We start from the raw sequence: 72,089 nt of genomic DNA, 5'->3' as shown, positions 1-72,089 counted from the left end.
GATAAAGGAATATCGATTCATATGGACTTGAGTGACAGCGTCACAACCTGGGCTGGAACACTCCCAGCTTGTGGAGTAGTGAAATCAATCAGGGAACAGAGGAAGTTATCAAAACCTGTCGGAGGAAGGATGAATGTGACTTTCCGCTCTTGAACTTGTGACTGATGAACTGGATGCAATGAGAACTGTTGTGTCACAAAATGTAATAGCGCACGACTGCACCGTGGAGCTGAGAATTGGTACGTGCGCGCTTACCGAAGAAGATCGCTGTGTCCAACTACCACATGAAGAGACCAAAATCAACGCCCACCTAGAGGTAATACAGCAGGTGTCATCCATGGCGAACCAGGCCCAAACCCACTGACGAACCATTTCCACAAACCATTGGGTGGATGGGGTCAGTCATACTGAATATCATGATTGCCATTTGTGTTGTTCCGCTCATATTGGGAGCATGTGTCTATTATGGATACTTTGCATGTAAGTATTAGTCAGGGACTCTGGCGACATATCTGTACCCAAGACTATGTATCAAGACCTGTAGTGGTATTTGTCAATAGAAAATGCAATCCTTCTTGAAATGTACAACAAATTACTTGCCTAGTTAAACGTTCCACAGAGGAAGAGGCTAGGGAATGAAATAATGTTGTATATGTTTCTGGATAGAGTAGAAGCAATCAAAGGAGGGAGAATGTTAGCAAAATACACATTTAAACATATATATGACGTGCAACTTTAGAAGCAAATTGTGTATAATGCATATTATTCTACCTGACAATATGGCAGTACAGCTTATCATGCATGTAATTGCCTGTAGTGTAGCTGCAGTGTGATTGAACCCTGACCCTAGCAGTAACCAGTGCAGCAGGTGTATGTCATTCAGCATTAGTCATCTGCTCGGTTAGAGAATAATACATGTATGTACAGGTATATCTGTCATCCTTCCACTGAGGAGGATAGGCTTGTGAGCTGTAACACAGAGTACAGCTGCTCAGCAGAGAGACACAGGAACCTAGCAGGAAATGGAGTGAGGACTGGATATGAACAGTGTTGGAACCATGACAGAGCAGAATTTACCGAAGTACAGTCTAAGTGAATATGTGGCTCGCAAGGTTGGGCTATCCTCATGGGAAAACATTTAATAAGCATTACCTGAGCACTGTTGTAGGAATACAATGTTCTTGACTCTAGCGATGTAAATGCCTTGTGACTGACCACATCATTAATGTGTGCAAAAGATGATAGTATACAGAATGCTCATACAGATGTAACATGTATAGAGTTAAACAAATGTCTAAACTTTTACTGCATACTCCTTTGCCTCCTGCTGCACAGTAGTAAAATGTTATTAATCTCAGCTTCCTGTGTTATTGACTGTCATTTTGAAAATACGAATGAGTGTTACAGTTTGGTTTAAAAAACTTAATTGACAGATGTGTATGTTCTAGCATGGGAATAGGTCAAGCCAACCATCACAATGTCCATGTGTACCACATACAAACAGCCAGTAACACGCAGTAGTAGTGCATGAAGGCATACACGACTGTGGGAATAGTACAGGACATATGGCACGTGCCAAGTGCAGATGCATGACACAAACCCCAGGATGGGTGTCCCTGCAAAGAGGAACATGTGCCAACTACACCTCCCACAGATGTACCGGCAATAAAAACACATGGCAAACACACAGACACACTACTGTCCAACACATGACTGCAACGGAGCCTGGTCAAACACCAACATGAAGCATGCACAAACAGGGACTTGAGTAATATTTGCCTTAACACCCCCCCCATAGGCCAAAGAAGAATAGAATGGACATATGCATGTAATGTTGTGAAGGATGTGTGGTAGTCCTCAGTATCACAGTGTTAGGGACACAGATACACTGTCATCAACAGTGACGATGTGCACTGTACACAGCATACCTGCATGTAATACAGAGGACAATCATGTGCCACAGAAATATACAGTGGCGAAAGAGTATAGTGGATAGACAATTGTAAAAGTGACAAACTATGAATATAGGTTCATACGTCCATAGGTACAGGGTAGGCCATCGTCCCAGGTTCAGCCATAATACTACACCATAGTTAGGATGACTTTGCCAACCTTCTGTGCTTCGGATAAAATACTCATGATATTGCTGTACCTCCGTCAAGCACTGATAATGATGTAATCCCTGGCCTATACCTGCAATTCTCCATCCAATGGACAACATACCTGCGAACAAGGCTAGGAAGGATCTCTGTCTCACATGTACTGTGATGTAGATCCACAGCATAATGCGTGTCTGGGTGATATATGTGTCACTCAAACACATCCCATTAATGACCGTGACAAGGTAAATGTAACCTGCCCTAGTGGTTCTGAGGGATGCAGATACAGTAGGTGAAGCATACACATGACATATGGGTTGACATGGCCTTGTATGTCAGGCACAGGTCAACACTAAACAGCAGGTATGTGACGTAATGTGGCACGGGTCCTACAAGTGGGGCAGCATTACACAAAATGGTGTCATCCTGCATCTGTACAACAATTAACCTATGTGGGCTTCCCAGCTGCTGTAGGTGTATGGTCAGATACAGTCTGAATGGGGCAATGTAGTAGATCATAGGTGTAACACGTAATGGGTACAAAGAGACAATGACCTAGCTTGATGTAGATGTGAATCCCTGCACAAACAGGTGGGCAATGTAGAAGTCCCACACAACCACGATAGCAACGTGTGTGGAATGAATGGTGACCGACAAACTCTGTCCCCTGATCCCTGGTAATCACCCCTGTGCTGAGTGGACAGCCACCTATATGCTGGACAGGGGTGACCTAGTAGTTCTCCACAGGTATGATGTTGCATTACTTCGCATTTAGCTGTGGGACATGTCCCTGACAGCAGATATGCATACCTGGGAGGCCCCTTCGAAGGATATCTGTGTCAGATGTCCGTCCCACTTTGGCACCTGTTTTGCAGTCATCTACAAACACTGTTGCCCATAGCACCCCTGTGTGTGCCTGTACCGTGGAAATGTAGATGTATGACAGGAGTGGACCCACAGAAGGGCCCCATGGGACACCACTTGCGACAGGCAGTAGGTCTGACACGCTGCCAGCAACTATGACTGTGTGGGTTGTGTCGCATAGACAGTTTCCAACACATTCTGTGATGTACGTGTCCACATCCCAGCCAATGGGTTTATCAACGATACTTGAGGGGGGTAATGTGATGAAGGCCTTTGCCAGGTCGAGGTAGGCTGTATGGACTGCAACACCCCCATCAATGGCCTCGGTGACTGTTCCGAAAATTTCGCCCATGCTTTAAAGGCATGAACCGCCCCTGAACAAGACAAACCGTGTTGGATGCAAAGTATGTATGTCCCCTATGCAGTCATATATGAGCCGCAGTATGATCCCTCCACATGTCTTTGCAGATAGGTCTCCTCATGGTAATGGGACAGTAATAACCAGGCTCAGTGGAGGCATTGGCCCTGTGGCGTGGGACTATGGTTGCCATGCGACACAACCTGGGTACCTTACCTGAGGTGAGGCTACAAAGAAATAGCTGTCATAACTGTGGGTCTAATACCTCAATGAGATAGTGGAGTACACAGTGGGGTCACCAGCTGGTCTCATGGATGCTATGTCCACTACCCTGGAGAGAGCATGTCCCACCTGTGTGTCACAGAACATTTGGTGACCACAAACCGCTGGTACACACATCTCCTCATGTGTGGGGAGGGTGTGGAGATGTCCTCACTGGACTTGTCAGCCTGTATGTTGGCAATGTGTGTATGTTGAGTAAACCCCACCTCTATGTGAACCCAGTCAGAGCATATGTGGGAGTGAGCTTCCAGGTGTTGAGCATAGCAACTGAAGGTGGTATGATTGTTAGCCAGGTCCATGTAGGTATATCTGTGGAATGTGCCCTGGACAATTTCATGACAGTGTGTAACTCTACACATATGATGACCAAGGGTGTCATACCTCACAAGGTGTCTGCTCCACCTTGTAGTAGCCACCTCCTCGTGTTGTACATCCTGTGTATGGCTGGGGTACACCACACTGGATGCTTGGCATTGGTACAATGAACCACAGTTGGGTAAGTGAATGCCTGGCTCATGCAGTCCTGTAGGTACTGGTAGATGGCAAATGTGATTGATGCAGTGGCTGCCGTACTGTCGACCACTGGCTCAGGGTCCTTAAAGGAGACCACAGTAGTGTGCAGAATTGTGTAGTCTGCCTCTGAGCAAGCAATGTGTATGGTAACTGGCAACACTCACAGCAACGGATGCCAAAAGCAGAAGCCAATGTCCAAATAACATAGATTAACTTCTGCATGACAATATGTGTTATCATACATGTATTGACACGTGTCTGCTACCACAATTGCAAATGGCGGTAAGACTGGCCTAAAGATCCCGTGATGTACACAGTCTGGGGTGTTGTTCGATAATAAAGTGGCAATACCTCCCAATCGTGACCTCTGGGTATGGTATGAAAGTGGTTGTTAACCTGCAACATTGGATGTATAGCATTGGGTTCTGGTGTCGGAAGACATGGTTCCTGTAGCACTACACAGTATGGGTAGTCAAGCACACATCCGCGATTGCTGAACACACAGCATCAGTGAAACCCACTGCTCACAAGGACACAGTCCGACAAGCTCTACACTTTACATATGCACATTGGTGTCCATTGTAGGACCCAAAAATTGTGGAAAGAACAGAATAATGTCTTATTTCAATGCGTACCTGAACTCATTGTCGTCACAGGTACACATATGCACCGCAAGCGTGTTTAATGTTGCTGATAGCTGTCCATGTAATGCAGCACAGATGCACAGAAATACCCAGGGTACCGGGTCCATAGAACTGCGTCCACATCACAGTCCCACACACATGACGGATGTGTAATGGGTACTGTCAATTGTTGCAGACAAGGGATTCTGGGTATGTAGACTCTGGGCTCAGTGTTGTTTCGCAGGCAATCCTTTGTCCCGCCCCGTGGGAGGGATGTGTGCGTAGCACCTGCCTTACTCTCCGCTAATAATGCAAACCATCCACCGGAGAATGCTAAATGCAGGTGTGGAATGTTTACAGCCCTATACTAGTGTCCAGTAGGCAATTCTCATGGATGGACACCCGTATGGCCAAGATGGCACCCACAACTGCAAACCCGGTAGAATTACATAGCCGCGGTAAGGCATAACACAGGAAATACACATAGGGACTACAGTTGACATTCCACATACAAAGCCGGACCGTCGTGCCAACACCGGCGTACACAGCACTCAATCTGCCAGCAACAGAATGAGGAGCACCCGCTACCGTGCAGCGGAAAAGATGTGCGACCTGTGGAACACATACTAATGGCACACACAACGTCAAGTAGGATATGTAAACTATGGCATTCCCACCTATGAAGACAACATGGTTAAATGAATACATAGGTAATCAACATGTTCCGGTGGTGTTATATCGGAAATACAGTGACGGATATGTCCCATTGGGATGTCTGAGGTTTATATGAAGCAGTTGCTAACCAGCATCTTTGGATGTATGTCATTTGTTCACAGTACTAAATCACCTGGTTATGTAGCACCATGTGGAATGGGTAGTCAAACAGACATCCGCGATTGGGGAACATACACCAGCAGTGAAAAGCACTGGGCAGGTGGACACAGTCCAGCAACATCTAACTTGACATATGCACATCAGTGTCCATTGTAGGACCCAAAAATTCTATTCAGAGAATGCCTGCTAGCTTCCTGCATTACTCACGTGATCTCATTGTCGTCACCACGTCACAGGTACACATATGCACGCAAGCGTGTTCAATGTTGATGATAGCTGTCCATGAAATGCAGCACACATGCACAGAAATACCCAGGGTACCGGGTCCATAGAACTGCGTCCACATCACAGTCCCGCACACATGACGGATGTGTAATGGGTACTGTCAATTGTTGCAGTCAAGGGATTCTGGGTATGTAGACTCTGGGCTCGGTGTTGTTTCGCAGGCAATCCTTTGTCCTGCCCCGTGGGAGGGATGTGTGCGTAGCACCTGCCTTACTCTCCGCTAATAATGCAAACCATCCACCGGAGAATGCTAAATGCAGGTGTGGAATGTGTACAGCCCTATACTAGTGTCCAGTAGGCAATTCTCATGGATGGACACCCGTATGGCCAAGATGGCACCCACAACTGCAAACCCGGGTAAATTACATAGCCGCGGTAAGGCATAACACAGGAAATACACATAGGGACTACAGTTGACATTCCACATACAACAAACACAGACAACCAGCCGCATGAAGTCCAAAGCAAAGACGAGGGTACTGTAGAGACCGCCAGTGACCACCCAGAGCACACCAAGAATTAAAGGCAGTCACCATAGTCTATTGGAGTCTACTTGCCTGCTTCATAAGCAGACCTTATTCAGAATACATACAATGCAGTCCAACCTACTACATTTAAAACCCTTAATTGGTCAGTAAATTAGATGTGCTAGGTACTAATTACATGCCTTCCAAAGGCAAACAAGCAAACAAACCTTACTAAGCTACAGATTCCACACAGTGAGGACATCAGACATTGCTCGAAAGGTACAGTCTTCATCGAAAAATAGAAATATATGTACATATATGAAAGATGAACCAACATAATGTTTTCCAAATGTCTGACTGTGTAAGCTACATATATATGTCCTACGGATTGTGCCAATATATTAACAGAACTGCAGACACCTAGTAATATAAATGAACCATAATATATACACATAAACCGTATGATTATGACTAATGTAAAATAGACCAACGAAAATGTAAAGATTCACAATGTGCTAATGTAAATATTCATTTAGAAGGTTACTTAAATAAATCAATTCAGACATCCATGTCTAAATACTAACACAAGGCCAGCGAGGTGCTTGCCCTCACATGTACTGGGATGTTGTTCCACAGCATAGTGAGTGTCTGTGATGAATCGGTCCCAACAACACGCTCTATTAATGACAGTGTCAATTTGTACGTCAGCTGCCCTTGTGGTTCTGGTGGATCTAACTTCTTACGTGAAGCATAGTCATCAGATCTGGGTTCGACATAGCCTTGTATGCCAGGCACGGGGTCACCTCTGGGCAAGTGGTATGCAACTGTATACAGCTGGAATTCTTTCAGTTGGTCAGTATAACACATATACCTGAGACCCTGCATCTGTTTGTCGATGAACTGTTGGTGCCTTTCCAGCTGCTGCAGGTGTTGGGTCAGATACATTCTGAACGGGGCATTGTACCCAATCATAGGTCTAATGAGTGATGAGTACAAGGGGACAATGACCTCCCCTGATCTAGATGTGAATCCCTTCATGATGATGTGGGCAATGTGGAAGGTCTACCTAACTATGTTAGCAACGTGTGTGTCTAATCTAACGGTTAACAACAACCCGGTCCCCAGATCACTGGTAACCCCTCTGTGCTCAGTGGATTGCCACCTATATGGTAGCTAGGGGTAACCTTGTTCTTCTGAAGGGTATGACTATGCATTTCCTGGCATTTAGCTGTAGGACATGTCTCTGGCACCACTTATCCACATCTGTGAGGCACTCCTGAAGGATATCTGTGTCAGATGTGTGTCTGACTTTGGCACCCGGTTTGCAGTCATCTGCAAACATTGTCACCCATAACCCCCCTGTGTATGCGTGTACTTTGGAAATGATGATGCTGAGAAATAGTGGACCCAGGACTGAGCCCCATGGGACACCACCTGTGACTGGCTGTGAGTATGACATGGCGCCAGCAACTATGGCCATGTGTGTTCTGTGACTTAGCCAGTTTGCAACCCATATGGCGATGTATGGATTTACATTCAAGATGACGGGTTTATCAATTATACCCGAGGGGGTATTGTGTCGAAGGCCTTTGCCAGGTTGAGGTAGGCTGTATGGACTGCTGTACCCTCATCAATGGCCTTGGTGATTGATTCTACAAAGTCAAACACATGTAAAAGGCATGATCTGACTTTGACCAAGCTAAACTGGGTTGTATCCACAGTATGCGAATCCCCTATGTCTTTATCTATGTGTTCCATTATGATCCATCTCCATGGCTTTGCAGATAAGGCTTGTCAAAGTAATGGTATGGTAATAACCAGGGTCAGTGGAGGCACCATCTATGTGGACTGTGACTACAGTCGCCTTGTGCTACCACTGGCACGTATCCTGAGGTGAGGCTAAGATTAAACAGCTGTCCTAAGTGTGGGTTTAATTCCCATAGAGTTCCTGAGTACACAGCTGGGACACCATCTGGACCCATGGATGCTGTGTTGACTGCCTTGGGCTGGATGTGGGTAATGCTGGACATACCCACGGCAGACGGGCGCTCCCGAGTCCGATGCCCGAGGGACCACACACATAGCCGGCCTTAGGTATAGGCCAAGTAGGTAGCCGCCTAGGGCGCTGCTCTACCGGCACCTTTCCAGACTCTATTTGGTGTAGGTAGACCAGGAGGGGGGTAGCGGGTGATGTATCGGTGGCAACTTCTGCCTAGGGCACCACTTAACCTAAGGCCACTCTTCCCGTGGGTAATACAGCAGTACCCACACCCAGACGCGGGCCATTGCTAGTATGGCATATCATCTATGTCAAGAAACCATATATCCCCAGACATAATGGCACAGCATAATGCCTGTCCGCCGCCCAAACGCAGACATACGTCACCCGCGTGCGGACGCATCGCGCGATGTCCGCTATCAATGTCGACATTGTCTCGCTTTGTGAAACAAACTCCACATAGCGATTCAATACTAAACAGCGATGGAGAACCCGATGTCCTCGCGGGTTGAGTTGTTCAACCTGTTCCGCCATGTTAAATGTGTGTAGCACAGCGAACCGCCCAAACCAAGCAACGGACATGTCTGTGGCTCAGTGAAAGTCGCCACGCAATGGTAAACCCTTGTAATATTGCGACACAGGCCATACATACCGAGGGTTAGTAATGGAAATAGGTCCGCTCAACCAGACCGTGCAATTAGTATAACAAGATCTACAACGGGTACACCGCCAATCGATGCACACGGTTACGAATAATTGGGGCGTGACATGGTACCATAGACACGACAAAACGTGCCCATGTGACTCATCTAACATTCATACAGGGTCAGGCAGTTCCGCATAGTGGGCGGACAAGACCAAACCCAAAGCACCACAGCAACACCCTGACAATCAAGGCCTGTATGCTGTAGGGGATATAAGCACCTGTCATCTGAACAGCCCCGCGGTGACGATATATGCATCCTGGGCCATGAGCTTGGGGGAATTAGGAACGTTCAACATGCAGTACCGCACCTTTCCCTGCAGGAGAATGGATGCCTGTGACGTGCGGAGTGCGGGGATATGTAAATGTACATAGGTACCATGGGTATGCATATTAATGACAACTAACAGCTAACGGTACTGGTCATAGTAACCGCAAACGTGAATGCAGTCACGCTTGAATTACTTAATTATAGAACATATAGATGTGAACGTGTACGTAATGCACGCGCCCATGCTGCAAAAGACTGTTACATATATAAAGCTGTAAGTGCTTTCTGCACACGCCCGCCAACCGGATCAGACATATGTTACCGAATAGTCACAACTAACGAAAACACGTGAACTACACAGACACAGTAAACATATATAAACGGACTACGGATATGCATGTGCGCGCGCGTAACCCACAACCGGACATGCGAAAGTGTGCGGTGCGTGTGATCCAGTGGAACCAGGGAAGGTTAAGGATGTCTCTCCACACATTTACATTCATAATTGTAAAATATATGCTTAAATAGTACTTATTGATTCCATGCTTTGTTATCGTAATGCTACAATTATACACATTGATATACAATATCCTGATCAACACACTACATTCTAAGGTGCACTCACAACAATTATCAACTATGTTTCAAGATACTGATTGTATTTACCAATATTGTATTTATATTAACACATTGTTGCCGATATTGTTTCCATGAAGTAAGGTATGCAACACTGATATGTATATGTCAATGCTATAATCAAGACTTGCAGCACTGTCCACGTAACTATGAGCAGGTTTAATGATTATTTTGCTCTAAACCGACTGTGAAGGAAGAGTATAAGGGACGGCTATGTCATGCATTCCGCATCTCGACGATGCCCCATGTTGTAGGTGAAAGAGCTCAGTATCCTTTCACTGTGGAGTTCATCGATTTGACATTGTCTGTTTTTGCCGATATATGCTCCATAATGTCGCTTATGAAGATGGCAGGACGACGGTTTGCTGTATTTCCGCTTACTGGCACGCGGGATATAGATAGGCCATGTAATACAAACGATGGGTAGTCACAGACATCCACGATTGGGGAACATACAGCTGCAGTCAATACCACTGGCCAGATGGTGACAATCCAACACGCTCTACACTTTACAATGCACATCGGTGTCCATTGTAGGACTCCAAAATTAAGGCGCTTACACCTTTATACACCGAGATCGCCAATCAGAGTACCAACCGTGACTACGCACAGCTAGACATATGCACCACCAGCGTGTTTAAGGTTGATGATACCTGTCCATGACATGCAGGACATATGAACAGAGGTCCCTAGATTGTCGTGGTCCATACATGCGCGCCCATATCCCAGTTCCGCATCACGAAGGATGTGTAACGCGCATCAGGTTGCAGCCATGGGATCCTGGGTATGCAAAATGGGGCTCGGTGTTGTTTGGCAGATAATCCGCTGTCCCGCCCGGGAGGGCTGTGGTACAGCACGTGCCTTAGTCCTCACTAAGGATGCAAAGCATCCACTGGTAATGCTAAAGGCAGGTGTGAAATGTGTTCAGCTCCTACATCAGTGTCCAGTAGGCATTTCAAGCGATGGACAAACGTATCGGACAAGATGGCACCCATAATAGCAAACCTGGTGGAATCACACAAATGTAGTAAGGCATAACACAGGACATACAGATGGAAACAACAGTAGATACACCCCAGACATCCATCCTGCCATGCATAATCCCGGCGTGTACACAACTGCAGCCAAGGTGCTAGAAGTATGTGGGATCACCCGCCCACTCTGCGAACATACGTAAGCGTGCCTGTGGAACACATATTAATGGCACACCAACAACGCCAACCAGGAAGCTGTCATACTATGGTTAAAATAGCGTATGCTTCCCACACATAAATAACATACTGTCATGAATAAATAGGTTCTACGGCTATGTACCAAGCTGTGTTATAATGACAATACAGTGGTGATAGTTCACAATGGTACCTTCTGAGGATTACTTAAAAGCAGTTGCCAACCTGCAGTACAGTAACACCATATGGGAAAAATTGTGGAAGCGACACGGGTTCCGTAGGCACTACATAATATGGGTAAAGGCATTGACACATCCGGGACTGGGGAATCGATACGCATGCAGTCAAACCCACTGGCCTAATGGACACAGTCCAACATGTTCTACACTTTTACATATGCACATCGGTGTCCATTGCAGGACCCAAAATTACTTCCTTAAGTAAAGTGTGTGGCAGCATAGTGTGAACTGTGAAGAGGTGACAGCCATGACTACGGGCACAGGTAGATATGTGAGTGCACCACAAGCGTCTTTGGTTTTCCGGGAAGGAAAAAAAATTCAAAAAACTTCCTTTCCCCCGGGGGGGGAAGCTTTTTTCCCCCTTTTCTTTTTCCCCAAAAGTTTTTTCTGGGTTCGCCCCCCCAATTAAAGGGCCTTTGGGTTAATGCCAGGCGCAGCGAGGTCACCTCTGGGCAAGTGGTATGCAACTGTATACAGCTGGAATTCTTTCAGTTGGTCAGTATAACACATATACCTGAGACCGCATCTGTTTGTCGATGAACTGTTGGTGCCTTTCCAGCTGCTGCAGGTGTTGGGTCAGATACATTCTGAACGGGCATTGTACCCAATCATAGGTCTAATGAGTGATGAGTACAAGGGGACAATGACCTCCCCTGATCTAGATGTGAATCCCTTCATGATGATGTGGCAATGTGGAAGGTCTACCTAACTAAGTTAGCAACGTGTGTCTAACGAACGGTTAACAACAACCGGGTCCCCAGATCACTGGTAACCCCTCTGTGCTTAGTGGATTGCCACCTATATGGTAGCTAGGGGTAACCTTGTTCTTCCCGGCGGGTATGACTATGCATTTCCTGGCATTTAGCTGTAGGACATGTCTCTGGCACCACTTATCCACATCTGTGAGGCACTCCTGAAGGATATCTGTGTCAGATGTGTGTCTGACTTTGGCACCTGGTTTGCAGTCATCTGCAAACATTGTCACCCATAACCCCCCTGTGTATGCGTGTACTTTGGAAACGTAGATGCTGAGAAATAGTGGACCCAGGACTGAGCCCCATGGGACACCACCTGTGACTGGCTGTGAGTATGACATGGCGCCAGCAACTATGGCCATGTGTGTTCTGTGACTTAGCCAGTTTGCAACCCATATGGCGATGTAACGCTGGATTTACATTCAAGATGACGGGTTTATCAATTATACCAGGGGGGTATTGTGTGAAGGCCTTTGCCAGGTTGGAGGTAGGCTGTATGGACTGCTTTACCCTCATCAATGGCCTTTGTGACTGATTCTACAAAGTCAAACACGTGTAAAAGGCATGATCTGACTTTGACCAAGATAAACTGGGTTGTATCCAAAGTATGCGAGTCCCCTATGTCTTTATCTATGTGTTCCATTATGATCCATCTCCATGGCTTTGCAGATAAGGCTTGTCAAACTAATGGTATGGTAATAACCAGGGTCAGTGGAGGCACCATCTATGTGGAGTGTGACTACAGTCGCCTTGATCTACTACTTCCGGGCACGATCCTGAGGTGAGGCTAAGATTAAACAGCTGTCCTAAGTGTGGGTTTATTTCCCCATAGAGTTCCTGGAGTACACAGCTGGGACACCATCTGGACCCATGGATGCTGTGTTGACTGCCTTTGGGCTGGATGTGGGTAATGCTGGACATACCCACGGCAGACGTGGTGCGTTCCCGAGTCCGATGCCCGAGGGACCACACACATAGCCGGCCTTAGGCATAGGCCAAGTAGGTAGCCATCTAGGGCGTTGCTCTACTCGGGGCACCATTTCAGACTCTATTTGGTGTAGGTAGACCAGGAGGGGGGTAGCGGGTGATGTATCGGTGGCAACTTCTGCCTAGGGCACCACTTAACCTAAGGCCACTCTTCCCGTGGGTAATACAGCAGTACCCACACCCAGACGCGGGCCATTGCTAGTATGGCATATCATCTATGTCAAGAAACCATATATCCCCAGACATAATGGCACAGCATAATGCCTGTCCGCGCCCAAACGAGACATACGCCACCGGGCAATCGGACGTTCGCGCGAGATGTCCGTTAACAATGTCGACATTGTCTCGCCAAAACAAACTCCACATAGCGATTCAACACTAAACAGTGATGGAGAACCCGCTGTCCTCATGCTTGACCTGTTCAACCTGTTCCGTTATGTTAAATGTGTGGCACAGCGAACCGCCCAAACCAAGCAACGGACATGTCTGTGGCTCAGTGAAAGTCGCCACGCAATGGTAAACCCTTGTAATATTGCGACACAGGCCATACATACCGAGGGTTAGTAATGGAAATAGGTCCGTTCGACCAGACCGTGTGCAATTAGTATAACAAGATCTACAACGGGTACACCGCCAATCGGCTACGGTTCTAATAATTGGGGGGGGTGACATGGTACCATAGACGCGGACAAAGCGTGCCCATGTGACTCATCTAACATTCATACAGGGTCAGGGCAGTTCGTTGCAGTGGGCGGACAAGACCAAACCCAAAGCACCACAGCAACACCCTGACAATCGAAGGCCTGTATGCATAGGGGATATAAGCACCTGTCATCTGAACAGCCCTGCGGTGACGACATATGCATCCTGGGCCATGAGCGAGGGGGAATTAGGAATGTTCAACATGCAGTACCGCACCTTTCCCAGCAGGAGTATGGAGGCCTGTGACGTGCGTGAGTGCGGGGGGGGTATATGTAAATGTACATAGGTACCATGGGTATGCATATTAATGACAATGAACAGCTAACGTGTACTGGTCACAGTAACCGGCAAACGTGAATGCAGTCACGTTTGAATTACAATTATAGAACATATAGATGTGAACGGTACGTATGCGTCCATGCTGCAAAAGACTGTTACATATATAAAGCTGTAAGTGCTTTCTGCACACGCCCGTCAACCGATCAGACATATGTTACCGAATAGTCACAACTAACGCTAACACGTAACCACACAGACAGAGTAAACATATATAAACGGACAACGGATATGCATGTGCGCGCGCCAGAACTCCACAATCCGGACATGCGAGTGCATGTGCGTGTGTGATCCAGTGGAACCAGGGAAGGTTAAGGATGTCTCCTCCACACATTTACATTCATAATTGTAAAATATATGCTTAAATAGTACTTATTGATTCCATGCTTTGTTATCGTGAATGCTACAATTATACACATTGATATACAATATCCCGATCAACACACTACATTCTAAGGTGCACTCACAACAATTATCAACTATGTTTCAAGATACTGATTGTATTTACCAATATTGTATTTATATTAACACATTGTTGCCGTATTATTGTTTCCATGAAGTAAGGTATGCAACACTGATATGTATATGTCAATGCTATAATCAAGACTTGGAGCACTGTCCACCTAACTATGAGCAGGTTTATTGGTTATTATGCTGTAAACCGACTCTGAAGAGTGTATAAGGGACGGCTATGTCATGCATTCCGCATCTCCGACGTATGCCCCATGTTAGTAGGTGAAAGAGCTCAGTATCCTTTCACTGTGGAGTCTATCAGATTTGACATTGTCTGTTTTTGCCTATATATGCTCCATAATGTCGTTTATGAAGATGGGCAGGACGCGACGGTTTGCTGTATTTCTACTGGCACGTGGATATAGATAGGCCATGTAATACAAACGATGGGTAGTCAAGCAGACATCCACGATTGGGGAACATACAGCGCAGTCAATACCACTGGCCAGATGGTGACAATCCAACATGTTCTACACTTTACAAAGGCACATCGTGTCCATTGTAGACTCCAAAATTAAGCGCTTACACCTTTATACACGAGATCGGCCAATCAGAGTACCAACCATGACTCACGCACAGCTAGACATATGCACCACCAGCGTGTTTAAGGTTGATGATACCTGTCCATGACATGCAGGACATATGAACAGAGGTCCCCAGATTGTGTCGTGTTCATACATGTCGCCCATATCCCAGTTCCGCACACATGAAGGATGTGTAATGCGCATCGTGGGGTTGCAGCCATGGGATCCTGGGTATGCAAAATGGGGCTCGGTGTTGTTTGGCAGATAATCCGCTGTCCCGCCCGTGGGAGGGCTGTGGGTACAGCACGCCTTAGTCCCCACTAAGGATGCAAAGCATCCACTGTAATGCTAAAGGCAGGTGTGAAATGTGTTCAGCCCTACATCAGTGTCCAGTAGGCATTTCCCAAGGATGGACAAACGCATCGACAAGATGGCACCCATAATAGCAAACCTGGTGGAATCACACAGCCGTAGTAAGGCATAACACAGGACATACAGATGGAAACAACAGTAGATACACCCAGACATCCATCCTGCCATGCGAATCCCGTGTACACATCAGCCAAGGTGCTAGCAAGTATGTGGGGATCACCCGCTTCCACTCTCGGAACATACGTATGCCCTGTGAACACATATTAATGGCACACCAACAACGCCAACTAGGAAGGTCATACTATGGTTAAAATATATGCTCCCACACATAAATAACATACTGTCATGAATAAATAGGTTCTACATGTACCGGCAAAGTTATAATGACAATACAGTGGTGGATAGTTCACAATGGTACCTCTGAGGATTACTTAAAGCAGTTGCCAACCTGCAGTACTACAGTAACACCATATGGGTAAATTGTGGAAGGACACGGGTTCCGTAGCACTACATAATATGGGTAGGCAGACAGACATCCGGACTGGGGAACATATCCTCCGGCAGTCAAACCCACTGGCGAATGGACACAGTCCAACATGTTCTACACTTTACATATGCACATCGTGTCCATTGCAGGACCCAAAATTACTCCTTAAGTAAGTGTGGGCAGCATAGTGAACCAGAAGAGGTGACAGCCATGACTACGGCACAGGTAGATATATGCACCACAAGCGCCTTCAAGGGAGATGACAACCGTCCAAGAAATGCAGGACATATGAATAGGACACCCCAGGCTGCTCGTCCATACACGCATGCGTTCACATCCCATTTCCGCACACATGAAGGGTGTGCAAGGGGTACTGTCGAGGGTTGCAGACATGGGATCGTGGTATGCAAAATGGGTGTCGGTGTGGATTGGCAGATGATTCGTTGTCCCGCCCCGTGTGCGGGATGTGGCCATGGCATATGCGTTACTCCGCAATAATAATGCCGATCATCCACCGGAAATGGAGAATGCAGCTGTGAAATGTTTACAGCCCGATACTAGTGTCCAGTAGGCAGTTCCCATGGATGGACAAACGACGCCAAGATGACACCCATAGCTTCAAAACTGGGGGAATCCCACAGCTGTTGCAAGGCATAACCCAGCAAATACAGATAGGGACTACAGTACACACTCCCATTCAAAGCCAGACCGCTAAGCAGATACCGGCGTACACAGCACTCAATCTGCCAGCACATCAATGGGGATCACACGCTTCCAAACAGTGGAACAGATGGGTCACCTGTGTAAACATACCAATGGCACAATCTCAACGCCTGCTGGGAATGACATACGATGGTCAAACTATGCGCTGCCACCAATGAAAGACATCCTTCGTGAATTAATAGGATTGATGTCAATAGACCATGGCAAACACCCAATGAACAGGAAAGACTTGCTGGCACCCTATGGCCACAAACCATGTCACACATAGGTAGACGGAACAGTCAACTTAAACATTTCGCAATTTCCACGTCGCGATATGGTATCCAAAGGTACTTCATAGACATGTATGCGCTTATCACCCGCTGGCCCTGCGAGATTTACATACATAACATGGAAGTATCCAGGCTTTAAATGTCCACCCTTACACTTCCATTTGTCACTTTCTATGCGAACAATGAACATGTAGCCACAGCATAGAAAGCAGAGACGCACCGCTAACCAAACGCACACATGTCAACATCACAGAAAGCATACTATGAACACCGCATTACATGATATTGTACTATGAAACACAAACAAACCAGCAACCTGCAGCAAGAATAGTCCCCGTAGTTTGACACAACACAAGTCTTCGTAACATTTAAACAGTTAATTAAACATGCATTTTTCGCTTTGTTTCCACAACGCCTGCAGAAAAAGCAAAAGTTCAGAATGTTCACAATCAACAATGTGAGTCTTAACATGATATTAAATATCACACTGTTGATTGTGAACGGTTTAAAGAATTTGCTTATCCAGAAGAATTTCGCGAAAGCAACGGAAACACACACACACACGGAAGGGACGGAGATGAACCTACGCCTATTTACATGAACTCACTACAGTATGAAGCATTTACAGAACGCTACCGGTTTACTGGAAGAGAGCACTGTCAGAGCCATACTTGTAGGCTGGGTGACGTCACCCGCAAGACAATAGTTGGCAATAGCCGGTATGTGTTATGGAGAGTCTAAAAGCATGTTCATTCGCAGAGCAGCTGGAAACACACACACACACACACGGAAGGGACGGAGACGAACCTACGCCTATCTACATGAACTTACTACAGTATGAAGCATTTACAGAACGCTGCACCGAGTTTACTGAAGAGAGCGCTGTCAGAGGCATACTTGTAGGCTGGTGACGTCACCCACAAGACAATAGTTGGCAATAGCCAAGGTATGTGTTGCGGAGAGTCTAAAAGCATGTTCATTCGCAGAGGCAGCTGGGAACACACACACACACACACACACACACACACACACACGGATGGGACGGGAGACGAACCTACGCCTATCTACATGACCTTACTACAGTATGAAGCATTTACAGAACGCCATCGAAGTTTACTGAAGTGAGCGCTGTCAGAGGCATACTTGTAGGCTGGTGACGCCACCCAGAAAACAATAGTTGGCAATAGCCAAGGTATGTGTTGCGGAGAGTCTAAAAGCATGTTTATTCGCAGAGGCAGCTGGAAACACACACACACAGAGACACACACACACACACACACACACACACACACACACACACACACACACACACACACGGAAGGGATGGGAGACGAACCTACGCCTATCTACATGAACTCACTACAGTATGAAGCATTTACAGAACGCGCTACAGAGTTTACTGAACAGAGCGCTGTCGGAGGCATACTTGTAGGCTGGTGACATCACCTGCAAGACAATAGTTGGCAATAGCCAAGGTATGTGTTGCGGAGCGCCTAAAAGCATGTTCATTCGCAGAGGCAGCTGGAAACACACACACACGGAAGGGACGGGAGACGAACCTACGCCTATCTACATGAACTTACTACAGTATGAAGCATTTACAGAATGCGCTACCGAAGCTACTGAAGGGCTGTCAGAGGCATCCTTGTAGGCTGGTGACGTCACCCGCAAGACAATAGTTGGCAATAGCCAAGTTTTGTGTTGCGGAGCGCCTAAAAGCATGTTCATTCGCAGAGGCAGCTGGAAACACACACACACAGAGACACACACACACACACACACACAGAAGGGACGGGAGACAAACCTACGCCTATCTACATGAACACACTACAGTACGAAGCATTTACAGAACGCGCTACCGAGTTTACTGAGCAGAGCGCTGTCAGGAGGCATACTCACGGGGTGGTATCATTGCAGAGGCAATGCGCCGATCAGGAGTTAGTCAGAGTGAGCAGTCACGCAGCTCTGTTACCATCCCAAGGTCGCGATGCAGTAACACGCGTGCTGCAGTCGGGAATACCAAGTAACTACTGATCAGTACATCACTGCCCTACTGGGCATGCTCAGACACTTAGACTCGGCACAGAGCAGACATGCATACATGGTGCGACGGCATGGGTGGCGGAATGTGGACCGTCGTGTGTGTCCAGCCACACAACAGCAACCCGCCATGCCACAGACATGGCCGTTGCATCGGGAATATCTGGGTGCAATTAACCATGTGTAGGACTGGCCTACAGTTTGTAGATGCATGCTACAGACAACCCTCCCAAACACAGGCTACCTGCACAGATGTCCTGAGGACACTGGTGAGTGGGCATGCTCTCATAACAGCACCGTATTGGGTGACATGAACCACCCATACATAGACTGGGTACATCAGCCATGGCACAACACACTACGCCACAAGTCACAGGTGTTCTCACACCTGGCCACTGTTAAACAGCCATGCACCATACATACTGGGGGGGATGTCTGACAGTTCTGCCCATCACACATGGTGAGGATATGCCCCACACAGGATGTACAGCCCTCAATGGTGATGCCAGACTGTATAGTGGATCCACTGGTCATCCACATCCTGTAACCAACACCGGCATGGGGGACCTAAGTGATGACCTCTCCACAACAAACCACACACATCATAAGACCGGTGTGGTACCCTACAAGTCCTCCATGCCAGTGTTGAACCCAGGCCAGACTGGCAACCGCCTAACGAATGCATTCTCTGAGCACCCACATGCATGTCTGCAACAGGCAAACATGATAACATCAGGACCTTGTCCACCACAGGTAGGCACATGGTGTGGTGGACCGCAGCCACTGACTAGCTGTACATCAACAGTTGGAGCTAATACATGACAGAGCAATGTCAATACCAGGGAAACCATCTCCCATTCATACAAGCATCACCATACGGCCACACACACAATCATCCACGGCCGCTTGTGGGAGTGGTACTGCAGAGGGCACATGAGACAACCATAGGGCCTTCCTTAACTGTGGTAAGGACATGGTTGGGGGCACACAGACTTGGCTGGAAATGGTCCAGAATGGTACAATGGTCACTGCACCCACAGACATTGTCTGCAAACCAGCGGACATCTTCCATGCATACACCCCCCCCCAAGAGGGGACATATCCATCCCACCAGAGTGTAGCCTCCCAAACATCTCATATGGCCTGGAGTGATCCCATATCTGTATGGTGGTTGACACAGCACCACTGGGCACCGATGGTGTTCCTGGCTGTGTGCTACCCATCCTCATTGAGGGCCACGGCCCACACATGCAGCCACTGTGTCATGTTAGCCTTACTATGGGCTATGTCCCCAATGGACGTCATATGGCATCTGTGGTCCCACTATGCCAGGGTAGTGCTCTTATGGACTGTAGACAGCCACATCCTATCCGCTTGACAAGCCTTGTCTGCAAAGCTGTGGGGAGGTCCATACAGGTGCCCATGGATACAGACAGCGGTGTACAGCCAATACAGGAACATACCCACAACAACATAGTCAAGGGCGGATCCTGCCTCCCGAACCTGCTCGTCCTGTCTGGAGTGGTCACCAAGGCCATTGATGGGGATACGTGGGTTTGCACACAGTACCATGACCTGGTGGGAGCCGTTCAGAGCACACTACACATGGGACTCATGGAAAGGCTCGCCAGCATACATGTGTGGACATATGTCACCCGATGCTTCTCAGAAAGGTTGGAGGTCACACCACACAGGGTTGGTGTTCCTGGTGCCTTGTCACACTCATATCTGGTCTCCAGTGGAGGCCCACAGGTCTCGGTCCTGGGCCCCCTGCCATATGGCATTCGACCTTCCAATGTGCATGCAATCATAGGGGGATTGTGGCAGACAAGGTATGCAGATGACTACGCGACCGCCACCATACCCAACACCCCATGTGACACGGAGATCGACCTAGGGCGTCAGAGACATGGATAACTGGTGCCAGAGCCATGGCCTGCTACTACATGCCAGAGAAGGTGCAGACCTACCCAGTGTGAAGGACATGTTCGGCCCAATGTCACATGTAGGTGGTAAGCCATTCCAGATGGTGGACATGTTCATGGAAATGGCTACGACACCTGTCGTTAACATCTGTCAACACACACAATGGCAATGTGGGTGTGAAGACATTCCACTGTGGCCTCCTGGTCTGGAAGGAATCGCATCAACATCAGGGGTGTTCATTGTACCCCTGTACACATCACACACCAGAGCAATGACTGCGTACATTGGCACATCTGGCCTGTAGCTAACCAGACGCCTGCAGCACTTGGAAGGACCACAAACGTTACACAAGGCGGGGATGACGGTGCTAGGACATGTGTCACAAGCTGCATGACCAAGGGACCCGGCTGTAAACCTTCACAGCACATCTGCTTTGTGGTGATCTGTGCCTGGCATACACGGCCATGTCTGACCTGGGTGACATGGGCATATTCCACTTCCTAGGCTCCAGGCAAACACGGGCACAGAAGCGACTGTCACGCCACATCACCACAAAGATGAGTGTGATGCTGGGGAACAGGGTCAATGGCCGGAGACCCCTACAACACGAGGAGTGCCAGCCCATGTGAAGGAAAGGCACTGATTGCCTTGCCCAGGACTCAATAATGAGGTGTGGATGTGTGAATATAGTTATGCGCCAGGCATCATCTGTGTGTCAGTGCTGGACGAGGGACTGGGACTGATGGATGTGGCATCCCCATCCTGAGGGGTGTTAGCAGCCACACACGGTCACGCTAGGTCCACATTACGTCATAGGGCACTACCCTGTTATGTACATGCGCCTATGCTCCTATGTAGGGTCCATGCCGAAAGCGGGTACCTGTGCTATGCTGATGTTGCCAGACATGCCTGTGGGTACCCCACGACTACGCATGGGGGACTAATTACAGTGCTCCCAGTAGGCACATGCAAGTACACCATCATTGTCATACGGGTTAACTGAACCAACATGGTGCTACACATGTAACCACCACACATACCGTGTACACAGAACAATGAATGCTGCACCTGTCCTGCATGGTATGTCTGCTGCATGATGTCAGTGCACAACCCACATCACATACACACCTGTCACCAGCCATACACACACACCACAACATACACATCACGCATATGCGGGACACAGGTATCACATACACCTCTCACTATCTTGTCCACCCTGTGCATCAGAATATGTTTGCATAACCATGCACTGATGGTGTAGCTCACAGTTATGTGGCAGAGACTTCATCATATGCACAGGGTGATATGTGTGCCACAGGCATAGGCTGTACCAATGGATGACATCATGTGTGTGTGTAAGGGCCTGTGCATTGACTGGGCATAACTGTGTACATTGCATGTGGGTGTGGTGGAGCCCTACAGTCGTGTTTGCTGTGTGTGGGTTTGTGTATACACAGTTCACTAATCTGTGATGCCTACACAGGGTATGCTTGGCAGCCCCAGACTGTACAGTGCAGGTGTTACGGCTCACTGTGTCCGCCGCGGCGTGACCAGGCCTGCATGGGGTCGCACGGGCACGACCGGGTGTAGGTACAGACAGTCCACTCTCCGATGTCACATGTCAGCTGGAAACGCGTGCACGCGGGCCGCCCAGGGCCACGCCCATGTGGCCTGCTCTGTCCTGGTGTGGGGTGTAGTAGCAGCTGCACTGCTGCTGCTACCAGCACTGGGTGGGCATGGGAGGTGGCACGCACGCTGACCTGCACCAGGTGGTGTTGCTGGCCTCGCCCGTCTCTATGCCTCACCCCTACCTGGTGTTCCTGCACGGACAGCCACGCCAAGGATGGCCATGCCTTGGTCGAGGATACCAGTCATCTCACCCAATCTCCTATCCAGAACATCGGCAAGATGCTGTTGGGCATTCGCCAATGCCTGGATGTTGTCATTCATGGACGGATTGCAGACCTCTGCAGCCTCTGCCCTTCCTGGTTCTGCCGTTCAGCACGTGCCTGCGCCGCCATTACAGTCTGGAACATGCATCTGGTTATACCAGCTGCTGCACCCTGCACGGCAGGTGTATGTCTAGCGGTGCTCCCCTACGAGCAGCACCTGCCACATGCCTGCGTGGCACTGCACCAGTCATTACACTGGCAACATCGTGTAACCACACCTTCTGCAGCCACCACATTCCCTGCTCGATGCCAACAGACGCTGACTGACCGTCATCTATGGGCAACGGTGTTGGGGTATGTGTCGCATCCAACCGTGTTCAGGGATGAAGGGGACGTAGTGTGATGTTATCCAATGGTACAGTGTGTGCCTGTGACGACCCTGCCTGTGCCTCATGCACATGGTCATCACCACTAGTATCTGTGGGGACACTAGCATCAGCTGGACCGCAGGAGGAACTCACCTACAGCACCTGCCAATACAAAGGCATACCGTCAGTTACAATACACACACACACACACACACACACACACACACACACACACACACACACACACACACACACAGACATCATGCATGTGATATTGCAGGTGGCATGCAGCATTCACACGCCACAGACCAGTGAATGTAGACCACACATTCCTAGTGGCAGTATGCACACTGCCCTGGTGGGAACAGTACAACAGGCAGGTGTCTTTTAGTAGGCATGCAGTACACACATTCATGGTAGTTTGCATGCATCACCGCGATACACCGTGTAGCCACAGGCGAAGTTGACAGTACACACGTCTGCCGACACTATGTCATGTACACCGCAAAACATGTGTGGTATCATGTGGACATGTGACGATGGTGTCCCACCGCATGCACCACATCACAAATGGCTGTCATGGTGCAGTGTTATGTGTACAGTCTACAGATACACTGTATGGGTAACAGGGATGTCTGTGCAGGTGCGGTTGGTGTGAGCTGTGTACATAGCTGTACAGTGTGGAGTGCGGGCACTGTGCCACTGCACAGTAGCAGGACACAGTTATGTTTCTGTGTGATGCGTGACCTGGACGCATTACATTGCCATGTCTGTCAGTCAGTTAAGCCGCTCAGCAGCACATATGTGGTGGATATTGGAGGCACCTGTGGTAGCTGTGGAGAGGCATTCCATGTCAGTGGTGTACTACATCAGATGTCCAGGGGGGCCACTACAGTGATGAGCCCACTATGTGTGTACAGGGTGCAACGGTGACTACCCACTGTGGATGTACTGTGTGGCAACATGCCTGTAGGTATCGACCATGGCCTTGTCTGTCTGGGTCATTGACAATTGTGTGTGGTGGACATCGTGCACATGGCCCTGTGGTGGCCCATGTGACATACAACCATAGTAGTGTAAGGTGTCACATTCCCTACAGATATGCAGACAGTGTGGATGTCTGCTATGTTGTGCATAGGTCATGTCATGGTGTGACAATGTTGCAGCCAGACATCCACATGCATGGGACATGGCATGTGCCATGTCACAACGTGTGCACCCGATGCAGGGGCATAGGTCACATTGGTAACACCTGTGCTCTGGCAAGATCACAGCTCACTATGTGGTACTGTGTGCATACTGCAGAGGCATACCGATGCATACTACACATGCAGCCATTGTGGAACACCTACACCATTGTATGCATAGCTGAATGCACGTGACACACCAATTGGTCGTGTGGTGTCATGCCACTCTACGCTAACGGTTGTATCTACTGTACATGGGTGGTGTGTGTGTCGGGTGGTGCAACCTGTATACCGTGACTGGGGCACACACAGGTGTGCATGTCATGCCTGGACACATGGGGAATATCAATACACCATATCATGCCTTTGACTAGCAACAGACTTACCTGCAACAGACCCTTGTGTTTGCGACATGCCAGACGTACCTGTAAAGGGATGACACAAAGGTATACACATTATCCATTACTATCGCCACAGTCAGCAGTGTGCATGTCACATCATGTCTGTGAGTTAGCATGTGCTATGCACATGTCTGCTAACACAACATAGCATACTGTAGTATGCGTCTTGTGTGGCCATATACCTGGCATGTATGGCTATATTATGTGTTGTACTATGATACCCACCCCCACGTCACTTATCATACAAACATGCAACCCTGACTTACCATGCAGCTCCAAGCTCATAGTTCGGGAGACACCCACCTCCACGATGGACACATGGGTTTCTGCGTGTTGTTCCGTGGGTGTCCACAGACTGGCCAGGAGCTCCTCCGTGGCTGTGAGTGGGGGCTGGGTTGGTGGCCCACCACCTGTCCCACGTTGTTGTCTGGCGATTGCAGCGGCACGCTGTTTTGCATGCCGGATCAGGTCTGTGCAGTGCCTGCGGATCTGCTGATAAGTGCGGTTGTATCTGCCCAGGCTGTTCACCCTCCTGCACATCTCCTCCCACATCTCCTGTCGTTCCTGTGCCTGCTGTGGCACATGACTAAATAACATGTTATGAATACTATGGAGGTATGGTATGATCACCTCCTCCTCCTGTCGACTGAATGCAGGAAGCCGGGATCGTGGCATTATCTGTAAGACATAATGATGGTGGCAGGTCACATTTACACTGCTGTGCTGGCATACTGTTGGAGATACATTGCTATGACAAGTACGACATCTGCACAGTAATCTGTGAAGGCATCGTGGCAGTGACACAGCCGATGTGTTGGCTTCACACCATTGAGCAGTGTGTCACACCATATCTGTTTGCCACCCCATCACACTGTACACGCACCATGTAGATGTTAGCCAGCTGTGGACATGTGTACCTGGCTGCACCTGTGTCCATATCACTGGCATAGGTCCCCATGTGACGTCGGTGCTGCTGTTCACCTGGACGCTGTGTATATGTCAGTACACATCACGTCTGTAGCCATTGTGAACGTCAGCAGTGGCACTGTACACATACACATGGACACCTGCACATGCATGTGTCGTGCCATGTACATCCACACAGCACTGTACGGGTGTCGGACAACTTGCCACAGCTCACCTGTGTTGCACATGTGATAGACATAGGGCAATGTGTACCCATGACACATTAGCAGGACAGGCCATGCATAGCATGTACACACACACATTGTCCAAAGCATCACACAGCACCTGTGACACCACAGGGTGCATCACCGCCACATTACTGCTGTGTATGGTTGATAGTGAGAGTGCCTTTTGTCCATTGCACCATGTAGGACTGTGATAGCTCATGCAGCCTTGCTGGGCAGGTCTGCATGGTATGGCAGGGTATGCCACATACATGGCACTGGGTTGTGATCCACCTGGGGGTTTACGATATTGGCAGGGTGGCTGTCCATTCCATATGTCAGTGCTATGTGTATATGGACATTCAACATGTCTATCGCCATGGTGTGGACACTGGCCTCAGCTGAGGTATGCTGCACGCTGCTTGCTGAGGGTGTGTCTGGTGCATGCAGGTATCACACATCCATGCATACACTGTAAACCTGGCAGGTGCTATGTGCTGGGATATTGATCAACACAGTGCTGTATGTGGACACACACCGCTATCCCGTGCACATGGATGGTTGCCTGCACTGATGTGAGTACCACATATGTGTACATCCAGTGCCTGCTGCCACCCCCATGTCTGCTGCTGCACTACACACCGCCATCCCTCCCTCTGTGAATGTGGTGTTGGGCACAGCATAGGTATCCATGTATGGGGACAGGGATGTTCACATAGCAGGGTCACTGATGGTATCGTCGATCAGGCCATATGCGTATGACGCACCCCTCACACATATGACACATTCATATTGTTGTTCACAACGGTGACACAGCTATATTGCTATGCCGGAGACATTCACAGCCATACATACACAGATGCATGCACGTCCATCTGTGGCATGGCCTGGACTATTGGTGTGGTTCGGCACATTACATGTTTGACTGCAGCTGGCACAGACCTACTGTGCACATGTCTACACGGTAAGCCTGTTCTACAGTAGGCATCTGTGATGTGCTGTGCACATGTCATATCTGCACATATGGTTGGTGTCCATCGGTCCACAGGCCAGTGGTGGGACACACAGGGATGTTGCTGAACATATATGCATGCAACCCTGTACAGCTGTAACACTAGCCTCTCAGATGGTCATGTGTGGTGGACATGAACACCATACACACACATGTGGTTGTGGCCTGCCGGCCATACCCATCTCCTCCTGTGGGTTGCTATCATCCCACACACTCCTTGTCTTGTATGTACAGGCTATGGACCTATGTGGGGCTTGTGTGCATGCAATACGATACTATATGCCTTTGCACCCATCACAGACAATGTCACACAGGTACACCGGCAGCCGTACATATCGCAGCTTGTTGTCAGCACGTCACATGTGGTACACATAACACATCTCCTGTGGGACATGGTCATTTGTACGGGCATGTCCAGTAGTCACATACCACAGCTACCCCTACATGACGGCTATGCAGGACATGTGTGTGTACAGCTACTGTGACATGTACATGAGCAATGCCCCCCTACCTACATCACATGGTACTACCTGTGGAGTATGTGTGTCTGCATCCATGCTATGGCCATAGATGACAATTGTACATCAATATGTGCAACATACCTCATTGGGGGTTGTCATGTGCACATGTTCCATGTGTCAATGCATTGTTTGTGTCTGTTGGGCGGTCATTGTTGTGCATGGTTTACATGGCTGACATAGCGTACTGTGTCTGATTCCAGGTACTTCATTGGGCTACCAGCATTGTACATTTCTACAGCACATTCCAGCCATTTTGTAGCCAGCTTAGATGACAGTGGGAGGTGTTCCGCCATGTGCACATATGTCACACAGTACGAGGGTGACTGACACACATTGTCAGGACTGGGTTCTGACTGCTGTGGATGTGTGTACTGGTGTTGACAACCATGACTGCACCAGATGGTGTCTTCTGGATGTGTAACATTCACAACACACACCTACATTCACATAGCAGCACATCGTCCACGACAATGGACATTCCTGCATGAACACTGTGTACGGTATGTCTGTATGACCACTGCATATATCACTGGTAGCCACCAGCATGGCTGCCTACAACAGCAGTGTGTATCCTGTGCAAACATGGGTTACATCAGTCACAACACACCTGTGTCAGATGGCCCTGTAGTGGATGACAGTGCAGTTCCATTCATCATGTAACAGTATACATCGTGCACCAGTATGTTGCAGACATGTGAGCGGCTGTGCTACTCGACATATGCACACATGACACATCACCTGGTACACCGTGTCTGCCTTGCCACCTGCTATTGTGACCACCCTGTGATGACATTGTACGGCCCACATGGACTGGGACATGTGATGGCTCAATGGTGAATTAACCCTCCAGGTGTGTGTCTAGCCAGGTGTCCAGTAGCCAGTGGTCTGCACGCAGGGATAGTGTACATTGGCCTACTCTGTCACTGGGACTGTTGACTATGGTCATACTGTAGTTATGCAGGCATGTGGTGTTTGTCCAGTCTGATAGTCGTGTTCAACCACACTACCGTGGCACACATGACCTGTGGACATCTGCCTATGGTGTGCAGCCCACATGTACATCTTCACATGCTATGCTGCCTGTGCAGCGGTGTCACATGTCTGTCTCCGGCAGGGCTGTCACAGGTAGGCACAGCATGCAGTGATGTGTGACAATGCTTACACCCTCCACTGTGCTGTACACAAGCACTGCACACACAGTACAGCACACATGTCATTTATCTGCAGTGCCTGGGACCTGCCTCCATGCCCTACACGGCACACCTGCCAGTCCAGATTGTACACAGATCATACCTCCCAGGCACATACCTGGACTGCAACACACACGGGTGGGTGGTTCCCACACCATGCAGTGATTTACACACATACTGTATATTCCCAAGACACATTGCATCATAGGTAATCCATGTTCAGATACCCATGTTCGTGACCGCTACGCACATTGTGACACGCGACAGTGAATACACTGTACACCACAGGTTACATGCCGGTCGTGTTGGCATACTGTACATTGCACCTAGGACAGTTGCTACTGCTATGTATTGACAGCAACACGCCCTTCCCTAGTATGGACTCCCATGTACCCACACATGCTTGGCCATGCAGTACGCATAGCTGGGTGACACATTACACGACACATACCATACCTACACTACCCTCGGCATGCACCAAACCTCCATGTGTCTGTGTGCTAGGCCTACACACATCCCCCCTCTGTTTGCTGAACATCCATGCTTCTCATCCCTGCTAGCCACACCCTAAACACACAACCATAGCAGCATGCATGGTACATACACTCTACAGCCGGTATTACTGACATCCACTGACAGAGGTAGTTGATGGCATGGCACCCCGTACGATGGACAGTCTATGTGCCTATACCAACACTGATCACAGTGCACTTCTGCTACATTTACACACTGGTAGGGACCATGCTATTCCACACAGAGACATGGTGGTACTGGCCTTTTCACAGACGCCACAGTGGTATTCCTGTTCCATGCACACGTGCTGTATGGGCACATGTGCAGGCTGTTGCACAGTAGTTATGTTCACCTGTGTGTGGTGTGTCACTTGACAGTCATGGTGTGTCCTCATGGTGCATGACATACTCCACAGCTAGCTACCTATACATGACTGCCAGACATTGCAGTGTGGGCCCTCACGCAGTGTGGTGGTATGTCTCTGCTGTTTGACTACATCCACATTCAATGCGGCATACCACAGTCATGCAGGCATTGCCAACACAGATGTTGCTGGCATCGTGCCTGCCAATGGGGTACCTACCAACACTACACACTCTCACTCACTACAGGGTTCCAATCCTTGGCTGGACATTGTATTAACCCTGTGGACACATACATAGTACTGCCATGCACATGTTATGTCCGGGAACACAGTCCCAATGTCACCTCAAATCGCCATAGTTGTTGTATCCCGCCAACCTGGCTGTTACATGTCTCTGCAGCAGCACACTGCAGTGACTGCTAGCCCATTCATGTATGTTGTGTACCCTGACCACCACACTACCACATCTATCACACTACACATGGGTGGTACTGCATTGCACGTATGGGGCTGCATTTCTACACCCATGACTGGGCCATTCAGTATGGCACTGGGCCACATCTTGACATACATACTTCACACACTCATTGACTACCTGCATGCCTTTACTGGCACCCTTGTTGGGCTTATGTGCGCCACAGCACACCACATCCCATGCTGGCCACCTGTCATACTATTGCATGGGTGGTTGGGGAGGTACAGAGGGTATCACATCAGACATGATCCGCTCTTTGCCCTTCAGCACCATTCCACTTTATGCTATTGCCAATGTACACATCCAGCATCACATCGTACCCTATGTCTCGGGATGTTACGCCATGTGCCTCCTGTACAGGTCACACAGTGGTGCAGGCATATCATGCTAACTACAACAAGTCACGGACGTGTGACATTGCACAGTCCTCAGACATGTGGCCCCTCATGCTCAGTATATGCATACGTACACTACCTGCTGTCACACAGTATTGTCCATGCCTACATATACCACATCTACATACCTGGCAGCATTCTAGCTCATCCTACTCATATTGCTAACACCCATACAGGTGTCAGTGTGGCAGATATATCATGTAGATATCATTGCATCAGTTACATCACACATAGTGCATACACATCACCTTTGCATACTGTCAGTCATGCGGTGTGTATCACATGGATACTGTCCCTATACAGGCATATCACGTTGTACATGGTTGATGTACACACACATGCCCCACATGGTGCTGTGGTTGCCATATTTCACCATGGCGTGAGTACACATGTGCAGGACCACGCATTTCTGGACTGTATGTCTAGCTGATACCTTGGGTGCCCTTGCACCTGTGCCATACACACATGTACATGCGGGCAGTGTTACAATAACACATGTGTGGTGTACCTTACACAATGGATACAACGTTACATGTCTCAGTATAGTCATGCTGTGATCTCTACCCGGCTCAGACAGTTTACATATGCAAATGACAGTCATGTAACACATCTGTACTCACCTGCATGCCACTAACACAGGGGTGTAATCTACTCTGCCATGGGCCATGTTCTCCGCAGTACTGATGCATGTACTACTCCTACATGGCGTTTGCAGTGGGCAGGGTGGGAGGAGCAGTCCTGCATGTGTGCACACATGCCACATTGCTCGGCCCGGGCGTCTGTGTGACATCCACAGACTGGACAGACACCGTGCTGTGGGACATAGGTCCTGTGCACATCCCACAGGGGCACACTGTGTCACTAGTCATGTGATAGCTCCCTTGCTGGTAGGGTGACACAGACCCATGGTACCACCACAGCGGACGTACTGTATAGACAAAACAGTTGACATCCACTTCTGCCGTTCAGTGGACACTACCATGGGGGGGGTGTCACTACTGTGTACATTACTGCGATGTTCACACACGGCCCTGCTGGACATCATTGTGACACACATTGCACCTGCTACGGAAAGTTTGGACATGGTTACTTGCTGTTCCCTCCATTTCGGGTAACTATTCTGCTACTACATTGTCCCATATGTGCAGGCCATACATATCTTGTTTATGTACATAACATTAGGCCATCCCACCATCATGCATGCTATGCCTGTGATACTGTCTATGATTTCTGAACATATCCATCATGACAGCTTTGCATTACACATAATTGACATAGTCACCCCTACTGCGTGGGATACGTGCGCACATTCCGTATGACATCGACGGTATATGCCCATGCACATGTGTGCTGTGACACTATACATACATGTCCTATCCCCTGCTGTGGCACTTCATTGTTGGATATCCACTGCCAGCATCAGCGTGGGTGGTGGCATTGTTCTGTGTTTGAAACCCCTATGGCAGACCTGGGGTAGGGTTACCACCTGTGCCACTTTGCAAGGGACAGTCCCTCTTTGGGCAGTTGTGTCCTGACAAAACATATTACAAATGGCAAATGTCCTGAGATTGTAGGACATAATTATGTCCCATTTCTATGTAAGAGTTGCATAACATAGTTATTTATGTATGTAAATTCCTAAATGTTACAAGACACACAATAAGCAACTAAACTGCTACAAGACTACGCTTTTATTTAGGCAAAAGAGTACAGTTCTACCCTTTGTACTGACCATGGGTATGTGTCCACCTGTAACATCTGATGTGTGTCCCGAAAATGTCCCACTTTGGCCATTTGAAAAGGTGGCAGGCCTAACCTGGGGTTATCCCAGGTGTGTACATGTTGTCCCACTGCTGCACACACGTTGTCCACAGTCGTTGGTATGCTGCGTGGCTTAGCATTACATAACCAACTTTCACCACTCTCTGCCTGATGGACAGGTATCTTTACCTACACACACCATTCACATACTGTACAGATTCGTCACGTATCATGCGTTACACAACAGTACATGTCGTGGGTTGACATACCTTCCGGCCTTTGGTTCTGTATTCGTCAGTACTTGCTTGCTACTCCTTCTTTTGTATTCGGTATTTGTTCGGTATGAACATACGGTTTGAATATCCAGGGAGTCTTCCTTATATTAAATGCGTCACCTGAGGCATGTGGGTTAATCACGCCAATAGCTATTCCTCGGTGTGTACTTATGCGCATATCACCGGTGATCCCCCTCCTTTCGTACGTTACGCGTCGGCACTAGGCCATGGTTCATTCCTCGTGTGGCCGTTGGTTATTTGCAATACCTTCGTGAGGATGGTATGTATTGTATCATGTTTGTGTGACTGCATCCGCTATGTGTGGTGTCAGGTACATTTCGCTGTGTTGTTAGCCGTGGATTGTGTGTGTTGGGTATGGAATTCTGTTCGACATGTGGGTCTCCGTGTCCTGGCGGCGTCTGTCGATGGCGTTGTGCATTCAGATGTGTAACATAGCTGTTATATTCCTGTACACAACGGATGCATGGATGCATCAGCTGCTGCTACTGTTTCCCACGCGGCTTGTTGTGGGTATGCTGCTGTCATTGACTGCCTGTATGTTTTTGCTACGGTTTTAGCTGTTATCCCTTTGATATGTGCGATGGGGTATATCTGCGGATGTGGGTGACGGGTACGGGGTGTGAGTCTTGCATTTATACATACAAGATATGCTTGTGTGTGTGCTCCATCCCTGCTTGTGGAGCTGCAGGTTACCTGTCTGTTGTTCCGGGAATGTTTGTTTTGTTGATGTCGTGTGGTGTCGGTATCGCCTGCATGTGTGCTTCCTGCACGTATTCCTCCTTCACATCGGTTATATATCTGCGGATGTTCGTCCGTGCCTACTATCCATTGGCATTTTGTCACTGATAGTTACGATGATTGTGGTCCTATACTTGGGACGGCCTGTATGCTACCGGTAGCCTCCTATTCATGTGCCGCTTGCTTACTTAACGGTCGTGGAACACACAGCGGTATTTACGGGACCGTAAGTGTTCACGATCGGTGCCGGGATAGCACATTCATATTTTCGCCGTACATGCCTGATGCTGTGTAACGTTGCCGATGGATCGTGTTGAGTCTACCTTATGGCCGCCATACATACGGTCATGGTTTGTACATGCGTCCTTTGCATCTCCTGTTGGCTATGTCCCTGTGGTACATTCTGGGACATTTCCGCTTTGCATCGTTTTACGTCGCCACGTGCATAGCCACTGAGGAGATGTCAGTACTACTTTGTGGGTACTGCTGTACATACGCCTATGGTTCCTGTACTGTATGCCTACGCATGTTATTACACTCCGCCTGTGACATGTCATCTACATACACATTTCACAGTGGCACACACATTACACACACACAGCGGAACACACGACAACCTCACCTCACACATACACATATTGCCGCCATGGCTCTCAACCTTCTATTTCCAAACTGAGGGACACACACATTAGTAATGTGAAACAAATGGGCATAATGTGGAACACATAGTAATGGCATAGTGACAACTTCAGCTAGGTAGGTCATAGGATGATTATAATATGCTGATTTACTTACAGTGAAGAACCTTTAATGAATTACTATGATTAAATTCTATTTACCAGGATGTCATTTATATACATTCCTAACAATGGATGTTTGACAGACATTTTCAATGTGGAACTTTGAGGAACTGCGAGGAACATGAACTGTTTTACACCCCAAATGAGGTACGTTCCTCATAATGTCATACACTTCACTGGTATGCTTGCCGCTTTCGCACCGATGGTTGAACACAATACCTACGTTGGCCGCATCGCCGGCAGCGGCGTGTATCTCCGCACTCATATCCTATGGATATGACACGCACATATCCCGTTACTGTACCGTGGACTGGTGATCATCCCGACACGCGGATATGTATTGATGCAGGTTGACATTTCCATGGCTGGCGTTACCTGCTCTGCCCACCCTCCCGGATGATCGGGTTGTCGGTCACTATGTTTACTATGTGGAGATTTCGCGTCTTACTTATCTGTGTACTTGCATCCCTGGGTTCCATATTACCCTGTTGTACTTTATATCTGTGTATGCGTACATATATTTCTACATGTGTACTGATATCTATTTCCGTATCTGTGTATGCACATGAGTACATATGTGGTCGACTTGCGGCGATAGTGGCAGCATACGGCTACGCCGTGTGCTGTAGAACCAGCATGCGGTGAGGTGTTGGCGTTCCATGCTCTGCTGGCTATTGGGTGTGCAGTGTTTGGGCGGTGCCTTTGTTGGAGTCACACATACGTCCGCATACGGTACACATTACGGGCGGACATGTTTGTGTGGCGTCCATTTTACTGTGTGTGCAGGTCAGGAGGTGTCAGTCCATGGGGCCTACACTGTCAAAGTATGTGCTATGCGTTCCCTCTTTGCCAAGGCGTAGGCATATTGGGTACGCCTCTGTCTACCTACTGGGGCTGGCTCAGTGTGTCCATGGCGCTGAACGCCCTGTGCCTGTGCTTGCCCTGGCAGTTGTGGCGGGCTTGGTGGCCCTCCAGCATTATGTCCCTGCAGCAGCTGTTTCCGCAGAATCATATTGTGTAGCATACAACATACTATGAATATGTGGGCACTTGTGCCTGGAGAGTACTGCAAGGCTCCACCGGATGTATCCAAGCACCGGAACCGTGATTTCAACATCCCAAACACACGCTCTATGATTATTCTTGTTTGTGCGTGTGCCTCATTATGGCGTTCTTGCATGTGTGTGTGTGCATTTCTGATGGGTGTCATCAACCACGGCTCCAGTGCGTAGCCAGCATCCCCCACAAGGTGACCTTGTGTGATGTCCCCCCTGGCGAATACCTGATACAGCTGTGAGGCATGCCAGATATGGGAGTCGTGGTAGCTTCCAGGGCTGCCAGCACACACATCCATGATAATGCCCTGCGCATTGCACACGACCTGGCAATTGATGGAGGGGTATCCCTTGCGGTTTATGTAGTGTCTACCCTGCTCCCCGGGTGGTGACTTAATTTCTATGTGCGTACAGTCTATCGCACCCAGTACCTCCGGGTATTGTGCCACACGGTGGAAGCGGCGCATATTGCTAGCCAACTCCTCCTGAGATCTGGGGAAATATATGTGCTCATGGGCATGTGGTAACATGGCATCCAGGAACTGGTGTAGTACCCTGGATGCTGATGCCTGTGAGATGCCCATTATGTCCCCGGTTGGCCTTTGAAAGGTACCTGTAGCCAGTATTCGCAAGCTCACACATACCTTTGTGTCCACTGGGATGGGCTCCCCTCTGTTGTCTCTTGTTCTCAGGCGCGGCCAGCACAGCTCCACTATTTGGTGTAACGTGTCCCTGTCCACCCTGTAGCGCTCTACTATCTCCAGGTCTCGCAGCCCCTGGTAGGTCACCCTTGGTCTGAACACTCTCCTTCTCCTGTGAGGCCTACGGTAGTTGTCGGCACCATCCTCCGCAACTCCGTCTGTCTCTGCCACATACCTATGCATCACGGCCACGGCAGCACCCAGCATATACATATTAAAAGTTCCCCGTCTGTTTACACCCTACGGTGCGGCGTTTGGGAAATCGCGCTGTGTGTTGTGTGCATTCACACTTAATACTGTTGTGCTGTATACCTGGTGATGTCATTGGGTGTGTCTGTGCAGCCATATCCATGGATTATTTCCGTTGTTTTACGGTTGCTACTGCAACGGTATTGCCTTTAGTGTTACATTACAGTTGCCTGCATTGCCTTGGCTTTGCATCTTACATTACTGCATCCTGCAGGCACATGGCATATGATGCATTTTATCTGCAGCCGCAGTTATGCTACCTCTGTACTTGGCTGTGCTATTTCGGTTCTTTACTCTTTGCATTTCTACTACATCCCCTACTATCTTTGCATTCATATGCCTCCCCTTTCCCGTTATGCAGGGGTCTGCATGCAGAGTTACCAGCTGCCGCCGTTTGCCCTTCCTGGATTGATTGGTGTTGATTGCTCATTACGGCTCCGTTTACACTGCTTCCGCATTTCCTCGTATTCTCCGCATTACCTTCCTATATCCGTGGTTGTTGACGGGGAGGCCGTCACATGACTGGTTTGGGGAACGTAGTCATCCTCGTGCACATGCATCTGTGCGCGCATTATGTACTCTCAGCGCATCTATTTCCTCACACGCCAGTCCTGATGCTGTGATGTGCATTGTACAGCCCAGATTTGCTGACCTCCAATATCCTTCCTCCTACGGTGGCACACCCCTCTGTGTTTGACATGTATCTCGTGTAGGCCACTCCTCGGTGTAGTACCGCTGCGCCGTTTGCTCCATCCTTACACCGGCGCTGTTTTTGCGATTCACTATTATCTGCCTCATTTGCATGGAATTGACTACTAATACATGGTTACGGCGCCGAACACCGCCACCACTCCTTGACAACCATTGCGCTGGGGTTGAAGCTTTACATACATACTATGGTGTGTGGTGGCTGTGCAGCTGATGTGTGTTATACTGCTCTTTTAGGACATTGTCATATTATTTCATTGCTTTGCAACTTCTGTGCACATATCCGGGGAGTCTGCTGTTCTTTCTACGTACGTGCCATTTATGTCATTTTTTACATTTTGTGCATATTTTCTTTGGACATTCTTGGTGCCTTTCCACATTGGCATATTGCACCTGTATGATACCTGACTTTGACAGCCTTCCGTTACTCCTCGGTCATGTTTGGGTAAATGTAAACCGTTTTCTTTGGTTTACATTGCCGTCTTACGCTTCGCCTGCGCCGCCGTGGATCGCTATTTGCCTTCATTTGCATGGTGCAATACCGCACACAGTGTGTTTTGCATACCTACGCCGGGGGCGGAGACGGTCCGGCGCACGCCGGTAGTGCACGTGGAATTCATTCATACCTGAATCGCTCAGCAGCCATATTTGGCGTTATAACGCCGACGCTATGCTGGCGCCTGGCGCAAGGTTCATGAATCCCGGGGGATGTCATCTAAATATCATCCATAAAGTGTCCAACCGTTACTAAACTCAGAGTTAAAGACATATTGCCTTTCCCATTGGGCAAAGACAATATTGGCAAATGTGGGAGCACAAACTGCACCCACTGCCACACCTTTAAGTTGTCAAAATAACTGATTTTCAAAAATTATAAAGTTGTTTCCTGAAACTAGGTTCATTAAGGTGGTAATAGTGATTTGTTGTGGTCTACACTAGGGTGGTTACATAAAAACTCATAGAACATATCCAACTCCTCAGAGTGTGGAATGACAGAATAAAGATCACATACATCAACAGTGACAAATAACAATTCTTCAGAATATAAATCGTCTGAAACATTTGATAAAAAATCCCAAGAATCCCATAAAATATATTTTTGTTCACTCAAGAGATTCTTAATGTTCACATCTATGTATTTAGCTATAGGCAAGTTTTTTGAGGCCTTTGCATCCACACTAGGCCTCAATGGTGGATCTCCAAAACTCTTATGAGTCCTTTGTATGCCAAAAGTGGTGGGGGTCCTAGGGTGCAGTACCTTCAGAACACCAAGGTCACTCATACTAATCTGACTATTCAACATCAAATCTTCTAGTGCACGATGAATCCTATGATTTGAAATATTCATTTCACTGACCAAGATGTCTTCATATGTATCTGTATACAGTATAGATAACATTCTGTCAATATATTCATTCACATCCATAACCACTAGGCCCCCACCTTTGTCAGGTTTCATTACCCTGACCTGATGCATGCCACTGATGTCCTTTAATAAAGTTCTTTCTTCCTGTGTTAAATTATGATGAATATTGACCCCATTTTTCTTCCCTACCTTTTTCCTGATGTCATTTTCACACATTCTCTCGAATATGTTAATCAAAGGATGCAGGGGTGGGTTGCAAGTACTGGGTCTCTTACATACAGTGTTCACATTTAAATGAGTCTGCCTTGATCAGCAGTGTTTTGAAACTAAAGGCTGAATATGTTTTTTCTTAGATTTTTGTTTATGAGCTTTTTTAGCTATCACAATGCTGCTATTTTTGTTCATACAGTATGTATGTGTTTTTATGAAAACACTTTGGAATCTCACAATACTGAAATGTCGAATTTCAGTATCCCAAGACCAAAGTGTCGAATCTGCAGATGCACGAAACTGCAAAACATCGAACCCGGAAATGTCAAACTCGCAGTACTGATGGCATGTTAGGTAAGTGTGGTACTTTTTAAGGGTTTTGGGGAGGGTCTGTGTGTTTGTGAGTGTGTCAGAGGGTGTTAGGTGTGGGTTAGGGTACATAGGTGAGAGTGAGTGTGTCAGTGTTGACAGTAGTGGTGCTTGTATCTGTGTGATGTGTGTTTGTGTGAGGGGGCTGTGGAATGTATGTTGGTGGGTTTTATGTGTGTTGGTGTTTAGTATGACCTCGGAGTTAGTATGTATAAGTAGGGGTGTGTGGTGGGGGGTGAGTGTGTGTTTGTGTAGTTATGCGGAGGTAGGTGTACTTGTGTTTGGATGTGTGCTTTAATGGTTGTGGTTTTGGGTTTCGAGGTTTTGTTTTTTGTTTTTTTTGGTTTTTCAGCTTTATAGTCTCGAAATACTGAAATTCAATATTTCAGTATTTCGAGATTATAAAGTGAATCCGTTTTTATACATATATTTTATTGAAGTGTTTTTTGTAACAAGCAATTTTCCTTGTGAGGAACCTTTGTTGTCTCTCCAGTTGCTGCAGGTGCTTGGAACGGTACATATCAAAAGGGGCATTTACTCAATTATTGGCCTGATGAGGGAAGAGTAAAGGAAGGTTATAACTTCTTTTTTTTCTGGAGGCAATGACCTTACTTATGAGATGAGCAATATAGAATGCCCTTCTTAACACTGTGGAGACATGGTGGTTAAACTGAGGTTGCTGTCAACCTGAATGTCCAGGTCTCTCACTACTGAGTGCACTCTGGAGGCAATGACCTTACTTATGAGATGAACAGTATATAATGCTCTTCTTACCACTGTGGAGACATGGTGGTTAAGCTGAGGTTATTGTCAACCTAAATGTCCAGGTGTCTCACTACTGAGTGCATACTTAAGGTGTTGCTGTTGATGTGGTAGTTATCTGATAATACATTTTTGGATTGAGTTTAAGGCCATGACTTTCATTTGTTTAAGACCCTCTTGTAAGATGTTGACATTATTTGGAGATTCTATGTCTGCTCCCAGTTTGTAGTCAACAGCAAACTTTGTCAGCCACAGCCCTTTAGTTTTTGCTTGTACTTCAGAGAAATAGATTCCAAGCAGCAGAAGTCCCAAGACTGTTCCCTGTGGAAGACCACTGGTTACAGGTCTGCAGCTGGAGGTGGATTCCTCTATTTTGACTTATGGGTTCTATCAGTGAGTCAGTTAGTGACCCATCTAATGATATAAGGTTGATACCTAGCTGAGTGAATTTGTCAATGATGCCTGAGTGGGGAATAGTGTAAAATGCCTTGGCTAAGTCTATATAGGCAGTATGCACAGATTTCCCCTTGTCCAGGGCCTCTGTGACTGTCTCAAAGAAGTCCACCAGGTTTAACAGGCATGATTTCTCTTTGACAAATCCAAACTGAGTAGGGTCAAGTGTTTGGAGATTATCTATATTTTGTTGATAAGGTCCATGACAATTTGCTCCATGGCCTTGCAGATAAGGCTAGTCAGGCTAATAGGTCAATAGTTCCCAGGGTCAGTGGAAGCACCACCCTTGTGGAAGAGAATAACGGTGACCATTTTCCATTCAGATGGGTTGAAGCCAGTGTTTAGACTATTATTGAAAAGACTACCAAATGGTGTTGCTAATTCTTGTTGCAGCCCATGTAGGATGCAGCATGGGATGTTATCAGGTCACATAGATGCAGTGTTCCTGGCCTTAGAGAAGGTGTTAACAACCTGCTCTTTAGAGGTACAAGGTAGGGGACAGATGGCACGGATGTCATGGGGTACGTGTGGCAGGGACAGGTGAGTGAAGTTTTCACAGAACCTGTCAACCAACAGGTCAGCTATTTCCACAGGCTCAGTATATGTGCTATCATTAACTACCAGTTTGGCACAAATCTGGGCCTTTCCTTTTAGGCTACAGCTGTAACTAAAGAATGCTTTATGGTTGTCTTTAGTTGAGGAATAGTTTGCTTTGGAGGACTTCACACAAAGTCTTATTTGTTTGTTTAAGCTGATGAGGGAGTGTTTCCAGTTTAGTGTTCATGATATCCAGAATGTGATATGAGCAAAAGCAAGTTTTTCTGAACTGTATAATCTCTCTCTTCTTATAGCATGACCACTGCCTTCATCCTCCATTATTAGCCCATCCACTGATCTCAATGTGGGATCTGATGTGTCTCAGTGTGGTAGCATAGCCTCTGGCACACAGGACACAGATTTGATGATATAGTTCACACTAGATGGTGACAGTCATGGAGATGAGGCTGTAGCCCCAGATGTGGAGCAAAACTTGCCCAGCCATTCTGACAACGTGGGACATCAGATGGTGGACAGGATGAGGTCTGTGATCACAGCCTCATCTTGAGTCTGCTGGTGATGTTGATACTTCTACACAATACAGTGATACTGCCCTGCTCAACAGACACAGGCATGTAGTTAGTGTGCATTGGCATGGCTCAGAGGCTGTCCACCTACTTCTACAGGTAAATGAACATTCCCAGTAATGTCACTGATCTGATATTCGTGCACTTGCTCATTCCAGGGATCATGTTGCACACCAACTGGATGTGGTGCATGAAGGAGTGGAGCACAGACATGGCGAGGTTGTGGCAGTATAGTCTGCACAGAATGAAAGTATGTTATCTGTGGCATGGTCTGTTGAATCCCTGGCTATGGCAGTACAACAGCAGTGCCATAGTACAAGCAGAGTTTTGCAAGCCCTTACTGTGCTTAGGCAATTGTCACATGGGAGAGGCAGTTCTCATCTCAGCAGACCAAACCTTGATCATTGGGCATCCATGTCTGTTTTCCAATGTGCACACATATTTGCTGCTGGCCAATTCAGTGTGTGCCCTGCAGTTATGACCAGACCATCAAGTTGCACTCAAGCTCTTTCCTACAGTGTGTCTCCACATGCTGGCTTCACCTCCATCAGTCTCCTCTGTGGAGCAACTTGGACCAAGAGTTTCCATACATGGTAGGGGCAGCCAGGATCATTGTGTGAACTGTCAGCATCAGCTCCCTAAAGTGCATTACAGTAACACTGACAGTTGATCTGCTATGTCCTATAGTGCCAGTAGCACCCTGTGCCACTGATGATTACTGTGCAGACCACTGATGATGTCATTTGACCGTGGTTGTTGTGATGTCTGATGCCATGGGAGACTGGCATTTTTACTAACCATAAGTGACTCCATTTAATACATTAAACTTTGTGCATGCTTTACATTGATTTATGTTGCTTGTGATATTGGCAACAGTTTTGCAGTATGTCCTGATTTACTTTCGTGTTTGCATCTTTTGACAGTGGACAGATAGGAATGGATTTCACATAGGTATTTCCATTGTTGTCTGGAACTATACACATACACCACTATGAGTCTGTATGCATAACTGTGACACTTGTGTCCTTAGTTGATGGTCTGTGTTGTGATAGATTTGTATACTTTCACACTGTTATAGGTTAGAATTATGCTGTTATGCCTGATGCTCAGTGTGTACATCCACTGGGTAGTTGCCATTAGATGCAATATGTGCTGTTGTGGTGGGGCAACACCTGAACAACAACTTTATTTATTTTATTTTACATTTGTTTACTGGGAAAGTCCGACTGGACACAGGTCCATTTTCAGGGGAGGCCCGGGGAGAAAAGCTCCACATTACAATACATTACATGAGAGTAAAAAGAAGTGGAACATACATATGGCATATATACACATCAGGACAACATGCTGGTGATTAACAAACATACATATAGCATATATACACACAACAGGACATCATGCTAGTGATTAACATTTCTTACAGTAGACAATCAGAGGTACATTTTTTTTCTTTTGCAGTTATAAGTTTTGTAAGATAAATGTAAACAGGTTTGGAAGCTTTCAGGGAAGAAACTGTTTATACATAGCTGTGCCCTGACAAATTATCTTGGTATGGATTAGCCTGGTGAGTGGCATGAGCATAGCCAGTTACTTAGATAGTGGGTTTTCTGGAGTTTTTTGAATTGACTAAAGGAGGTGGTAGAAGTTATTTAGTGTTCCACGTTTTGGCAATGGTGTTGACAAAGAGGGACTTACCAACTTTGATTTTATGTTTGATGACAGTTATGAGGTTCTGGTTACTAGATATTAAGGCTCTAGAGGGAATGTGGGGCTGAATTAGGTGCTGAAGTGCTGAAGTTATCTCAGGAAAGTAGTAGAGTTTGTGCGCTATAGAGAATTGATTGAGTAGAAGTATATGAGGCAACTCAAGCCAGTTGAGTTGCTTAAGGGATAGACAGTGGTGGGACCTATATGATATTATGTTAATGTACAATGTTTAATGTGTGCAAGTCTGTACATGGGGATCGTCATGATTCAAGGGTGTGTGGCAGAAACTGCCATGTTGCCCCTGCCTGGACTTGTGGTTGCATCCTCCTTCACCCACACCTGTTTCTTCTGCTCCCTGTATTATCCTGCTCCTCTTCTGATAGCTACAGAATGTCATCCTCAGACATCTGGAGTTCTTGGGGTAGTTCGCCCACACCTGCAGCTGGAAGACTGCCATGTGGTGTTGTTGTTAACATATTGTGCAGCATAGACCACACAGTAATCGTTTGTGCTACACTTTCAGATGTGTATTGCTGTACGCCTTTGGATGTGTCCAGATATCTAAACCTGGCTTTCAGTACACCAAGGACATGCTCTATGATATTCTAGGCCTGCTATATGTGGTACGAAGGTTCACTGTATGGGGTGATTAGCCATTGTTCAAGTGGATAACCACAGTCACCTGCTGTGGGGAGTGAAAACACATATGTTGTCATCATGATTAATGTTTACAGGGATCTATTTAGCTTATATCATATCTGTGTCCCTGTACTTATCCAGTAGTTGTATTTCAGGTATTTGACCATGCTCAAATGCAGCTCTCAGACTACTTTCCTTCCATATGGTAGCATCATGGACACTCATGGGGTGTGTCACCATGATGTTTGTTATTCTGACATTTGCTGCCCACACCACCTGGCAGTTCAAGGATGGCCACCCCTTTACAGTGATGTATCTTTCTGATTCTGGTTGCATGGGAGTCTTAATAGAGATGTGGGTGCACTATCTTACACCAAGAACATGGCAGAAGTCTGCAATATTATTGATGCTCCATGGTTGTAGATGGAAAGTTTATGTGTTCATGTACCTTGGTGTACACTACTGCCAGGAAATGTGCAATAATTATACTGGCAGCTGTGTGTGACACCTCCTGCAGCATCCTCCATATAATGTTGGAATGCCCCAGATGCCAGTACACCTAGGCTCAGACACATTTTTGTTCAACTTTAATATCAAGACATATGGGGCTCCCTTGCAATGTCTACTCACACGTGTGTGTGACACGCATGTTGCACACAGCCTGCACCAGCTGTCTGTCTATGTGGTATCTGTCAATGATTTCTAGATCTGAGAGCTGGCTTAGTCACAACCTGGTTCTCTGTCTAGCTGGCTGTCTTGTAGGATGCAAAGCCAGATCCTCCTCTATAGCTTGCAGTACTGCAGCCTGTTGTAGTCCATTCACTGCAGGTAGCTTTTTTTATTTATTTTATTTATTTATATTTTGTTTGGTCAGTATTATTAAGGATTCCATTGTGTTTCATGGGAATAGGTTCCTTTCATTGTTTTGCAGTATAGCATTCACTGAGGACTTCAGAAACAGAGCTGGAGTTGCACTTGGTTGCATTTAATTTGCATTGGGTATGCATGATGTGTTTTGGAATCTGATCATATGTTGAATAAATAAGTACTCGGACTGTTTGCAGTATACCTTCTGTAAGTGCATCTGCAGATGGTGTGCTAAAGATGGTGTGCTAAAGTCTTTACTTGGCATTCTACATTGTCAGCAATGATCTTTTGGAATCTGGACCATTATGATCTCCAAATTTTTATAATTGCTAACTTCTGATAATACAAATAAGAAAGGAGTTTCTGATTTTCTTAGTCATGGTTTCCCAAAAAAACACTACATTATATTTATTCCCACTAAACTGTAAACCATGTCCCAATTTTAGACATATAAGAATTAATAATTGCAAAACCATCCTTACTATTCAAAAAGAAACCAATATTGCAAACATCCATGTACTTACAAATCCAGCAGTGTTTATCTATGGGTAGAGGCCAGGACCCAAATCCAATCCCTGTGGAACCCCAGATATAAATCTGACAGGATCATATTTTGTACCCTGAATTGCAACTACCTGAGACATACCAGTTAACCTGTTAATAAGCCATCTGATTAAATAATGATTAACCTTATTTCTCAAAATATTTTTCACCCAAGCTATTACACATTCAATTTAATGTTTGATTGCAATAAACTGGTATCAAAGGTATTTTGTGTCCAAAATGAAACTTCCCCTCCTCTGGATTTTTTTTTTCTCAGACATTCATATTTTGTATACTCTGGAAAATAGAAGATAAGAGAATTCCAGGTTTCTGCTAATTCTATAACTCGCAATTGCCACAATGCTTCTCATTCAGTTAATTTCACATGGATCCCAAACTGTAAGCATTAGTTAGATAACATGTTAAAGTTCTATTAAGTTTACCATTTCTTTACTGTGAGATTTAAAACAATTAACATGGTCAGGTTTGCTCAGTAAAGCTTGCCATGTGGAAATGTGTGAGTATCCATAATAAATTCTTCCCAATGTATTGTCAACTGAATGTTGTACGCTAAACACAATTTTGTCTTAACCAATTATGAAATAGATGAGCCTTTGTGAATTGATTGTCATTCCAACAGCAGGAATAATTTTGCTGAAAACCAATTTCAAACCTATTTATAAATTCACAATTTGATGTAAAGTAGCATCTTTCACAGTATTCAAAGGAATATGTAAAAGATCATTAGTTTCCGTATGTCAAGTATGATTATATTTAGGTCTAATTTTTAATATCTATGGTAATAAGTCAATAAGATCAATTAAATTCAAACTTGATAAAGAGGAAACCTTGATCCTTCCCCTTTGTAGGTTACTCAGTAATTTCAGAGTTGATTTCAGAATAGTTATCAATATTTCATTTACCTGGTATTCACCAATGTGATGATGTAAGGTAGTGACAGCTATGGCAGGAGAAGTAAGGCAGTTGATGTGTAACATGTGCCAGCATAGCTAGCTGGAATTTTGTAATGAATTATATGTTGTTTGTATATCAAACTGATTTGTACAGGTGCTTGTGTTGAAAATTTATTTATAAAGTTGTTTGTGTTAAAAAGTACCAACAGCGGGTCTTGCTGGATAGAAAAGAAATACACCTGCATGTCAAACTGTATTGTAACTGTTGAAATGAATATATTGTAACAGAGGATCCTGGAAGAAAAGAGGTTGATCTCAGTCCAGCTAACTTTGAAAAATAGTCTGAAATTAAATTACCTGGTTTAGGCCATAAAGATTGTATCTTACAGTTCTGACTGCAGCCAGAGATTAAATGTCTGTGAGGAGGCTGGCTTAATAGCTCTGTAGGAAGAATGGAAGAGTTAAAACTGTTTTATAGCTTCCAGATGCTGTAATACACCCTAGCAAACTTCTATGTGTGTGCATTGTGACACATATGTGCAAGACACTGGCTCAAGTTTTTAGTAAAGGGGGTAGGTAGTGTGGGAACCAGAGTCAGGTGACCAGATGTGATGTCATTCTATAGCCAGCACTGAACTTATTTTAGCTAATAGTGAGAAATGTGATAGTGGCTCTCAGCACTCTGTTTTGGACCTGACAAGACCACTCACCCACATCATCTTGCCTTGCTGTAGTAAGTAACTTAGCTAGGGAACAGTAATTCTTTAATAAGTCAGGAAAATATAGTGAGATTAGTTAGGTATTGTTTTCTTGTATCTGTGTGAATCTATTCATCTGTGTTATATTTAATATTTCCTGTGAATGAAACTCTGGTGTTTATTGTAAATAGATATTCAGTATTTTCATGTTCTCTTATTATTTATTATTAAATATACTTAAACTTTTCATTGTGGCTGGTCTTTTTGAGAATATTTTAACCATTGAGAGTACTTATATCTATTTGGTGACACTGTGGCTGATCCTGAAAGTCTTGCTGTTTGGTCAAAATTACCATTTGCATTAGTACTAATTTCACTCAGTATAATGGGGTACTCTATTAAGAGCCTTAGAGTAGCTGGCTGGTGGCAGTGGAGCTACTTTATAGCCTGGGCATAACTAATAAATCTGTGCCAACCTTCCCCAGGTTTGTGTGTGTGTGTGTGTGTGTGTGTGTGTGTGTGTGTGTGTGTGTGTGTGTGTGTGTGTGTGTGTGTGAGTGTGTGTGTGTGTGTGCGAAAATCAAATCTCAAAGAGTGTGTGTGTCAGCTATTTGGAAGAGGAGTACACAGCATTGGTTTCTGCAGAGAGAAAGGTGAAGTCTTATTTGGGGACTTGAGAGGAAAACCCAGTCCCAGGACTGAGTATGCTCCCTCTGTGCTCTTAAGGGACATTGTACTTGGTGCAGAGAGCTGCATCTGAAAATACTGTGTGTGTCTATTTTTATTTCAAGTGAACATTCCTCACTGGTGTCAGTAGTGAAGATTGAGGACATCTGATTACTGGCCCTGAGGAGGGACATCACAACCTACCAAATCAGTTTTGTGGCATTCATTCTGTTTGGAGCATCAAGTCAACATCCCCAGAAGCTCTTCTCTTTATTATTTTTTTATTACTTATAGCCTTCTTCCATTCTTTATCAGGGTTACCACTTGTAGTACAGGTTCAATTATTATTATCTTTATTTTGTATTATTAGTGCTGGGCGAAGTACGTTCATTGACTCCATAGCATCTACATAACCACTTTCTTTTCAGTTACCTTAATTCTGCACACTGCTGTAACAACATCATCAGCGTTAATTACCTCAACTTGCTTGTTACTAGTTGTTACTACAATATCCTTATGATATTTTTGTCCTTTTCCACACGTAGAAATAAATTTTATTCTTCATTAAGTTTGCTTTTTGAAATTGTACTTTCTACTATAGGAAACCACAATCCAATATTATCATTTTCCCTACCTCAATTTTATCTATATTCTCTAGTGTTGTTTTTTACTTAGTGGTAATATTCATTTTTTTATGTTTTAACTGCTGAACACATTTCCTTTTTCATTTTTTGGGTTTAGAAACACTAGAAATTATGTTTGATTTTCTACTGTGTTCATTCAAGTCTATATTAGTGGAAGCAAAATTACCACATGATATGTCTCAAATAACTATGTCTAATTTCTCATTCTTAGCATATTTATTTATTAAAATCTTGGCTACTTCATGAGGTCAGAAACAGTTGACATAACATCAAGCTTAACATCAACCATCCATTGTGTCAAATGATCCATTACTGACCTAATGTCCATACCATTACTACACGAGTGCTCAGCTTGTGTGTACAGACTCTTATTTCCAAATGTAACACTATGTTCATTGTGCTTACTACAACGACTACAAATAGGCAGTAACACAGATTCTTTTTTTATGTGCCCACCATACCCTGTACACCTATTCATTAATTAGCAGATCATTCAAAACATGAATTAAGTGATCCTGTAATAACCAAAGAGGTATACCTATAACTTAATGTTGTCAGAAGTAGTTACTAAACAGAAATCCCACTAAAAATCAATAAAATCCCACTAAAAAATATAGGTAACTTACTGCCACAGGGTCAGCTCTAATACAAGTGAAAGAGCATGCAAAAGCAACAAAAGAAAATTCATAGAGTGAGTTTTCTGTTTGGAGTTTTATCATGTAACAAATGGGTGTTTAAAACAAGCAAAATAAACAACTATTTATGTGCATATACCTAATGTGTTTTCTCTCTCAAACTGCCTTCATAAAGGCATTTATGTGCAGAGTGATTCATTGCTTGGATGTGTACATCAGTACGGCTGCTCCTATCACATTTTTATAGTGAACACGGTCAAAAGGTGATGATCATCCATAGTTGTAGGGGTAAGTGGATGGGAGTTTAGTGCTAAGGAAGGTATAGAAGTTTTGCTCATGAGTGTATACAAGGAATGTGTGAGTGTGCATCTGTCTAGGAGGCAATGGTAGGGAAGTTGATGAGGGGGTCAGGTAGGTGTGTACATGTGTTTAAGAATAGATGAATGTAAGAGTAGGGAGCTGTGTATGGGGGGTTGGGTTGGCTATCATCATACCTACACACACTCATAGACTAACAAACATAGTCTACACATTGGGTGGGGGGCCACTAGCCATCAGGGATAAGTGCACTAAGGGGATGAGGAAATACTAGCCACCAGGGATTACTACAGAAGACTTGTTGCATAATGGCAGTAAAGCAGCATGAGGTTTAGAGGGTGTAGCCACCTAACAGCAAGGATTTCTCTAAACAGAGACACGGAGCTGGGGGAGTTACTAGACACCAGTGATTATGCTAAACTAGGCCTTTTTAGCATGAGCTGTATGGTTTGTGTTGGAGCTGTTAATGAATCACCAGGTCTATTCTGATGACAGGGAATAGATTGTTAGAATCTTTGTACTGCTTATAATGAAACAAGGAAAAGAAGTAACAGACAGAGAAAACAGAAAAAAACACAGGAAATATTAAAGATTTACTTGAAATATCTTATTTATGTTTTAAGGGAAGTTTTCAATTCATATATTATAATATATTTTATACATACATACATACATATATATATATATATATATATATATATATATACACACACACACACACACACACACACACACACACACACACAAGTGTGTGTGTGTGTCTGTCTGTGTGTGCATGTGTGTGTGTGTGTGTGTGTGTGTGTGTGTGTGTGTGTGTGTGTGTGTGTGTGTGTGTGTGTGCATGTGTGTGTGTATGAGAGAGAGGGAGAGAGAGAAAGAATATGTTTGAGCACAGTATAGTGATTTTTCTTCAGAACAAAAAATATTACTGTTATTGGGTGCATTTTATGTCTTTAAACCTTTATGAAATAGGGAGGAATTTGTGTCTGCATATTTAATAAGAAATTTAATATTCTTTAATTATTTTTAAATTGTCATATAAAGGATTAATTGTCTAATTATTAGCAAAATCCTATTAATGTTTTTGCTCAAACATCACTTAAAATCCAACATTTTACTTACATATTTATTTATTAATTATAGGTTTGGGAATGTGTTGGCTTTCGCCACCCCCTTAGATTAGTTCCCTGTACCTCTGTCCGGCAAAGTGATCCCTGGGGTAAACTTCCCATTTCCCATCCACTCGGCAAGGTTTCTCTTGAAGAGGGTTAGTGAGGAGCTCTGCCTAATGTAGATTGGAATCTTGTTCCAGAGCATGGGAAGTCTCTGGGACAGGAATCTATCCCTCCAGCATGTCCTATTTATTGTTGTGGTGAGGTTTAAATCCCTAGAACATGTTGCTCGAGGAGATATGGTTTTCTTTAGGTGGAGCATGTCCATCAATTCTGGGTTGGACATGGCGTTGTATGCCAGGCAGAGATCACCTCTGAGTATGCGGTATGCAACCGAGTACAGCTGGAGTTTCTTTAATCAAGCTGCATAGGGCATCTGCTTGAGGCCAGTGATCCTCTTGGTGAGGTACTTCTGTGGTCTTTCCAGTTGTTGCAGGTGTCTTGTCAGATACATCCCAAATGGGGCATTGTACTCTATGATGGGTCTGATGAGTGATGCATAGAGGGGTCCAATGACTCTTTCGATCTGGATGCAAACCCTTTTGTGACTAAGTGGGCCACATAGTAGGATTTTCTAACCACTTTGGAATGTGATTATCAAAGGAGAGGTTACTATCTACTTGGGTCCCCAGATCCCTTATTACGTCTTCCATATTTAGGAAGCTACCACCTATGTGGTCGTTTGTGGGTACTTTGTTTTTTCCAAAGGGGATGACTATGCACTTTTTGGCATTTAGCTTGAGGCCATGGTTTTGACACCAGGTATCTGTCTCAGTGAGACCCTTTTGGATGATGTCTGTGAGAGCCAGTGAGTCAATTATAGCCCCTAGTTTGCAGTCGTCTGTGAACTTGGCCAGCCATAGTCCTCCTGTGCTTGCCTATACCTCTGAGAAGTATATGCTGAACAGGAGGGGTCCTAGGACTGAGCCCTGGGGAATGCCACTTGTAACCAGTTTAGAGTCAGACCTAGCTCCCTCAACTCTTACCATGTGGGTTCTGTCCGTGAGCCAGTTGGCAACCCATCTCATGATGTAGGGGTTTATGTTCAGGCTGGTGAGCTTGTCTATAATACGTGAGTAGGGATTGGGGTTGATTGCCTTTGCAAGGTCTAGGTAGGGTGTGTGGACCACCTTTTTCTCATCTATAGCCTTGGTAACTGTCTCAAAGAAGTCCACCAGGTTTAGGAGGCATGATCTTCCCTTAACAAAGCCAAACTGGGTAGGGTCCAGTGTTTAGAGGTTCCCAATGTCTCTTTTAATGGGATCCATGGTGATGTGTTCCATAGCTTTGCAGACCAAGCTCATCAGGCTTATAGGGCGATAGTTCCCCGGGTCCATTGTGGCTCCACCTTTGTGGATCAGAATAACCATTGCTGTGTGCCGCTCTGTGGGCATGTAGCCTGTGGAGAGGTTGAGTTTAAACAGTGTGTTTAGGTGAAGGGTTAGTTAATCTTTGAGCTTGTGTAGGATGTAGCCTGGGACACCGTCTGGTCCCATTGATGCTGTGTTTTTGGCTTTGGAGAGGGCTGTTTTAACCTGAGTGTCTGTGATTTCAGGGGCACTACTTTCTTCTGGTATAATTATGGGCCCTTTTGGGGGGTGAGAGAGGGGCGAAGTTTGCACTGAACCTGTCTGCCAGGATGTCAGCTATATTGGTCAGTTCAGTGTATTTTGTGCCATTCTGCACTGACTCTGAGCAGATATGAGAATTGCCACTTAGGTTCTTGACATAGCTAAAGAATGTCTTGTGGTTATCTTTGGAGTCCATGGCAATTTTTCTTGCAATGCTAGCCTTGGATGATTTTATGAGAGAACATAGTTTCTTGCTGATACTGTCTTCCCTTCTTGGGATTTTACTCTTTTCTGTACTAGTTTCCTCCTTCTATTGTATAGCTTGTTTATGGAAGGGGTCCACCAGACTGGTTTCCTTTTCTTGGAGGAGTGAGTCTTGGTTTTGTTTGGTATAGCATAATCCATGCATTCTTGTAGGTGCCCGTAGAGTGCATTAGTAAAGGATTTTGCAGCTTGGACAACATTATCCTTTAGCATGGGGGCTTTGAAACTTCCCACCTCAGTCTTAAGTGACGTGAAGTTTGCTTCTGAAAAGTTTTTCACAATGGTTTCTTTGACCGGGGGTGGCAGCAGAATGCGGATATCCAGAATGATTAGTTTACGGTCAGATCTAACTAGCAAGGGGTTGACCTCCGGTGTGGAACACCGGTCGCCCATATTGGTGATGACCAGGTCCAATATGTTGGCACCTCTGATGGGGGTGTTGATCAGTTGATCTAGGACGTTTGAGTTTATAAATTCTAGGAAATGTTGGGCAACGGAGTTTGTACTTCAGTAGTTCTCCCAGTTAATGTTTGGGTAATTGAAATCACCCAATATCAGGGTGTTTGGTAGGACCTTTATGTTTTCCAGTGTTTCCAGAAATGCGGAGTGGGGGTCCTGGGACATGGTGGGTGATCTGTAGCAAGCTGTAATTTGAATAGAAGTTTTACCCATTGCTAGTTGCACATGGATGATCTCTGAAGCATCGCGCTGTGCCACTAACCTGGAGGTGTGGGTATCCTTGATGAATATGGATATTTCCCCACCTTTTGTATTTCGGTCCTGGTTTTGTGGCTGAAATGCATGGTATGAGTTCTAGCCTGGTAGTGCTGGGGTGCTCTCTGGATACTTAAACCACGTTTCTGTTACTGCACATATATCGATTTTCTCCATACTGAGGAGTGCCTCGAGTGAGTGCATTTTGAAGTTTAGACTTCTGGCATTGAGTAGCATTACCCTCAGTTTTTGTTACTTGTGCTATTTACAGCAGTGGATTTGTCTTTTGAGCCTTGCCTAAAAAAGGCACTATGGGGGTAGCAACAGCCTTGACCAGTATTCAAAAGCCTAAGGGTGACAGGTGCAAGCCATCTCTAGCAAAGCAGTCTGGCTTGTTGAGCATGTCATCCTAGGCTGACAGACACTGGATCCCATTTGAATGACACCAGAAGCTTAGCCAGTTGTTGAAATTGATCATTTTTTCTCTATACTGTGGTATCATTCTTGGTGAGGGCAGGATGCTACTCAGGGACAGGGTCATACTGGCCTGGGCTACATGATCAGAGATCTCCTCCATGTCTCTTTTCACGTAGTCCAGGGAGGTACAGCTCAAGTCATTCACACCAACATGGACAATGACAGACTCATATTTGTACTTGTTTTGGAGTGACCTGAGTGCTTGTGTTATGCGGCGGATCCTGGTACCCGATAGGCAGCAAACAGTATCCTTCTCCTTGTTCAGCCTAGTGAGTGGGACGTCAGTGTTCCTGACTATAGAGTCACCTATTACTAGTGTGTTGGGTATGTTATTTTGCCTTAAGTGCTGTGATTGCGTGGCACACTGGTTTTATGAAGTATGTGTTTCATGGTTTGTGTTGGGGGGTGGAGGTTACTTGGATGTCTGCTTTGGAAGTCACTGTTGCTTTTGCAGATTGTCATTTAGAGCCTATGAGTATGTTTTCAAGTATTTATGTGTGTTTTTTGCAGGTACTGGTTTCATAGGTCTATGTGAGACTGGTGGTGTGATGCAAGTAATTCCATTCTCCTCTTGACTGCCTGGTCCAGTCTTGGGTTGAGAGAGCTTAGCCCCCAGTTTGGCTGTATAATTGCATCTCTCGCATGTATTAGTGTTTGGTGGAAGGAGGAGAGGGTTGTCTGTGTACAAGAGGCAATTGTAACATTGCCTCAAAATGCCCAGATTCACCAGTTGAACCGGAGAGTACACCCGAAACTGCCCTTTGGAAATGCCTGGATAGGTACATTGAACTGTTTTACTGATTGGCTGGTAAGGTCAAATAGAGAGCCTTGTCCTTCTCTACAGTATAGGGGGGATCTAGTGCTAAGGTTTATTAGTGCTTGCTATGAGTTTTGAGCAAGTGCCGGGATGAGAAGTGAATGGTTTGAGTGCTTAAGTTGAAAGTTTGTCTAGTTACAAGGGAAAAATTGAAGACTAGACTTTGTGGAGCCGGGAATAGTTATACCCTAACTAACCGGCACTGCCTGGTACGCAAAACTGCGCAAATGTGGGTTTTATAGCAAGAAAATGAAAGAGATAGAAATTAGCTCAAAATGGCCAATACACTACTAATTTCTGGGCTGAAACCTCTCCTTCAGGGACAAATAGGCTGCTCAAAGCCCCTTCTCTCACAGTGAACAGAGAATCTTCCTTCTATCCAAGTAAGGTATGGGCAAACACAGAAACTTGTAACACAGCCCTGAATTCAGCACTAACCTGAAAACTGGACTATACTAGCTTAGAAAAGCGGGAAAACAAGTATTGTTTTTTGTTTTTTTTTTTCAGAAAATAAAGCAGATACAATAAAAAAACACTTTAAATGCACAGAAATGGCTATCACACTTGAGTGTGTAGCCTACAACAGATAAACAGGTAATTTAAACACAAAAAACAACTTTGTTAAAGTGCAGGCAGTAAAATAAATACAATATGTAGCTGAGACAAGTTTTTAAATCACAGAAACTCTAGAAAATTGGTGTTTTAGACGGAATTAGCTAAAGGCACCAAGAAAATGCAGAAAATTATACTTAATCTCTCCAAAGTCTCTCTTTTGTATCTCTGCTTCTGTAGAAATCTGCAGGGCACCAGGCAGGAGCTTGCTGAGCTGTATACTAGTGCAAAAACCTTCCAAATGTGGGTTTTATAGCCGGGAAATGAAAGAGATAGAAATTAACCCAAAATGGCCAGTAAACTACTAATTTCTGGGCTGAAACCACTCCTCCAGGGACAGAAAGGCTGCACAAAGCTCCCTCTCCCACAGTGAGCAGAGAAACTTCCTTCAATCCAAGTAAGGTATGGGCAAACACAGAAACTTGTAACACAACCCTGAATTCAGCACTAACCTGAAAACTGGACTATACTAGCTTAGAAAGGTGGGAAAATAAGTTTTTTTTTTGTTTTTTGTTTTTTTTTTCAGAAAATAAAGCAGATAAATTAAAAAAAAACACTTTAAATGCACATAAATGGCTATCACATGAGTGTGTAAACTACAACAGTTAAACGGGTAATTTAAGCACAAAAACAAATTTGTTAAAGTGCAGGCAGTAAAATAAGCACAATATGTATCTGAAACAAGCTTTTTAAATCACAGAAACTCTAGAAAATCGGCATTTTTGGTGGAATTAGCTAAAGGCGGCAAGAAAATGCAGAAAAATTATACTTAATTACTCCAAAATCTCTCTTTTGTATCTCTGCTTCTGTAGAACTCTGCAGGGCACCAGGCAGGAGCTTGCTGATCTGTATACTAGTGCAAAAACCTCACAAATGCGGGTTTTATAGCAGGGAAATGGAAGAGATAGAAATTAGCCCAAAATGGCAAATAAACTACTAATTTCTGGGCTGAAACCACTCCTCCAGGGACAGATAGGCTGCTCAAAGCTCCCTCTCTCACAGTGAACAGAGAAACTTCCTTCTATTCAAGTAAGGTATAGGCAAACACAGAAACTTGTAACACAGCCCTGAATTCAGCAATAACCTGAAAAATGCACTATACTAGCTTAGAAAGGCAGGAAAACAGGTATTATTTTTGTTTTGTTTTTTTTTTCAGAAAATAAAGCACAGACAATCAAAAAACACTTTAAATGCACAGAAATGGCTACCACAATTAAGTGTGTAGCCTACAACAGTTAAACGGGTAATTTAAACACAAAAATGACTTTGTCAAAGTGCAGGCAGTAAAATAAGTGCAATATCTAGCTGAAATAAAGTTTTTAAATCACAGAAACTCTACAAATTCAGTGTTTTAGGCTTAATTAGCTAAAGGCAGCAAGAAAATGCAGTAAAATGATACTTAATCAATCCAAAGTCTCTCTTTTGTCTCTCTTTTGCTGTAGAACTTGGCAGGGCACCAGACAGGAGCTTGCTGAGCTGTATACTAGTGCAAAAACCTCGCAAATGCGGGTTTTATAGCAGGGAAATGAAAGAGATAGAAATTAGCCCAAAATGGCCAATAAACTACTAATTTCTGGGCTGAAACTACTCCTCCAGGGTAAGCTAGGCTGCTGAAAGCTCCTTCTCTCACAGTGAACAGAGAAACTTCCTTCTATCCAAGTAAGGTATGGGCAAACACAGAGATTTGTAACAATACCCTGAATTCAACACTAACCTGAAAACTGGACTATACTAGCTTAGAAAGGTGGGAAAACAAGTATTTTTTTTTTCAGAAAATAAAGCAGATACAATCAAAAAACACTTTAAACGCACATAAATGGCTATGACACTTGAGTGTGTAGCCTACAACAGTTAAACAGATAATTTAAAAATAAAAAACAACTTTGTTAAAGTGCAGGCAGTAAAATAAGTGGAATTGTATCATTTGCTTTTCAAAATGATTATCAGTTTTTCTAAATTGGTTAGTCAGCAGCACAAAGCGTTTTCTAAGATTATTCATTTGAGTGAAATCTTGAGCTAGAAAATGGAGCTGGTTACAAATACATAAAACTGAAACTAAAAGCTAGTGTCATATAGCTATAACATTACACATATTGTCAAGGCACTGTGAAGCTGATGAATGAAATTACTTTTAAAGAAATGTAATGTTTTAAGCACTTTGGGCTGGATTCTGTAAAGCTTGCAGAATCTGGTGCATTACACCAGTATCAGTGAGAAACTTGAGGAAAATGTTGTAATATGCAAATGTACTACAAGAAACTCAGACTAGCTCAGTGCAAAACGGGATGTCACGGTGTCAATGGCACCCTAAACAAATCCACGTGTAATTCATAAGTAATGACAAATGGTTATCCAATCACATTGTACAGTAATAAAGTTACAGAAAGATGATCACAATTCAATCATCCTGATAGTTCTATAGACCATATATAACAGAATCTGTCCAGTAAAGTTAAGGACAAGTACAGAATGTAACTGACTCTGTTATGATAACAAAACAAAAATAAACCAAAACAAAAACAAAAACAAAAATGACATCTGTCCCACATGGCATTCGTAATATACAGTTTCAGAAATAGACTCAGAAACGTCACAAACAACTATGGATATTTCTGTACTTCATCCATTAATATAAAATACTTGTTTCAAAGTTACAATAATGTTTGTAATATATATATATATATATATATATATATATATATATATATATATATATATATATAGATGTGTCTGTGTGTGTGTGTGTGTGTGTGTGTGTGTGTGTGTGTGTGTGTGTGTGCGTGTGTGTTGACAGCACTCTTTCCAGTAAGCTCAGAGTCAAATACAGATATCTCTGTAAGACATGTATTAATAAAATATGGTGGTTTGGCCTTACAGATTCCGACAGAATCCATAAATTTTCTAATAAAAAAATTAAAGGTGAAGGACAATCACGGCAAAATTGTCACAGCTAATATTTGCTAACAACAGGTTCTGGACTCGTGTGGGGAACACAAGTAATGCACACATCCACGAAGAATGGTAGATAGAGAAGAAGATGTGGGATATGGGTGATCATGAGAGGGGTGTTGGAATAGTAAGATCTGAGGGCATTTTTTCTGGGCTGGGACTTGGCCCCATTTTTTTTTTTGTTAGAATAGAAGGAAAGGTAAACATAGGGAAAGAAGACGAAAGGACATTACAGTAGATGCGTACAACTGTAATCATTATTTATCAAAATGTATTAGCAACCAGTAGCCTAAAAAATCAAAACATTGTGAATATGTTTGTGGAATATAAACTCCTGCAATCACATATCTATCTGGACAACTGTCAGTAAACCTAGGCTAAAAATATGTTTCTACAAAAACTCCCAAAGTGCTGGAGACAGATGCAATACCATTGTTGACCTGAAAATGCAATACGTATGTTAGAAATATGTTTCTAGAAACAGCCAAAGTGTTGGAGGCAAATGCAATATCAGCATTGACCTGAAAGGTGAGCTAAAGACAAACTGTTGCAATCAAATGTCTGCCTGCACAAGTGTCACTAAACCTACGCTAAAAATGTTTTTCTACAGAAATAGCCAAGCTGTTGGAGGCAGATGCAATACCAACGTTGACCTGCAGGTTGTGCTGAATATGAACTACTACAACCAAATATCAAGCTATGCAAGTGTCAGTAAACCTAGGCTAAAAGTGTGTTTCTACAAAAACATCCAATGGATTGGAGACAGAACTGAAGGTATTCTGCAAACATGTATGCATGGATACATACTTACACTCTGTGCACAACAGATCAGTCAGTGGATGTGTAACAGATGCACCATCTCAACTGTTATTGCTACATGAACGTTCAACATTTTTATATTTCAATCACAGCTATAAGCACAGCTATTGTACAATAATTTCACTTACCTTACTGATGCATGATGGGTATTCCTGCAATCTAATCAATATACATGTTATTGTGAAACATACAGGCCTGTAAAGAGTGGAAGATGCATTCCATTTCATTAAACAGGAAAACTAATGCAAACACCCCTCTGTTTCCACTGCTTCTGAAGCCTGTGCATCCAGTCGATGCACATGGTATGGTTCCTGCTGCAATCCTCCTCACCTGAAAATAGAAAAGCAAATGTATAAGTGATGTACTCAAGTAACAGTGATATACATCTCTCAGCACAGTTTCTAGACATTTATTTCTGAAGAACATTAGATGATCACAATACATATTTGACAGTGTTACAGTCTTTGAACACATACTGAAGAATATAAGGTTCTAACCTGCTACTGCAATCTACATCCAAATTCTAACTTTGAGAGCTACCCACCTACCTAACAGCTCTTGACTTGAAACAGCATCTTTTGAATGCAGTGAAAAGACTTTGGGCAGGATTCACGAAGGCTTGTATGGAGTGTAAGAGACGTGCAACACTCCATGCAAGCCTTGCGATCCAGGAACAGCCCTAAACTCCATGTAAGAGACCAGCTAAAACGTCTCTTACACGGACTGGGCGTGGACATGCTAAATACCTCACTTGCAGCCAAAAGGTATGCAAATGAGGTACTTTAGTGATCCACGAAGCAGAAACCAGTCCGTGTAAGAGACGTTTTAGCTGCAGAAATGTACTCAGTTGACAACTGAGTACGTTTCTGCAAATTCCACAACGGAGCCATGTCAGCTCCAAAAAAAGGGTGCATATGACTCAGGCCGCATGCCAATGGCCAAATATGTGGCCATTGGCAATATAACCCGATACCAAAATAATAAAAATATAATTTTTTTTTTCGGCGATCGCCGATGTTTAAACCCAGCGCAGCCCCGCGCAAATGGGCTGCGCTGTATAAAACATGAAAATGAAGGTTATAAACCCACAAATGTGGGTTTTATGCAATACATGGAATGACAATGCAGGGACCAGCAGACCAAAAACAACATGGCCACCGTGTAGTGGTTGCTAAGGGGGGAAGCTGAGTCTAAGACATGTAACTAAGCATTAGTAGGCAATCTCATGTAAATGATGGTTAGGATACTGAATCTCACAGTCACATAGCAAATGAGCACAGTCTGAGTAGTGTAACAGATACATAAGGGGGAGGAATAGAGTAGGAGATAGGTGACATCACAGGGGGGAATGGTAGAAAGAAATGCAGTTCATTGGAGGCCAGTGTAACATGACAGATGTCAGATACATATCATGGAAAGAGGTGTGCCACTAGATAAGCCATGGAAAGTCAAGAAATGGAAGGTGTACACTGTTACTTACACCAAGGTTTCTTGCTGGGCATGCATGCACACGTGTGCACACCATGAAGCACGAGTAGGGCAGTGTGCGTGCGTGTAAGGCAGACTGAGCATGTGGGAGTGTGTTGGGAGATGTTTAACACTGTTTGCGCGGGTGTGCGCATGTGTAAGGCAGGCTGAGTATGTTGGAGGCTGTTGGCAGATGTGTAACAGTGTTTGTGCGGGTGTACATGCGTTTTAACCTGAATAAGTAGATTCTGAACCGTGTAAGCACGTGTGCGCGCGTGTAAGCCACTGTGAGCATGTTTCTGATAGTATGCACGTTGCTCTCCCCTGAGGAAACAGAGAGGAAAAAGAAAGCAACAGAATTAATAGGAAGCTAGCAGGGATAACTGCTGAAGCTAGCAGGTGAAAACAATTAGAAGCAGGCAATTACACAGGCAGAATAGTAGCCCAGCCCAGCACTTAAAACTCTGCAAACAGTAGTGCAGGATGTTTCCCTTAAAAGACACTGCAAGACAGGAGTAAGCTAATAGAAGTGAAAACTGAAAAAGCTGAACTCAGAGCAGAAATGTTAGGGGCTGCCATAGCTGTCATAATGAGACATAGGCGACTTGCTGAGGGTGGTGACAATGCAGATGGTGCCAGACAACCCACAGTGAGGAGACGGAGAAGAGTGTACAGGCGCAGGGTCACCTACCACGGGTTACATGAGCTGGAGATAGTAGAGCACTATAGAGTGGACAGAGAGCTCCTGCAGCAAATTATTGAGCTGTGCAGGCCACGCCTCGCACACAGAACCAACAGAGGGGAACCCATCCCAGTGGAAACCAAGGTATGTGTTGGCCTAAGAATACTAGCAACAGGTACCTTCCAGAGACCAACTGGCGATATGATGGGGATATCACAGGCATCAGCCTCCAGGGTACTGCACCAGTTCCTGGATGCCATGTCAGCACATGTCGGTGATCATGTATATTTTCCCAATGCCCGTGATGTATTGGCCAGCAATATGCGTCGCTTCCGGCAAATAGCGGAATATCCTGAGGTACTGGTTGCAATAGACTGCACGCACATACGCATCAAAGCACCAGCCAGTGAGTGGGGTAGGGCCTACATTAACTGCAAGGGCTTCCCCCCCATCAACTGCCAGGTCGTGTGTGATGCCCAGGGCATAATAATGAATGTGTGTGCTGGCTGCCCTGGGAGTTACCACGATTCCCACATCTGGCATTTGACGCAGCTGTACCAGACATTTGCCAATGGGGACATCCCACACGGACACCTAGTGGGGGATGCAGGTTATGCACTGGAGCCGTGGCTGATGACACCCATTAGAAACGCACACACACCTGAACAGGAAAACCATAATGAGGCACACGCACAAACATGTAATGTAATAGAGCGTGTGTTTGGGCTGTTCAAGTCACGGTTCCGGTGTCTGGACACATCTGGTGGAGCCTTGCAGTACACACCAACTACATGTACCCAAATTGTCATGGTATATGCTATGCTACATGATATGATCTTGCGAAAACAGCTGCAGCAGGACCAGCATGGGGCCGGGCCAAACAGCCCCCCACCATTGCCAAGGCCATCACAGGCAGAGCGTGATTCGGAGGAGGAACAACCTGAGCCTGCCCCAGTAGGCAGAAGGAGGCGTGCCCAGTATGCCCTGGCCTTGGCAAAGAGGCAACGCATAGCACATACACCGGCTCAGTAGGAACCCTGGGAATGATACCCCCTCTGACTCACTCAAATAATAACATGGATGCCTAAAATGACATTACCTGCTCACAAACATGTACAGGGAAGTGTAATATGCGCATCCGACAGAGGCAGCCCTGCAGCACCACCTGAGGCATGAATGCTATGTGTTAAGTAATGTAACACCATGTACTATATGCACACCTGAGCACCCTGACTAACATCCACCCTCACCAAGCATGAAGCCACAAAATGACGATGGGATGATCAAGTGCAATAACTGGCTGAAGTAATGCAGTTAGTCAAAGGGGAGCCAATGTGTTTCAGGCTGGGAAGACATGCGGAGCTTGACATGATGCACCACCTGCTAGGGGTGATGTGCACCTATCATGCCATGCCCCATGGATACTGGCAAAGGCTGTCAGTACCCACAGCATGCCCTGAATAGGTAAGTCTCAAAACACAAACCCACCTTCATAGGTTCTACAAGGGATAGGAACCTAGATGTAATGCTACCCAATGACAGATGTATAAACAGCAAGATGTGTGCAGTGTAAACGCACACAGTATGGAGAATGTAGATACCAGTTCTGTAATAGAGAACTGGTTCAAGGCTCACATCAGCATCCTAACACTACCAGGTCACACCTCATACTGTGTTGTACAGCCGCAAAACATGGAACAAGCTACAAAAGGAGGGTGACTGGCAAGAAATGGCAAGGATAACCACACCCCCATGTTGGTACCACAACAAGAAGCAGCATGGATTAGCCATGGTCAAATACCAATGGCTAAAACCGCCTCCTAGTATATAGCCTGCTGCAGACTACTGTCCTAATACCAGGAACTGCACCTGGCCTATGTCGGAATACATGAATATATCAAGCCCCCCAAAACACATTATATTGTTTGATTGAAAATACCCAGACATACACCGGGAGCATTATACTAGCACCAACACAGTAGGAGAAAATTACCCAGATTCCATAAACCAAAATGCCCAGGAACAATGTACCACTCCCACAAGAGGGGTAAGCATACTGGACATGATAATCAGCAACATGTGTACTGGATGGCAAGATGAGAAGTGTACCCCTCACTGGTAAGACCAGATCATAGAGTAATCAAACTGGATATACACATCCTGACCCCAGTCCCTGGCCAGAATACCACAGTGAAAAACATGTGTAAAGCATAGGTTGCAGCTTTCAAAACCGATGTTGAATCTACAAAAGTCCCTGTGCAAGAGCAGAATATGGGACACACCTCAGAACATGTTATACAGGCATTCCATGAACACAGCCAGGAATGCTTGGAGTATGCAATAACAAATAACAACACACAATGCCATACACGCAGGCATCTGGCATGCTGGACTCCAGCCATTACCAAACCATGCAAGAGAATGAGGAAGCTAACACATGATAGAGCAAACATAAAAAGGGAAGTAATCACTGACCAGTAGTATGGCAATAACATATGTCCACACATACAATCCACTAAGTCCAGCCACAACAAGTAGAATCTGTGAATCCAGAGGCAATGTGACACCAGTCCCAAGTACAAAGACAACCACAACACCCCCCAATAAATACAAATATATGTGATAGATGCATCCATGTATCCAAACCAGAGGTTGAGCTCCACCAACTCAGTACTGTCAAAACTAGTCAGGAGGAGAAGGTAACCACATACACCACAAACCCAGTCCCACATAGACCTACCACAACTGTAAACCAAACACATAAATACAGACAAGTATTCCCGGAGGCCTCAATTACAAACACACCTCACCAACAGAAGCCTCCAAAGCAGATCACAAGCAACCACAACCTTCAAACATAGAACATGCAACGAATAGTACGCAAAGCTGGTGTGCCAGTCACAGGCCAGAAGGAGAAACAACATGCCTGATACAGATGCAATAGGTGTCTGTATAGGCAGACACACTGCTGTCCCACTCACCAGACTGAACAAGGGAAAGGGTAGAGTAAGCTGCCTGTAGGCTGCCACAAAATGCCATATAACACAAGTACGCAGGTCACCCCAAAGCAAGCAGAAATATGATGCACTCAATGTCCATGCTGGTGTGAATTACCTGAGATGTACCTCCCTGGTCAACATCAAAAGAGACATGGATGGTCCCTCTGAGTATGTACCCCAGGGCAGTATGACACTGGCTGCGTGCAGCATCCAACCCTCACCAAGAATGATGCCACAGTACAAACACAGAATGCTCATGTTTAACAGCTGGCACAGTTACAGCTATCAGTCCAAGAGGGTCTAATGTCTGTCTGCTTGAGATGTCAAGCATGACAAGCCATGCTGCTGTTCCATGGATGGCTTGCAGCTGTTACCCATGTGCATCTGGATACTGGATAAGGCCTTTGCCGCCTCCATAGAGCCATATGTAGGCAAGGCCAAAAACACTACCCACCACCCTAGAAAACATAACTGGTAGGAAACATAAGGGTAATGCTGACCAATGCCAGATGTGTAAACTGCAATATGCACACCCCTGAGGCACTTCCCATTATGGAAAACATTGATGCCTGTGCAGTGACAGAAGCCTGCTGCAAGCCTAGTGATAGCACACCAGCACTACTAGGTTATACCACATATCATGTGTTATGGCCCCAACACCTGCACCAAAACATCAAAGGAGGGGGAGTATCCATATGCAGCACAGACACCCATATTGCCATGTAACTGACAATGCACAAAGCAGTGGAGACCACCCATGTGCACATAACGGTAGTCAAAACTGCTGTACAGTCTGTAGCATGCGACAGACCACACTCTCACACACAAGAACTCCACCCAGACATCCGAAGACACTGGACAGTATGAATGTCCCACCAAATACCAGACAAGGTACACACAAATTACCACATAGGTGTCAAATCATTATGTATGCAAGGAGTTGTCAGGGACCTAGGGACACAGGTCGACATTAATCTGTCATGTGACACCCACAATGCCAATGTGGCTATGAAGATTGTCGATACTGGACACCGTATCATGAAAGGATTCACATCAACATCAACAGAGGTCACTGTGGTGCTGTACTGTTCCCTTATCAGACCCATAATCTAGTACAATGACTCATATGGGATGTACCGTACGTGACACCTGCAGCGGTTCGGAAGACCTCACAGTTACCCCACCAACAGGATAAAGGGTGTGAAATATATGTCATATGCTGCCTGGCTGTAGACACACCAGCTGACTGCAGTCACACACTGCCTGCACAGAGGCATTGTATGTCTGTTGTACAAGGCCATGTCCAACACAGGAGTAATGGACATGCTACACCACAGGAAATCAAAGCCATTGGAGCTGTGAGAGTCACAGATGTCAGCCTCAACACATAATGAAATAAGATGTGCTGGAGGGACAGATACATAACCCAGAGGCTCACCACACCCAGAAACAGGATCCCAATCCATGGTAGACAGAGCCCCTCACTGACACCCCTCAACAGTAATATTGCCAAGTGGATGGATAACTGTACATGTATACTGGGGGTCCTAACTGTGTCATGACCAGACAGAGGCACAGTGAAGAACTTCATAAATGGCCAGAATTGAACATAGCAAGGGGTGGCGAAAGACACACACACTCTGGCTAGGCTTACTAATGGCCTAGGGTGTATAGCCTAGTATGAACCCATGAACCTATGAAGATACAAAACGTACAGGACACTAAGGATAATCACAAGGGTTACCCAACTGATGGTAGGAACCATGTTGGGCATCCACAGATATGCTCCGAATCACACAGATATTACATACAACATACCAAACACACACACATATTGCTAACATACGACCTGTCAGGTGTAGTGCAAACACCCCCCCCCCCGAGTGCAAAATACCTATCCCAGCATACTGATGGTCCCCTGACATTGCAGATGCTGAGGTAACAGCCATCATCTGCAAAGCAAAACAAACAGCAGCAAAGGTATGTGATGGTGTCCTGTGCTGAGGCCAACATGGACTCCAAGAATAATGGAATGCCAAATCACACTACTGCCCAATGTCAGCCTTACCACAGGATATGTACCCAAAGAGCAGTGTACAACAACAGTGGTCCATCACAACAAAGGTGTTGCCTGAATGGATACTCCAAACTACCAACCCAGGATCCTGACAAGCTTGTTCTGCACAGCTATGGAAAGGATCAGTATGTACCACAGACAGAAGGCTATTGTGGACCTACTGATACTGGACCCTACACAGTGTGGCTGTTGTAACTGCAGAACCTGCCCCTAAACATGTCTGACCCATTTGAAGCAGTCATTAAGGTCATTGATGAGGGCAATGTGGTCCACACAGCGTAGCTGGACCGTGCACATGCTTCTAGACAATACCGTACGAGTTCAGTATGGATATGTTCAGTAGCTTAATATATACCCCTATGTCAGTAGAGGGGTTGCAAACCAGACCAAGGACGGAACTGACATGGTCAGACATGCCGCATCCATGTCAGACTACAAAGCAGATATGAATGGCATCCCACAAGGCCTGGTCTTGGCCCCACCCCCCACCCCCGTTCTGTATATATGTCCCATAGGTATAGGCCAACATGGAAGGACTGTGAATGAACATGTATGCAGAGGAGTACAAACAGCCCACCATATCCGACCCCCAGCTGACACAAGCAACCCACAAAAGGGCCACCTACAAACAGACAACTGTAGCCATAGCCTTGTCAGCAAGCTAATTGCAGAACTGTGTATAGACAACCACCGTGGATATACAGTAAGTGCCCACAAATTACCACGCAGGTGTTAACCCATGAGGTACCTAACATGTAATGTAAGACCTGGGTACAAAAGGTGATAAATATCCTGCACTGGACAAATATGTGGCTGTAGTGTTCACAGAAACATGTACCATATACCCACCCAAACATGAAGGTTGGCAGATGTAGATAAGGGGAACTCACTGTGGCTCTGAAGCCATCCTCCATCAGCGTCACAACTGACTACAATAGCCCCTGTGGGATATACCACAGCAGACACCTCCATCAACTGTAAAGTCCACAACAGTACCCCAACAGGGGTAGCAAAGAGCATGAACAGATGCCATGTGTTGCCTGAGTAAACAAATTGCAGCCCCACACACCGCCATCCTTCCCAGCTACAGGAAAGCTGTGCCTGATGTATGAAGCCATGTCCAACCTGGAATGAATGAACATGTTGCACCTTGTACAATCTGAATGGCAGTGAGCAATGCACATGAGAGACCTGAACCCCAGCACTGACATACATAGGACAAGCTGTACAGAATGATCCATAACACAGAAGGCACCCCCACTCTTCAGTAAACTCCTGGTACAGGTCAGCCAGAGAGCCACATATCGACACCCCTCAAGAGGAATCCTGATGAGTGTATGGGAAATGGTAGGCTAACCCTGGGTATCACTGTTATGTCAGAGGTAGACGGAGGCACAGTATACTAACCATGACATATGTCATGACAAACTCCAGTTACAATGTGAGTCGAAGGACAACCACACCCTGTGACTAGCATCAGAAATGGCCTAGGGAACATCGCTAGTGTTTGCCAATGTCCACCCATGTTGTGAAATACACTAGCAATATTGGATGAGCCTGGTGTAGGTAGTCCATATCTGATCATATTGCAACATGGTCATATGTACACAACTGGCCCCTACACAGTCTGTTGTGCTCACTATGAAGATGTCAAGCAGTCATAGGACTAAAGCCCAGGATACTGTCCACCACAGTGAAAGTAATGAACCAGTACACTATACGGTACTACAGTGTTAGGTCATTATGAAAGTATGTTGAGAACTGTCTGCAAAGTATCTCATGCAATCCCTGCAGGCACAGTATAATCCCTGTTGTGGCAGACACGAAGCAGTTGGCCAGTTAGTACACAACATGACACCCAACACACAACCATAAATGTGAGATATTGTTGAAGTTCACACACACCCAAATATGTGGTGGACTTCAGAGTGCAACATATGGAAAGCTCACACTGGGCATGCTCGCACACTTTGATAAATGAGGCATATGTCAGACAATATGCCATGGAAAGGCTGAACTGGGCATGCTCACACACTTAGGCCATATCTCCATTTAGCAGTTGGCCACACATATCTGGTATTTGTACGTATCAGTCCAGGAACCAACCACAACACAGCAATCAGCCCAGTGCACGCAGTAAATGACTACAGAGACATAAGTGATATAGTGGATCGCCACCATATGCAAACATCTTCCACAGATTCACGAGTTGGTCATAGGAACAGGGAATGCTATGGCAATAAAGACCTGCAAACAGTAGAACAGCACAACAAATATTGTGCATCCGACAATTGAACATATGGGTGTAGAGGTCAATACTAGGCTTGTTGCCCTAGGGAATGACAGCTCAGCCAGAGTGTGCTTGGCATCTGCATCCCCAGGATAGTAGGCTACTGTGCCACTGTAAAGTAGGTCACAGAAGGCAACATGTGAGGCTAGTGAGCAGTGCCTCTGTCAAGCAGGGGCACTGTGGAGGTCCCAGGGATTGAATGTGCTAAGCCACAGCCATGTTATCGGTGTGTGCTGTGAGAGGGTTGCTGAGGATCTCTGACAGTAGGTGTCCATCAATAACAGACTGAGGGGAGCCCTATCTGCATTCTCTGGACGATTCCACTGTCAACACTGTGTTGTAATGAGTATGTGTGAATGAAGTGCCATGCCGGAACTGTTCACAGATGTCCTCCCTCTGTGAGCTACAGCTCTGCAATGTATTAGGTCACTCTGTCTGTTGTACGCATATATGGCTGGTGTACACCTGACAGGTGTCTTGTTGTGGAGCAGTCATGGGTATATGTGGGATAGCATGACCAATGCAAACCGTACACATGCTCATAGAATGCAATTGTCAAGGATTATGCTGAGTGGCCAGTATAGTCCTCCAGCATGGGTCCTCTGAAGTCGTCCACCCCAGTCTACACAAGTGTAGAGTCTGCTTGTGCTAAATACAGTTTGTGTGCAGTGACAACCTTGCCTGGGGGTGGAGATGGGATATGGATGTCCAGGGAAAGGTGGGTATGGTCAGATATCAACAATGGTGGTCTACCTCTGGTGTGGAACAGTGAGTACCCACGTTGCAGATGGACAGGTGCAATATGTATTCCCCCATGTGGCTGTGGTGTCTGGTTCTGCCATAGCACATGGACCCACAAATTGTAGTGGCTATAGGGTAAAGTGGTAGAGGCCTGAGTAGTTCTCACACAAAATATGCCTGTACCTGATGTTAACAACTGGAATGGTGTATGTGAACACCTGCATATCCTGGCACTGTTCCCAGGGAAGCTAAGTGTGTGTCCTGGATGTGGGTGTGGTGTTCTGGACTGGTTGTATTGTGTGTTACAGGTCCTGTGGTCCCAAAGCATGGTATAGAACATAACCTGCCAGTGCGATGTGCATATCTGACCCTGACGTAGGTGGCTGCAAATGCATATATATGCTATCCCCTACCTGACAGGTAGTACGACATGTACATACCTCTGTAGAAATAAAGATGTCAGCACCCTATAAATACTACAGGTGCAGAACAGGTGCCCAGTAATTTGGATAGTGCGCTCTGCTAATGCGTCTCCCTCAAGTGTCATAATATAGTTAGGTAGGGATTCGAATCCTGTAAATGCTCAGTGTGTGTGTGTGTGTGTGTGTGTGTGTGTGTGTGGGTGAGTGGGATTTGTGTGTTTGAGAGGGAAATGTCCCTTTTGGCAACTGGGAAAACACACTACAAGATGCACATTCCCCTCTCTAAACACTGATGATGTCAGCACCCTATAAGTACAGCAGGAGAAAGAAACCTCCCAGTAATGCAAATAGCGCGCTCCGCTAATGCGTCCGTCTTGAGTGTCATAACATAGTTAGGTAGGGGTTTGAATCCTGTATATGCTCTGTGTGTGTGGAGGAGGTTAGTGTGTGTTCAAGACTGTTTGAAAGAAGTGTCCCTTTTGCCAACTAGGAGAATACACTACAGGATGCACATTCACCTTTCTAAACACTGATGATGTCAGCACCCTATAAGTACAGCAGGAGAAGGAAAACCTCCCAGTAATGTGAATAGCGCGCTCCGCTAATGCGTCCATCTCGAGTGTCATAACATAGTTAAGTAGTGGTTTGAATCCTGCAAATAGCAAGTGTGTGTGTTTGGATGAGGGGGGTTAGTGTGTGTGCAATTTTGTGTGAGGGAAATGTCCCTTTTGGCAACTGGGAGAACACACTACAGGATGCACATTCCCCTTTCTAAACACAGATGATGTCAGCACCCTATAAGTACAGCAGGAGAAGGGATGCCTCCCAGTAATGCAAATAGCACACTCTGCTAATGCGTCTTTCCTGCATGTCTTAATGTATTAGGTAGGAGTTTGAAACTTGTAAATGGCATGTGTGTGTGTGTTTGGATGTGGGGAGTTTGTGTGTGTGCATTTCCGTATGAAAAACATGTTAGTTTTGGCAATCAGGAGATCACACTACCTGATGCACATTACCCTTTCAAAATACTGATGTTGTCAGCACCCTATAAGGACAGCCAGCGAAGAGGAACTATCTAGTAATCTGAATAGTGCGCTTTGCTAATGCGTCTCTCTCACGTGTCATGACTTAGATAGGTAGAGGAATAAATCTTGCAAATGGCAAGTGTGCGTGTGTGCGGGGGTAGTAGGTGTGTGTAAATGCAAGTGTGAGAGAACAGATCCTTTTGGCAAATACTACAATACACCAGATGCTGCATATTCCCCCAGTAAACACAGGGAATGTCACGCACAGCCAAACAGGGCTAGTTGGCTAGTAATGCCAATAGTGCGCTCTGCTACTGTGTCTATTACCATTGTCAGAGTACAGATAGGTATGTTTTGGTAACCCACAACTGCCACGTGTGGTTGTGTCACACAGTATGACCTTGTGTGGGTCTTTGTACATAACAATGCATGCCATTGCCTAAACCAGCAATGACATTGCACACATGATGTATGTGTGTGACACATACACATAAATACCTGTGACCTGCAGTAGTTACCATGTCTGACACATGCCTCAAGTGGATAAATGGTATTTGCAATGTATACCAATATGACTGTGTCTTACTGTGCAGGGTCCGCACGTGGTATGTCTCTATACAGTGTGGGTGTATATGGTAAAATACTTACAGCAGGGGATACACATCTGGTCTGGGCCATATAGTGTACATGTAGTCGATGTACAGGTGCTGCATGTTCCCACCTGTTGTGGTAGTGGTAACATGTCATTCCACTGCAATTCAGTGACCACATGCTGTGAACCCTTCAACTAGTGTGTTGTAGCTACAGTAATGCTCACGGACAATGTTTGGCTGGATGCAGTCCAGCCATATAAACACAGTTCTTGAGACTGTCATATTGCCAGTGTTGTTATGGAGGATAGGTGGTCTTCCTGTGTATGGGAGGGTTGTGTGTGCCAGGCTATGAACCAGATGGCAGTCTGACACACTGTTAGCTGCACATGATTAGGCCCTGATGCTTTGTGCTGTGCCAACAACCTGGAGGTGTGTGTATCTGTGGTACCTTGGGATACCACCCCGCTGTCCATGTGTGTTACATGTGTAGGGGAAGACAGGCATGGTATGGGGCATAACCTGTCAGTGATGGGTAACACCTGTGAGCCATGAATCAGGAATCTGGTACTGCACAGACATTGCAGTTCACCGTGCTAAGGACAGTGTCTGGTGTATGCATCTTCCGGTGTACACTGCTGTTGTTGTGTAGCAGCACTGTTAGTGTCCTAACCTGTGTGATACCCATGGAGGTGGCTATGTAAACCATGTCCTGCAGCATAAGGCAGTATGTGTGTACCAAGGAGCTTTGCCATTATACATCGGGCCATGGGTGTCACGTGCAAGATGACCCTTGCACATCATTGTGGCTTCCCTAGCATGTAAGCACACGTTGATAGCCAGTGGATACCCTATGAATGACAGTGGAGACTGAGCATAATGTAGACATACAACACCCTTCCCACATATAGTGGTAGCATACCCGGTGAGGGTATGTTGGCAACCAAGATCAGGCTCATACTGGCCTGTGCCACATGCTGAGAGATCCATTCTATGTTCCCTATCATATAGTCCAGGGAGGTATGTCTCAGGTCAGCCATACTGGCATGGTTAATGAGTGAGTCATATGTGTCCATGCCTCTGACTGACCTGTATGCATGTGTTCTGTGGTGGACCATAGTGCCCCTGAGGCATATCACTGTGACCTTCACCAGATACAGCCTGTTGAGCAGGACCCCAGTGCAGCACCCAAGACAGGTACCTGACATGTCTGTAGCAGGTGTGTTGTGTAGCCCTACAGGCTGTGAGTGTGTGGCACAGGGGATGTGTGTGCCATGTGTGGCATGTGCTCTGTTCCGACGGAACATATGCCTGTGTGCCAGCTGCGGAGGTGTGTGATGCTCAGGTAGGATGCTATTCTGAGTCCCCCCGTATGCCCCAGTGTGTTCAGCATGCTGACAGTGCGTGTCAATGTCTGACTTGTATTGTAGTCACTGTAATATATTTTATTTATTTATTTCTTTATCCTATATTTGTTGACCGGGATAGTCCGACTGGATGCATGTCCATTTCCAGGGGAGGCCGGGGAGAAAAGCTACAAGGGTAAGCAGATACAGCATTACATAATACCAGCATTACATATTACAAACAGATTATTTACAGAGATTACATAAGTAGTCAAGTTAAACATGTTCCACAGGTTAATGTTAGTCCTGAGCACAAGTCAGGATTAAACTAAATTACACAGTAAACTGGTTCACAGATTTTACACATTCGAGTTAGCCAGGCTTGATACATTGACATAGCCA

This window comes from Protopterus annectens, chromosome 2.part1, assembly GCF_019279795.1.
Source record: "Protopterus annectens isolate FY-2018-M chromosome 2.part1, PAN1.0, whole genome shotgun sequence".
NCBI lineage: Eukaryota > Metazoa > Chordata > Ceratodontiformes > Protopteridae > Protopterus > Protopterus annectens.
Note: the sequence above shows the minus strand (reverse complement) of the source record.